Source organism: Hibiscus syriacus, unplaced genomic scaffold, assembly GCF_006381635.1.
Source record: "Hibiscus syriacus cultivar Baekdansim isolate YM2019G1 unplaced genomic scaffold, ASM638163v2 tig00003041_pilon, whole genome shotgun sequence".
NCBI lineage: Eukaryota > Viridiplantae > Streptophyta > Magnoliopsida > Malvales > Malvaceae > Hibiscus > Hibiscus syriacus.
In genome coordinates this window covers 1,729,906-1,801,994 of record NW_024061960.1, presented here as the reverse complement: position 1 = coordinate 1,801,994, position 72,089 = coordinate 1,729,906, and the positions used below count along the sequence as shown (strand labels likewise).

At 36.2% G+C, this 72,089-nt stretch overlaps 3 protein-coding genes, 2 long non-coding RNA genes and 2 pseudogenes across 5 annotated transcripts; 2 read left to right on the top strand and 5 right to left on the bottom strand.

The window, feature by feature from the left end:
• Positions 1-10,629: 10,629 nt before the first annotated feature.
• On the bottom strand, positions 10,630-12,078 carry LOC120167359. Its single transcript, XR_005520033.1, has 3 exons — positions 11,621-12,078; positions 11,396-11,485; positions 10,630-10,715 (listed from the first exon to the last, which is right to left on the bottom strand). It is a non-coding gene; the product is annotated as an uncharacterized LOC120167359 (long non-coding RNA).
• A 4,836-nt stretch (positions 12,079-16,914) lies between these two features.
• Positions 16,915-30,000, bottom strand: LOC120168528. The gene is made up of 3 exons (XR_005520328.1): positions 29,862-30,000; positions 20,308-20,311; positions 16,915-16,925 (listed from the first exon to the last, which is right to left on the bottom strand). It is a non-coding gene; the product is annotated as an uncharacterized LOC120168528 (long non-coding RNA).
• Positions 26,487-30,477, top strand: LOC120168511 (zinc finger CCCH domain-containing protein 48-like). Its single transcript, XM_039177103.1, has 9 exons — positions 26,487-26,942; positions 27,322-27,417; positions 27,833-27,922; positions 28,037-28,138; positions 28,524-28,670; positions 28,824-28,943; positions 29,033-29,092; positions 29,922-30,019; positions 30,143-30,477. Exons 1-9 carry the CDS (start codon positions 26,493-26,495, stop codon positions 30,276-30,278), a joined length of 1,299 nt encoding a protein of 432 aa, XP_039033034.1. The 5' UTR covers positions 26,487-26,492; the 3' UTR covers positions 30,279-30,477.
• Positions 30,478-31,518: 1,041 nt separating this feature from the next.
• Positions 31,519-33,379, top strand: LOC120168495 (annotated as a pseudogene).
• Positions 33,380-33,691: 312 nt separating this feature from the next.
• LOC120168479 (sorbitol dehydrogenase) lies at positions 33,692-63,092 on the bottom strand. The gene is made up of 8 exons (XM_039177102.1): positions 63,087-63,092; positions 61,571-61,577; positions 36,263-36,330; positions 36,019-36,086; positions 35,481-35,717; positions 34,455-34,745; positions 34,073-34,260; positions 33,692-33,896 (listed from the first exon to the last, which is right to left on the bottom strand). The coding sequence occupies exons 3-6, from the start codon at positions 36,324-36,326 to the stop codon at positions 34,515-34,517; spliced, it is 600 nt and encodes a 199-aa protein (XP_039033033.1). The 5' UTR covers positions 36,327-36,330; positions 61,571-61,577; positions 63,087-63,092; the 3' UTR covers positions 33,692-33,896; positions 34,073-34,260; positions 34,455-34,514.
• On the bottom strand, positions 33,704-34,224 carry LOC120167841 (L-idonate 5-dehydrogenase-like). The gene is made up of 2 exons (XM_039176737.1): positions 34,073-34,224; positions 33,704-33,896 (listed from the first exon to the last, which is right to left on the bottom strand). Exons 1-2 carry the CDS (start codon positions 34,222-34,224, stop codon positions 33,704-33,706), a joined length of 345 nt encoding a protein of 114 aa, XP_039032668.1.
• On the bottom strand, positions 47,694-50,463 carry LOC120167831 (annotated as a pseudogene).
• Positions 63,093-72,089: the final 8,997 nt, after the last annotated feature.

Sequence of the window (72,089 nt, the reverse complement as noted above, 5' to 3'; positions counted from 1 at the left end):
ATGTAAGTTTAATGTAGCACACATTTCCAAGACTACTCGAACTGTTGTTAGTCGAACCATAGGAGAAAAAATTTCATTGAAATCAATACCTTCTTTTTAAGCATATCCTTTGACCACCAGTCTTGCACGATACCTCTCAACTTGATCGTCACCATTTCTCTTGATTTTGAAAAACCCATTTGTTACCAATTGGCTTCCTTCCTTGTGGTAGTGGCACAAGGTCTCATGTATTATTTTTATGAAGTTCTTCAATTTCTTCTTGCATCACCATCATCCACAATGAAGCATCTGAGCTGTTTATTGCCTCCTGGTAGGTTGATGGCTCACCGTCCTCTGTTAAAAGGCAGTATGCAATATTTCCTTTGGAGCTTGAGAACCTCTGGTTCTTGTCCATCATGTGCTGGTTCTGCTTCAGAAGAATCTCCTTGTTCAAACTCCTTTTCTACATGTATCTGTCTAGTCTCTGACTTTTCAGCGCTATCATCATCTTCTTTTCTTCGTAGTTTACCTTCTACAAAGATAACATCCCTACTGATGATCACTTTGTAGGCAGTGGGATCCCACAAGTGAAACCCCTTTACACCATCAGCATACCCCAAGAATTTGTATTTCCTGGATTTTGGATCCAACTTTGAAATTTCTTGGGAGTTGTACATCACATACACTATACTTCCAAATACATAGAGGTTTGAATAATCAGTTGGTTTACCAGTCCACATCTCCATTGGTGTCTTCAGTTATATTGTAGTTTATGGAGCTCTATTCACTAAATAACAGGCGGTATTAACTGCTCCTGCCCAAAATAATTTTTTTAGGCCTGCATCCCTCAACATTGCTCTTGTTCTTTCTAACAAGGTTCTGTTCATCCGCTCTGCCACTCCATTTTGTTGAGGAGTGTTCGCCACTTTGAACTGTCTTTTGATGCTTTCTTTCCTGCTAAAGTCATCAAATTCTTCACTTGTGTATTCTCCTATATTATCTATTCTAAAACACTTGATCTTATTTCCATAAGCAAGTTCCACTCACACTTTGAAGTTTTTGAAAGTTGAAAACACATCTGACTTCTTCTTAATAGGATACACCCAACATCTCCTGAAGTAGTCATCAATAAATGAGACAAAATAATTTACTCCACCTAGGAATGTAACTGGTGCTTGCCATACGTCAGAATGAACCAATTCTAGAACACTTTTACCTCTAGAATTTGACGTATTGAATTTCAACCGGTGTTGCTTACTTGTTATGCAATGCTCACACAAAGGAAGTGATACCTTTGTTAAGCCTGGAAGTAGTTTTTGCTCCATAATGACTTTCATTCATTGTTCTGACATGTGTCCAAGTTTCTGATGCCATAGCATTGCAGAATCTGAACTACATGAGGCAACAGAGGTTTCTGCTTCTAGTAAAGTCTCTTCCTTCAGCATGTACAAGTTTGCAGCTATTTTTTCGCCTTTCAGCACCACAAGCGCTCCACGGAACACCTTCATGATTTCTTTCCGTGTTTCAATCTTGTTTGCATTATTAACCAACAATTCGTAGGATAATAATTTTTTCTTCAGGCCTTTCACGTCCCGCACATCTCGAACAACTTTAATTGTTCTATCATACATCTTTAATTTGATAGTTCCCATGCCAACGATCTCTAAGGCATGATCATTGCAACTATACACAGATCCTCTTGAGACAAGTTCATAATGATAGAACTATTCTCTTTTTGAGGTCATGTGATATGTTGCTCCCGAATCAATGAGCCATATATCTACATATCTCTTTCTACCTTCCACGGTGGTTGGCGCTTTACAACATAGAGCATCTCTATCATCTGAAGTGTTTGCGGTATTACCTTATGGATTGGAGTTTTTATTTAGACTCCAATAATCCTTCTTCAAGTGACCCTTCTTTCCACAGTTGTAGCACTTTAAATTCTTCTTGCTTCTCGACTTCGATCTACCATGTTTGTGATTGCTACTTTAGCCATGTTCTGTTGATCTCCCTCTTATCGTTGTCAACGCTTTTGCTTGTTGCAGATTTACTTGTCTGTCTTCTTGTTCTTGCGCTGATTTTCTTCTTATAGAACAACAACTGCAACGTCATCGAAGACTAAACTGGTGACATTACTGTTTGTCAAGTTGATGATGAGTTGATCATACGAATCAGGTAGACTTTGAAGTAGAAGTTCAGCACGTTCTTGTTCTCCTATTATACATATTAAGGATGTAAGTTGAGAAAATAATGTGTTCAGTGTGTTTAAGTGCTCTGTCACTGAAGTAGATTCTGGCATAAGGAGAGTGTACAATTTCCTATTAAGGAAAATTTTATTGTGCAGCGATGTGGCCTCGTACAGTTTGGCGAGATGATCCCATATCTCCTTAGATGTCTTCTTCTCCTCGATGCTGGACAATACTTCATCTGCTAATGCTAGATGAAAGTTTTTCATAGCATTCCCGTCCATTTCGATCCATTTGTTGTCATCTGTGAAATCTATCGGTCTTTCACTGATAGCTGCTAGATAACCGTCTTTTCTCAGGATGACATTCATCTTCAATTTCCACAATGAGAAATTTCTCCCATTGAATTTTTCAATATCAAATTTCGTTGTCATAGCTTCTATTACGGATAGCTCCCACTGTTTCACTATTATGAATAGTTCTTTGGAACCTTCAAAGAATGGGTAATACCTTCTTACTTTCTTATGTCGGATGATCCACCTTTTGGTGACAACCACAAAGACAATAAAAAGATATTACACACTCAAATCGCAACTGATAATTTGAGAAAATAAAAATAAAGATAAAGAAGACACAAAATTTACGTGAAAAACCCCTAAATAACATAGGGTAAAAACCACGGGCAACGGTAGAAGAATTTCACTATGAGAAAATAGGAATTACAACTTCTCTCGATCTACCAAGGAGAAAGCAATGATAATTCTCTCTTGATAAAAAAGGAGAAAACAACTCTCAAGAAACTCTCTAAATTATCTAGTATTGGGAGAAAGCTAGAATGATTTGGGATGGTTTTGAAGCTAAATGAGCTAGGGTATTTATAGTTGAAGCTTAAGGACTAATCTTGTAAATACCCTAAAGTCCAGAGACTAAAACCAATTTTCCCATGACCCAAAAGTCATCAAAAATTGCTGCCTAATTTTCGGTGGAAATTTGCAACCAATTTTCAGCACTTTTCGGTGCATTGCACCACCAATCTTTGACTTTTCAACAATTGCATCTTGCTCTTTGTGCCCTTAGGAGTTTTTGTCTATTTATAGTGTCTAGCTCAGCCTTTAACTAGTTCTCGAGATTGATCAGTCTAGGATTGTAGTATGATTGGATAGCTTTGTCAATCCCACGGAGTCGTGCGATTACTCTCTTTTTCCTTACTCCATTGATTCCAAAGGTGTTGTGATTCCATTCCGTAACCGTCTTAGTGAATATCTCCAAATTTTCCATGATCTCCTTGTTTACATCTTAGTTTTTATTAAGGAAGTTCTCGAAATCGGGGTGGTCCAACCAGGCTGCTAGAAATCTGAATTGCTTGTTTATCTTGGATTTTGGTTTGTACTCCATGTGAAGTAGAATTGGGCTATGATCGGATTTGATACGATCCGGGTGAATCACTTTGGAATTTGGGAAGCTGAGATTCCAAGTGGTGTTCATTGACCGCTGCCATAGATTGCCTCGTCTCAATGTGAAGTTTTGGCCTTGGAAATCGATTTCCAATAGGGCGTTATTAAACACAAAATCATTGAAGATTTTGCTACACCCTCTTTTGTTTGTACTACCTCCGCATCTATCTTCCGGTTTAAAGATATAGTTAAAGTCTCCCCCTAGAATCCATGGTTCGTTGTTCTGGGGTTTTAGGTTGGAAAGCATATTCCAAAGGTTCTTTCGTATCATAATATTAGGACTTGCATATACTGCTGTGAAAAATTGGCAGTTGTTTGCATTCTTCCTCTTGAATTTACCATGAGTAAACTGATTCGCGATGTTCAGAATATCTACTGTGACTGATTCGTCCCAGAGAAGCCAGATGCCCCCGCTGTGGCCTTGAGATTCTACTCGGAATGAGTCCTCAAAACCAAATGAACTAATGATTGTGTCTGCTTTCGGGCCGCTAACATGCGTTTTCAGCAGTCCTACAATATTGGGATTGTGTTTCTTGGACAATTCCTTGAAGTATCTCCGAATTTATGGGTGAGCTGCACCCTGTGTGTTCCAAAACATGATTTTACTCGTGATTAATTATTGGGTTTGAACTATAGTCAAATCACCTTTAACCATAACCTCAATTTCATCGTTCTGCATGGACACGTTATCTCCAAATGGTTCTTGAGACTCCTTGAGAACCCGTGTTAGGAACCTGTGAAGGGGTTTCCTGTGCTGAGAGAGTCTGGAGCCAATCAGAAATTAATGGGGGTTTAGGCACTTTATATTCCCCTGGCTTCTTGATTCTCAGGTTTTTGCGTTTGTCCTTTCATATGACTGTCTTAAATTTGCGCAACGTTGGGTGTAGCTTCCCTTTTCCTCATTTTCTCTGATCGAAATTGCTGTATGGTTGCCCCTATCAATAGAAGGTTGATGTTCGGTTATATGAGCTTGCTGTTATCTGAACTTGCCCAGACTGGTGACATCTACTAAAGTTCCTTTATCCTTTCCTTTATGATCCTTCTTTTCTGTCAAGCTGTTATTCGATTGGTTCTTCTTGGGATTTGGTTTTTGATAGTCGGGTTCGCGGCCGTTTTGTTTTGAATGAGTAGCTCTGCTGGGGTTATAAGGTCATTCCTTTGGGGTTGTGCTAGTTGGTGGAGGTGAAGCTAGGGAGGATCCACTGTACTTTCTTCTCGGGACTCCATTGAATTCTGAAGTGGGGCAAAACGGGAGCCGGAATTAAGTGTGTTGTTATCCACTCTTTGCTTGGCGTTACTAGTTTGGCTTCTAGGTTTTCTCGCTCTTGGTTTCGTGATCATCCAAGGGCCATAGGGATTGTCCTCCTGGGTTGAGGTGACTAGATTGGTCGGGGTATTTGTAGACACTTATTTTCATTCGGAACTTTATTTCGAGTTTTAACATATATTATAGTATATTTTCGAAAATATGGTTTTTCAAAAATATATATGATATAATATATAGTATATTATTTATTATATATTATATATTGAAAACATATAGTTTTTAAAAACATGTTTAATATGTATAAATTTTGAAATCATATGGGTTTTGAAAATATAATATATATTATATAAATTTTAAACTATATATATAGTATATTATTATTATTATCCTCTTTTTTATTTAATTTTTATTATTATTTATTTTCCATATCTAAATTTAGGTTTGGTCCAACAGTCAATATTAAAGTCCTAGAAGCCTAGCAACAAGCTCACCTGACTTAATGAGCAAGTTGTTGAAGCCCAAGAGGAAGCCCAATAAGCCTGACCCAGCAGATTAGGGTTCCAACATTTAGTAAGAGCGTCGTATCAACCTGGGTCGTTGGGTCTGGCCCTTTGATCCAACGGCCGAAAACGCATCAATGGTCATTATCCAACGACACGTGGAGGCCACGCGCTAGTAAGGTCACCAACCGGCCAGGATTTTTGGAGCAAAACAGAAGCAAAAGGGAAAATATTTCCCTGATTTTTTCGCTCAACTTAGTGACAAAGTACAAACGTGCAAAATCCCTAACAAATCATGACTACATCATCCCTTTATAACCGGAAACAGTGCCATTGGGATGATATATATACACCGAAAAAGCTATCGAAGAAAACAAAAAAAAAACATCGCACAACAAAAACAAAACAAACGTAGAACAACAACAACAAGTCAGCAAATATACAAAGCAAACAAACGTTCAAAATCAAAGGAAAAAATCAAAGCCCAAATTAAAATGATCGGTAAGTTATGGTAAGTTATGGTATTCAATCGACTCCTGAATCTGCAAATTTCTGGTAAGTTGTAGATCAGATAACGGCAAGTTATGGTGTTCAATCGACCAAATTAAAATGATCGGTGGTGACTCCATCACATGAAATTAAGTTGAAACTCGATTCTGGGGACTTAGGTAAGAGAGTCAAGCCAAAACAATTCTCGGTTGCCTTCCTAAGCGAAAGTTGTAAGTTTGGACTATAATTTATCTTTTTTATCCTTGTTATTTACCTTCGATTATTATTTTTTCCAAAAAAAAATAGTTGGACTGACTATTTTCTAATGATTTCAGCTTTTTTAAAATCATTAATCTCAGGCTCTATTCCCGAGCTCCAAACCATTTTTTTAAGTGAGGACGAAAGCGACACCTTTTGGGAATTTATTATCCGTATAGGCCTAGCAAGTAACCTTCGGGATTCATATACCTTATGTCTTCGTGTGAATTTATTCTCCGTACGGACATAAGGGAATGTATCCTCTCGAGTTTAACTTGGACCACATGAGTCTGTGATGAGCTTAGGACTGAGGTTCTGGCAAGCCCAAGGGGGCACCGGTAAGGAGAACTCAAGTACCTCTTTTAGAACCAAACTGTGATACTGCAAGAAATTAGATCCCACCCAAAACTTCATTTAAAACCTAGGATGTTTGATTTATTTCCTATCTTATTTTAATGTTCAAAGCATGCGAATTAAAAATACATGAGGTTAGGATTTGTTCAAAAAATAGCATACGAGATAGAGATCATGTCTAAGTAGGAGCAAAATGCATGTGGGGTAGGAATTTTTGTGCTCATTAATATTCTGATTATTATTCCTATTTTACTAAATTTTTTCTTTCATTTTTTTCTTTTTATTTTCTTTTTATCATTTGCATCATTTAAAGATGTGTTGATCAACAAAGTGTTCGTTAAAACTTGAATAGTTTGCATTAATGGACAAAGGGTTTATAATGCAAGAGGTAAAAAATACAAAAGTATGGTTATGGTCATAAAAGACTCAGAAAGGAAAAGGGGACAGTCTGCAAGATAACCATGTGTCAAACCTGGCTGGCTACGCTTCCATCAACCTCAAACAAAATGATACTTAGGAGTTACGAAACATTTGGGAAAGTTGGAAAAATAAGAGGAAACAGAGGCTTTGCCAGCATACGGTGATATCGCACACCTGCTCTATGTCAAAATAGATGAACCTCTGATTCGAGCCTTAGTGTAATTTTTGAATCCAGGATACAGCTGCTTTACATTCAACCAAGAAGACATAGTACCCACAATTGAAGAGTACACTACCCTTTTACATTGTGAGGGAATCAGAATGGACCGGGTCTTCATCAAATACATTAAAAGTCAGCCTTTCAAGAATGGGTTGGCAAAGGTTGCAGGAGTTAATGAAAAGTGGGTAATTGACCGAATTCAACATAAAGGCAACATGAGCAAGATAGTAAAACTATAGCAGAATTGGAGAGCATTATGGACAAGTTCAAGAAACAGACAAATGAACTCCAAATAGTTCCTTTTGATAGAGGACTCCAGTGGCATTTACGTTGGGAACATGCTCAGCAAAGGGTGAAGGCTAGGGACGCAGTCATTCAGGATTTCTTATAGCGGGTACAGAAAGCAGCCCGTCACTTGTATGGTTTGGCAAGAGAAGTCGGGGTGGTTCGATAAGGCATTCAAACAATGACAGATGAAGCAAGAAGACTTGTCAACCTATTAGAAGTCGTTCGGTGTCTAGAAGATCTAGCTAGAATGTACATTTGAATTGTTTTTAGTCTCTTAAAAATAACACTTTTGTCTCAATAAAGACTATTTATTATAACAAACACGTTTTGGATCAATGCCTCGGAAATTTCATGCATCTTGCATTTTTACATATTTTGCATTTTCATTTCTTTACATTCAAATTAACTAACAGAAAATATCTCATCAAACTAAGGAATAAGCACTGGACACACCTCATCCTCACAATATTCGCTCAAAGAAGAAGAAAATAGAAGCTAAGATTGCTTAACTTGAGGAAAATATGTTGGGAATGCAAAGAGAACTTGAGGATAAAATTAGTCAGAATCATCAAAATACCTTGGATTCTATCACTAGGAACCAAGATTCATTGGTTGACCAGATTGTTGCAAGGTTGTCTAGCCTGAATCATATGAATGCTCCTAGGGCAGGGGCATCTGAAGGGGTGGTTGTACTACCTACTCTACAGTTAGTTATTTCACCTGGAATCTTACTAGGACTTCAAGGGGACTCATCTGCTGTAAAAGCACAAGCTTTTGTAACCAAACCTCAAAATAATCTAGATGATTACCTTGTTCTAGATTTTGATGAGGAAGACAAATCAAAGAAGATGGAGGAAAAGATCAAGCATTTGGAATATCAAATGAAGACAGTTAAAGGAGAGAACATCTATTACGGAGTTGATGCTCTGAAACTAAGTTTGGTCCCGAATTTGATCCCTCCTAAGTTTAAAGTCCCAAATTTCAAAAAGTTTGATGAGAACAATTGCCCCTCGGCTCACATTACCATGTTCTATCGAAAGATAACAGGATATGTCGGGAATGACCAGCTCTTGATTCATTGTTTCCAAGAGAGTCTAGCGGGTTCAGCCATCTTGTGGTATAATCAGTTAAATCGTTCTCACATCAGGACATGGAAAGATCTTTCCAAATCATTCTTGGAACAATACAAACATGTAAATGACATGAGACTAGATCGTGTTATGTTGTAAAGTATGGAGAAAAAGTGTAACGAAAGTTTCAGGCAATATGCATAGTGATGGAGGGATTTAGCTGTGCAGATTACACCGAAAAAGTGTTACAATCTCTAAATCAAAGCCAATTGCAGCTATACCGTCAGGTGCTTCTAGACAAGATTTGAGGGAACCAATGAAAGAAAGAGAAAAATGAACATTTTCCTATTACTTATAAAGAACTTTATTAGCAATTTTTCGACACACATGTGGTGTCACTATACCTAGTAGAACCTCTAAAACCTCCATACCTCTGGTGGTATGATGAAAATGCATATTGTGAATATCATGGTAGTGTCCCGGGGCATGCTATTGAAAATTGTCTCGCCTTTAAGAGGATTGTTCAAAGGATGCGTAACAAGAACTTGATTCATTTCAATAACTCAGAGACACCCAATGTTGCACAAAATCCTTTGCCTAATCACCAACAGACTAGGATTAATACAATTACTGAGGAAAATGGCAAGAAGGTTAAAACCAAAGTTTCCGAAGTGAAGTCTCATTTGGCTTGGATGTGGAGGCAAATGATAAATGCGGGGTTTCTTGCATCGCATCCTAGCACATCAAATTGCAAAGGTGGCAGTCATTGTTGTTATCACAATGAGGATAAACATTATGTATAAGAATGTGTCGAATTTAGAGCCTTGATCCAACTAATAATGGATAGAAAGTAGCTACAATTTTACGAGGAAAGTAAGGACACTCCAGAGGCGGATGTTTATACAATTGGAGATGCATCTAAAAAGGGATACGGTGCGAGCTACCCCTTGATAATTACCTCAAAGGAAAATATGACAGACTAAGTACCGGCTAAAGTGTTATCACAATGAGGATAACATTATGTATAAGAATGTGTCGAATTTAGAGCCTTGATCCAACTAATAATGGATAGAAAGTAGCTACAATTTTACGAGGAAAGTAAGGACACTCCAGAGGCGGATGTTTATACAATTGGAGATGCATCTAAAAAGGGATACGGTGCGAGCTACCCCTTGATAATTACCTCAAAGGAAAATATGACAGACTAAGTACCGGCTAAAGTGGTGATAATGGCACTAAGACCTTTTCCTTACAAAGATAGTAAGCAAGTACCCTAAAAGTATGAATGCCAAGTAAGTGCTATAAAAGAAGATGTAAATGACATGGGACATTCTACTAGAAGCGGGAGGTGCTACCCCTAGAGGTCTAACCTACCCTAGAGGACACTTGAGCCATTTAAAGGAAAATGAACCAACAATTAATGAGCCAATAAAAGAAGAAAAAGTTGTGGTGTTCTTGAAGTTTTTAAAACACATTGAATACATTGTTGTGGAGCAGTTACAAAGCTTGCAAGCTTGCATCTCAATGTTGGCTTTACTACTAAATTCGGAGGCACACATGAAGGCACTACTAAAAGTCTTGAATCAAACGTTCATGCCAAAGGACGTATCATTCAATAAGTTGGATTGACTGGTTAATAACATTTAAGCTGATAATCTTATCTCATTTTCTGATGAGATTTTGTCCGAGAAAAAGGTCAGGCCAAAGCATTACACATTATCACTCATTCTAAGGGGTATACTTTACGAAGTGTACTAATCGACAATGATTTCACCCTTAATGTAATGTCTTTAGTCACTCTTAAACTACCAATGAATACTTCCCACATGAGAACATGCCAAAATGTGATTTGAACATTTGATGAGACAAAAAGAGAGGTGCTTCGCAAAATTGAAGTACCACTAACTATTGGGCCTACCACTTACAACATAGAGTTCCTAGTAATGGATATTATGACTTTGTACAACTACCTTTTAGGATTGTAGATGCTCATTTTTGTCCGAGGGGTTTCGTTTGAGTTTTAAATATATAAAGACATTTATTATTGTTTTCTTATATATTAGTTATATATAGGTTAACATATAAATATATATAGAGTATAAAATAATCATTTAATTTCTTATTTTATTTTACAAATCCAGTACAAGATACAAATTTGGATCAATGGGAGCCCAAGTCAGCCCAAAACAACAGTATTATCATCCAAGCCTCCAGTCCACATGAAGCCCTGCAAAACAAAAACAGTTATGAGAGGTTAACAAGCGTGAAAAAGGGGTCCATTATCATCAGCAGAGGGGAAGGAGCACAAAAAGATGAGGGATATTGGAGAAAAGGGGAAACGAAAAAAAAGGGTCGGTTTTAATTGGCAATTAACCACTGGAGCTGGAACGGAAAAAAAGGGAAGGAGAGAGCATTTTGCAAGGACAGGGAGAAAACAACTATAAACAGAGGGAAACAATTGTAACTGAAATGTAGGGGGGCTCTTTCCTGAAAATTACAGTGTAAATCAATGCTAGAACAATGAGAGTGTAATCCACCATTCAAAAACAAGAGAAAGCAACAGAAATACAAGTATTTTCGAGGTACTCTTCTGGGATTTCTTTTTGTTTTCCAATTTCTTTGTGTATGCGCTTATGTTATTTCGAAAAAAACAGAATAGGATAATCTCTAGATTTTGATTTTATTTACTTAGATAATTTGATTATGAAAAAGCTAAGGTTCCTATAAAGATTATAATTGATTGGTAATGGGAGGTTTTCCCTCATTTTTATTGGAAGCAATACATAGAAAAACACTAAACATTACTTTCATTTTTAGTCCTTCGAAACAACACACAAAAACAGAGCATTTTCAAGAGCATTTCTAGAGAAGAACCAAACTAAAAGGGAAAAAGGGTTAGGCGTATACCTAGTCTGTTCGAGTGTCACTATAGGAGATAACCAAGCTGTCGGTGACAGGAGGCAGTAGAGAGGCCGGGTTTCCATAGGTTTAGAAAATCTGTGCATGTAGATTTTCGTAAGGCAATAAAAAAGGGAAAAATGAGTTTTTTTAATCGAACTACAACCATTAAAAATACCAGAGAACTCAGTTAAAAAATCGAAAGGGAAAATTAGAGAGAGAAAGCGAGGTTACCTTAGTTGTTTGAGTCCATCACCGAAAAAAAGGAATGTCGTTCACCGTAAGTTGAGGAGTTGAGGCCCGTCGGACGCTCGCTTAAGAGGGGGTTGTGTCAGTTTCATTTCCTCCCGGGTTTGGGTTAGAAGAAGAAGGAGAGAGCTTAGGTTTTGTTTTAGGGCTAGATTAGAGTTCGACCGACCACCGTTGGTGATAGTCGGAGAGGCAAGAACGCCGATTTACGGCATGGTGGGTTTGGTCTTTAGCGTGAGAGATCGTGAAACTGAGAGAAGGGTTGAAGAGATGGTTTTCGAAGGGTAAGAAATAGAAAGAAGTTGGGTTTAGGCTCGGTTCGGGGTCGGTTCTAACTGGTTCGCCCTTCGCGATCGGAGTGTTTGGTGACCAACCGGCGGCGATGAGAGCTTTCAAGCTTCTCGGCCGAGGAGACGAGTAGAGAGGAGAGTTTAAGAGGGAGATGAGAAATGTGGTTGAGGGTTAAGGTTAATCTAAGGTAAGTTTTATATTAGGTTATTAGGGTTAATTGCTTTAGGATCACTGTACATTTGCCGTTTATTTATACATTAGTCACTGTTTTTACCTTTTACGTTATTTACGTTTTGTTTTGTCCTGATTGTGTAAATTTCTCATTTAAATTTCTTCCTGTTTTCATGTTCTGATCCCTATCATATTTTTTATTTATTTATACTTAATTTTGATTTATGCCAATTTGGTCAACATGTTGAGTTGTTTCATTTTATTAAAATTAAGTCCTTGAGTTATTCTGTTGGTTTTAATTTAGTCCCTTGTTAATTAATTGCTTTCTTTAATTATTTGCATATATTTGTTTTTGCATGTTGATAAGTTTATACGTGTACTTGTATGTGAATGATCTATTTATGAAACACATGACATCATTTGTTGTATTATATGTATGTTAACCTCATATGTATAATTTGACTCTTATCACATAATTGAATTAAGGGGAATACTTTTTAATTTAAAATTGTTTAAATGGCTTGTCTTAACTCACTATAGAGCCGTTTTAGATGATTTTAAATTAAAAGTGTATCCCATCAGTGACACCTAAAAATTTTGATTCATCACTTTAAAATTTGGGAATAAAAGAAAAAGAAATGTTCGACTATTTAAATTTGTCAAGAAAAGGTTGTTAGAACACATCTAAAATATGGTCTCGATATTTTTAAATAATCGAATATTCTTTATCTTTCTAATGTCTTGGTAATTTTAATTTAATCTATTTTGGTACCTTTGAATGTTGTAAAATTCACATTTTTGTTGTTTTAAGGGATCATAAATCAAATTAAACTCGAATTTGTAAATTTCATTGCAAAGACATTAACTAATCGATTAGGTACCGATTTAGAGCATTGTGGGGGTGATAATCCTTCCCCGCACGTAATCGACTTTCGAACTCATTTTCTGGTAATGTAGACCTAAATTTGTCGTTTTAATTAAAATTATTTTTTATTAAAAATCGCAAAATATTTTTGGGTGCCCAATCACACCCTAATCAAAGATTGGTGGCGACTCTTCGAACCGTATTTTTTATCGTAAAGGAAATCCCAAATTTTTTCGAAACGAGAGGTTTTTTAAATCATTTTTTTAATTAAAAATTAACCAAAAGAGAATGAATTAAAAATGATGTGTTTTTTTAAATCTCACTTTTTAAGAAAAAATCGTTTCGACAAGGAAGGCCAAGGATTCATCAAGCTGGGTCAGTACCATCAACATTCCACCAGAAAGAAAAGTTTGTTATTGACGGGACTCTTATAATCATCAATGCTAAAGAAAACATAATGGCAAGCGTGACCACCGATGTCCCGTACATTAATATAGACAAGGAAGCTGTGGAATGTTCGTTTCGCTTATTGGAGTTTGTCAATGCCACATTCGTAGCTGAAGCAAGTAAGATTTCCAAACCAATATTTTCAGAATGCACCAAGATGGAAATTAAGCAAATCTTGGAAAGAGGTGTAAGGATATAGAGAGGGTTCATGAGCTATCTATAAAGAAGAATCAACCCTATTTTCCCTATTGCCAAGCTTGATCATTTTGGGTTGGGTTATAAACCCAATCATTAATAAAAAAAAGGAAGGAAATTCATAGGTGCCAAGAAAGAATGATGGCAAGATTAATTGGAGAAGAGGTTTAATGGGAACCAATGGTTTTTCCTCCTCTTCACGACACATTCGTGTCTAGCGGTTATGTGTTTGAGGCAGAAGAAATGATGGTCTTACCTAATCTAAAGAAAGCTTTGAAAGACTTGAGTATCAATGCAATAACAACAGATGACGCTGAGGATATTGATAGATCTGGAATCCATCCATTATTGACAAGGTTCCTGTTTAACAACTGAACTGCTGAAGAACTACATGTGGTTTTCAAATCTCTTTCAGAGTAATACTCAAACTTTCCCTATTTGCCTATACCTGGGTTGATGAACTATTTTTTATTTATATTTCAATACAATATGTAATTTTCCTTTCTGGCAAACATTTTTTTCCTTTTACTCTTTTTTCATATATATAATACATTTGTTTTTACGTTCTATATGGGATATTTTCCTCTCGCATATATATATTTTTCCCTTATTTTCCTTTCAGGTCTTTAGATGTTAATGATGTTGATAATGATGATTCTTCCCCAGAGATCAATTTTAACCAGCTCAAGTGTCTTGGGGAAATCGATGAATGTGATAATGAAAAAGATTGCAATTTACCTTCCAAATTATTAAGAATGGTGGAAAGATAAGACAAGCAAATATTACCCCCATGAGGAAAAAATTGAAGTTTTGAATTTGGGTACTAAAGAAGATAAGAATGAAGTTAAAATTGGTACAACGCTTTCATCTGAAGCAAGACAAAATTTAATAAACTTACTCTATGAGGACAAAGACGTGTTTTTATGGTCGTACCAAGATATGTCTGGACTAGACATAGATATGGTAGTTCATAAATTACCAATCAAGGCAGAATACAAACCCGTACAGCAAAAACTAAAGAGGATGGGGCCTGAAATGCACCTTAAGATAAAAAAAGAAGTCAATAAGCATTTTGATGCTGGCTTTCTCCAGGTAGCCAAGTATCCAGAGTGGGTGGCTAACGTAGTGTCGGTGCCAAAGAAAGATGGAAAAGTGTGCATGTGCGTTGACTATAGAGATCTCAACAGAGCAAGCTCTAAAGACTATTTTTCGTTGCTGCACATAGATACCCTAGTGGATAACATAACTGGAAATTATTTCTTCTCGTTCATGGATGGTTTATTGGGATACAACCATATTAAAATTCATTCCGATAACATGGAAAATACTATATTTGTCACAATGTGGGGAGCATTTTGCTATAAGGTGATACCCTTCGGACTAAATAATGTTAGGGCAATATACCAAAGAGCCATGATGAACTTGTTTCATGACATGATACATAAGGAGATTGAAGTCTATATTGATGATATGATTATCAAAGCCCAAACTGAAGATGAACACATCGAAAATCTAAGGAATATTTTTTGAAAAATGAGGAAGTTTCAATTGAAGCTGAATCCAAACAAGTGTATATTCGGAGTAACTTCTGGAAAGTTGTTGGGTTTCGTTATTAGTAAAAGAGGCGTCGAGATTGATCTAGATAAAGTCCAATCCATCCAGAATTTGTCGCCCCCACATACACAAAAAGAAGTTCGAGGTTTTTTTGGTAGATTGAGCTATATTGCTCAGTTCATATCTTAGTTGACAGATAAGTGCGACCCAATTTTTCGTCTCCTTAGAAAGAAAAGTTCTGGAACATGGGATGATGACTGCCAAATTGCATTCGAAAAAGTAAAAGAGTATTTGTCTCATACTCCAATTCTAATGTTGCCAATTCCAGTAAAAAGATTATTTCATTACATATCAATCTTTGAGAATTCAATGGGATGTGTCTTGGGATAACATGATGAGATTGGAAGAAAGAAAAGAGTTATTTACTACCTTAGCAAGAAGTTTACTGATTACGAGGCCAGATATCCACCAATTGAAAAAGTTTGATGTGCTTTAGGCTTGGCTACACGAAGACGTAGGCAATACATGTTATACCATACTACTTGGTTAATTTCAAAGTTGGATCTATTAAAGTTCATGATAGGTGTACCAGCTCTCTCGGGAAAGTTAGCCCGATAGAAGATGCTTTTATCAAAATTCGACATTTAGTACGTGAGTCAAAAGGTTATAAAGGGAAGTGTTATATCAGACTTTCTAGCAAGAAGAGCTTCCGAAAACTATGAACAACTGAACTTTGATTTCCCAGATGAAGATTTGATGGCCATATATTTAGAAGAGGCTAGTACTTCCATATGCGATTCCTGGAAGATGTACTTTGATGGTGCATCGAATGTGTTGGGGCACGTTATTGGGGCTATCTTGATCTCACCCATAAGAAACTATTACCCGTTCATTAGCAGATTGAATTTTGATTGTACCAACAACATGGCATAGTATGAAGCTTGTGTTTTACGGATTTGAGCTTCTATTGGACAGAACATAAAGACTTTAAGGGTGTATGGGGATTCTACCTTAGTGATTTATCAGCTCCGAGGATAATGGGAAACAAAAGATACCAAACTGGTAGAGTATAGAAAGCTCATATGCCTTCTTCAGGCGGCGTCAGCTCCTACGCAAAGTAGCTTGCCGTGGCATCTCGGATTGTGTCTCATTCGTTGACTCAGTGGGCTGCGAAATGAGCTCCATGAAGGCTATTGTCACATCCTCATCCCGTCACTTGATATAGGCAAAGAAGGTCACCAGGTTGCTGGTCGGATTCGCCACTTGATCTTGGGTCTACTTGGCCAAAAGTATTGCAATTTGCCGTGGCATTTGTGTATATAGGTGGACATCATCAGCAATGTCATCGTTTGTGCCAACACCAATTGAGTCTTCTTTCTAAGTGGGTGCAGCTACTATAGGGCCTTTACCCTTGTCCACATGTTTGAGAGTCTGTGCTTTCCAAAACATCTCAAATTGTTATGGCATTTTTGTCTCGTTCGATTGGAGCACCAGTGTAGACCAAAATGCCCCACACATATAATAGTTCTGCCTTCAAAATTGTTTTCCAAAGCATTTCGTGTCTTTCACATCTGATTTTTAGGACCTTTGCAGTAGTTCTCTCTTCTTCAAAATGCTCTTTTCCTGAAGCTGAATGGTAGTGGAATGAGATCTCTTTTTGCTCATTTCTGTTATGGCAACTTGAAATCATTTGGGCAACAAATTCGTTGGAGAGGTCGAGGTCATCCTTATGCCAGTAGCCACCATCGTGTATGACCTTGTTCTTTCCTATGCTAGTCAAGTAATAAAGCAAAACAACACTAACGAGAAAATTGAAAATGTTAGCATGCCACAAAATTGCCACGACAAATAATAATTTCTCATTATAGAATTTTTTCTTAATCTCTATTTCATTCGTTAGTTCTTTCACAATTTCTAGCCTAGAAAAATAAGCAGCTAGTTGGGGTTTAGGATTAGTAAATTCAATAGGATTCAAAGGTTCAAATTTCATACTCGGTCTAGTTATAGGTGATCTAGACTTACTCATCTCCTTTGGAATATCCTCGAGCTCCTTCAAGTGATTATCAGTGCATAAAAATTTGTTGTGGCAAAATTTTGCAGCTTTCCTTTGGTCATCAACTCCTACTGATGGGGGCTTTTCTTTTGCCGTGGTAAAATTTTTCTTATCTTCATTGGCTGCACTCTTCGAACCCTCATCATTGTTTTCTAGTAAATCTTCTTGCACATTCGGATCTTCATGCACAATCTCATGACCAGGCTCTCCGAGTGTCTCTCCCCCAAACTTAACATCTTTGTAGATTTTCATTCCACTCCTTAAGGTGAATGTACCACAATGCTCTCTGTCTTGAGCCTTAGTGACTTCAGTATCACTAGGTAGACTGCCATGTGGGCAAAAATGTAATGTCGTGGCAATTCGGCCAACCTAACCCTCCAAGGCCCTCAAAGATGAGTTGTGACTTTGAAGCAAAGCTTCTTGGCTTTTTATAGAGGTCGCATGGTCATGCAGCATGGTCTTCGTTGTTGCGATAAAATCTTGCATCGTGGCCTCCAAAGAGCTTGTGTTAGATGAAGATGGTACTCCCTCGTTAGAATTATGACATGGCATATTCGTTTGAAAACCCTGGGAGTCACTGAAGTTCTGCTGCCTAGAGAGCTGACTAGAGTTGCTGGTTCTTTGATTTCCCCACAAAAAGTTTGGATGTTGACGCCATCCAGGATTATATGTGTTAGAATAGGGGTTGTTGTTACCTCGATTGTAGTTGCGCACATAGTTGATGGATTCTTGGTTGATCGGGCACTCACTCTCATTGTGATTGCCGTGGCATAATAAACATGTTGAATTGGCTGCCTTCACTTCTCTCACCTCACTTGGCCTTTGTAAGTTCTTCAACATATTGGTGATAGAAGCAAGTTGGGCGGACACCGAATCCTTAGAATATAGCTCGAAAGCTCCATGTGATTTTCGCCCAAGGCCAAGCCTTGTAGATGAAAATTGGTAATCGTTGGTGGCAATCCTATCCATAATGTCAAATGCCTCTACTGGTGATTGCTCAAGTAATTTCCCATTTGCCGAGGCATCTAGCATCATCCTCGTGGGTGCATTAACTCCATTGTAGAACATCACAACTTGAGTCCAGTCGTGGAATCCATGATTGGGGCACTTGTGAAGCAAACTTTTGTATCGATCCCAGCACTCATACATAGACTCTTCATCATCTTGGTGAAATGATGCTATGGCATTTCTAAGATGGTTGTTCATATCGGGTTGATTATGCCATAGCAAAAATTTTTTGCACAAGTCAGCCCAAGACTTTATCGAGCCGGAAGTAATTTATTGAGCCATGCCTTGGCGTAATCTTTCAAAGAATATGAAAATAACTTCAATTTTAGTACATCTTCATGCACACCTTGTTGTCGAAAGTAGTCACAAACCTCTAAAAATGCCCGAACATGTTGCCTTGCATCCTCATGAGGAGCACCACCAAACTGTCCAATAAAGTCCAACATGTCGAACATAACCGATTTGAGCTCGACGTGGGTTGCCTGAATCATGGGTGCCACAATTCCAGGATGTAGGTCGTCCATGATAGGGTTTAAATGATCTCGAATAGTACAAGGCCTAGATGCATTCCCAATATTTGGAATTGCCTCGACATTCTGATCTTCAACTTGACTCATTTCTTGATTTCCAATTTGGTACATCTTTGCTTGAGCACGTTGAGTACGTAAAATAAAAGCCTGAAAAAGACAAGGAAAATAACAAGTAAAACTATACAAAAAAAATTGAACAAGTAAAATAAAAATGCAATGACAAAACTAATTAACTTCCAATTGCCAATTCCCCGACAACGGTGCCAAAAACTTATTCGCTATTTTTGAGTACTAAATATGGGTGCGGATATGTGTGCAAGTATACACAATCGAACAAGTAATAAAGTGATAAGTAGAGTATCGTCTCCACAGGGAAATGGAGAAATCAAATAGGTTTGTCAAGGCACATTACTATGCCACCTAAGTAAAGTTAGTGATGGTATATACAAATGATAATGTTGTGGCAAAATGGAATGAATGATGTGGAAATGTAATGATGGTGGTGTGATAGTAATTGGATATGTCGTGGCAAATGAAATTATAAAACGTGCAAGTAAAATGGAAATGTCAAGGCAAAATAAAAATACAAATATTGGATTTAATTTATAGGACTTTAGCTTTCTCACACAACTAGCAGCAATGGGAATGAACAATGGGAGTCACTAGGAAAACCTAAGTTTATTTCTCACAATGTGGTATTTCCTTTATGCTTAACCTGCCCGATAGAGTCTACTAAAGTTCCCTCAGCTATCTCTTGGAAGGGACTCGATAGATTAAAGATTCCCTGGCAAATACGATTGGCGTAAACCTCTACAGTGATCCTATTGATTCAGATAACAGGATATGTCTTGGCAATACCTTTTTGCGGTAGCATTAACATCTAACCTATTGGTTATGCTCTACTCCTTTTAGTCGAATGAAATCATATTCTTATCTTTAAGATGGATTAGACCTAGTTACTGTCTAGAACTCCTTTATTTATGTAGTTTCTCCCTAGCTTCTCTCGAAGACTAAAGATATTTTTTCTAGGTATTCTCTCGAACCCTAAACACCTTCTAAGGAAAGGCTACTCTCGTAGCTCCTATAACCTCAAAGCATTAAGTTTCATAAACAAAGCAGATTAAAACATAATAAAACAATCATTCATTGAAAATAAAACTTAGACATCTAAGTGAACTCCCACCAAATAGGATTAGTTCATGGAGGGGTTCGAAATAAACAAGTTCAAGACAAGTTCCATTCGTTCCTTATAACCCAACGACAAAATATGAAAGCAAAGAATTAAGGGGAGGAGAGAAAGCCTTCGACGTGCACTGCTCAATGCTCCTCTCGGCCACCAAGAACTGCTCCCAACGGACTGGCTCCTCTCGGATGCTCAGAACGCCACTCCCTTCTGCTAGTCAAGGAGAAATGCAACGGCAAGATGGATTGATTGAGAGAGGTGAGACCTTCTCACTCTAACTTTTTAAGCTCAAACCAGTGTGTAACTAAAGTCCTCAACAATGTGGTTTTATCATCTATTTATAGGGGGAAACTAATCCTAGGACTTGGTGTTAACTTTCCTAGAAAACCCCAAAACCATGGGTGAGTTACTTGAGAGTCGAGCAGGACAGGCTATGATACAGCCTGGGTAGCTGGCTGAGTGCCTCAGCATAATCCCATTGCAGGCACCCAAGGACAGACAAGATCTACAGGGTCAGGCGGCGTCATCAGTAGGACCGGCGGTTACAGAGATAATCCCTCCAAGCGGATCTTCGAGGTGGATTTCTCGGGCAGAGCTCTCGGGAAGTCGGAGACAGCTGGCTTAAAAAATATCTTCTCACACTTAAAGCGCTTTCGAAATGCCAGTAGAACTTGGCAATTGTATTTTTCTCAGCAATCTCCTTATGTCACGATATTTCCTTTCCGCTTTTCCCTTGCTTTCAATTCCTACACAACATTAGACAAACACCTTCCCCATAAGTTAGCACTGATGAAAAATTAAAATGCCAGCAAACCGATTCCGTTAGCAGCTCGTCGAGAAATAGTAAATTGAAATTTGACGATGTTCGGGATATGGTACTGAGCGAAAAAATTCGACGGAAAGAATCGGGTGAAGCATCAACCTCCTCAGCCTTGCACACGGAGTCCAGAGGGAGAACTTCATAAAGAAATTCAAATCGTGGCAGATCCAAATCCAGAAGGGGAAAATCAAGAATGAAAAAAAAACGATTTTACCTGTTATAACTGCCAGAAGGGGAAAATCAAGAATGAAAAAAAAACGATTTTACCTGTTATAACTGCTATAAGAAGGGTCACTTTAAAAGAGATTGTCGAGCACCGAAGAAAAATACCGGCGCACATGAATCTACCAACGTGACAGAGAAGACAGGTGATGCCATGATTCTAAGCGTCAACAGTCTGATTGAATCATGGATCTTGGATTCAGGGTCATCTTTCCACTCTACCCCATGCCGAGAAATCATGGAAGACTATGTCAGTGGTGATTTTGAAAATGTTCATCTAGCTGATGATGAAACCTTGAAGATCGTCGGAAAAGGAGACATCCGATTAAAGCTGCCAAACCAGACCACCTGGACGCTGAAAGGAGTGAGACATATTCCTGGCCTCAAAAGAAATTTGATTTCTGTAGGACAACTTGATGGAGAAGGTTATAATACAACATTTTCAAGCTGTGAATGGAAGATTACCAAAGGAGCACTCGTCATTGCTCGTGGTAAGAAGACTGGTACTCTAGTAACCTCAAATTAGAGAATCATTGCAGTAGCAGATGCTGATGGAAAATCAAACCTATGGCACCAAAGGCTTGGTCATATGAGCGAGAAAGGGATGAAGACACTTTTGTCAAAAGGGAAGCTGTCGGATCTAAAGAATGTGAAGATTATATCTTTGACAAACAAAAGAAAGTCAGTTTTGCAAAGATTGACAAGACAACCAAGGCAGAAAAGTTAGAGTTGGTTCATACTGATGTATGGGGACCATCTCCAGTTACATCTCTTGCAGGCTCATTATATTATGTCACATTCATCGATGATTCAACAAGGAAGGTGTGGCTTTATTTTCTGAAGAAGAAATCAGAAGTCTTTGATACCTTCAGAAAATGGAAGGCCATGGTGGAAAATGAGACTCGTTTGAAAATCAAGCTGTTGAGGTCTGACAATGGAGGAGAGTACAGAAACAGTAGATTCAGAGATTTCTGTACAAACAATGGGATCAAGATGGAGACAACAGTTCCCATGACACCGCAGCAGAATAGCATAGCAGAGCGCATGAACAAAACTCTGAATGAACATGCCAAAAGCATGAGGATACATGCCGGATTGCCCAAATTTCTATGGGCTGAAGCTATCAACACTGCAACTTACCTGATCAACTGTAAGCCCTCAGTTCCTTTGGATGGAAGAATACCAAAGGAAGTTTGGAGCAAAAAAGAAATAAACCTTTCACACTTAAGAATGTTTGGTTGTATTTCTTATGTACACATAGACTCTGCTGAAAGAAGTAAACTTGATGCTAAGTCCAACAAATGTGCCTTTGTTGGTTATGGCGGTGATGAGTTCGGTTATCGGTTTTGAGACTATGAAAATCGGAAGATCATCAGAAACATAGATATCATTTTCAATGAGAATGTGATGTACAAAGGCAAGGCAACTATAGAATCAAGTAGCTCAAATACCAAAGCTGAAACAAAGAAATTTGCTGAATTTGCTGAGTTTGAGGAGATTTTTGAAAATGATGTTCAGATCAATCCTGAAGCAGTTCAAGAAGAACCACGCATACCAGAACTGAGACGCTCATCCAGAATTCCTAAACCAACCTAGCGTTATTCGCCTTCTTTGCACTACTTGTTGCTGACTGACAATGGTGAACCAGAGTGCTATGATGAAGCAATGCAGGTGGAGGATTCAGTCAAGTTGGAGTCTTCCATGAAAGATGAGATGGACTCTCTTATGTCAAATCAGACATGGCAATTAGCTAAATTACCACCAGGCAAGAAAGCGCTCCACAACAAGTGGATTTACAGGATCAAAGAAGAGCACGATGGGAGCAAACGCTACAAAGCGAGATTGGTTGTCAAAGGTTTTCAACAAAAATAAGGTATTGACTACAATGAAATTTTCTCTCCAGTCGTGAAACTGTCTACAATCAGACTGGTGTTGAAAATTGTAGCTGTAGAAAATCTACATCTTGAGCAGTTAGATGTAAAGACAGCTTTCCTTCATGGTGATTTGGAGGAAGAAATCTATATGAGGCAACCATAAAGCTTCATAGAGGCATGCAAGAAAAACCTGGTATGCAGGTTGAAGAAAAGCTTGTATTGTTTAAAACAAGCTCCTAGACAGTGGTACAAGAAGTTCGATAGTTTCATGGGTAACAATGGTTTTACCAGATGCCAAGCAGATCATTGTTGCTATATCAAGAAGTTCGACAACATCTTTATTATTTTATTGTTGTATGTTAATGACATGCTTGTTGCAAGTTCATACATGCAAGAGATTATAAACTTGAAGCAAAAATTGTCAAAACAGTTTGCTATGAAGGATCTGGGTGTTGCAAAGCATATTCTTGGAATGAGGATCAAGAAAGACACAAAGTCGGGGACTTTGATGTTATCACAGGCTGAGTACATTAACAAAGTACTCTCCAGGTTCAACATGCAAGATGCTAAACCATTAAGTACACCTTTAGGTGTTCATTTTAGACTCTCCAAAGAACAGTCACCAAAGACGGAGGAAGAACGCGCACACATAGTGAAGGTACTGTATGCCTCAGCAATTGGAAGTCTGATGTATGCCATGATTTGTACTAGACCAGATATTGCTCATGCAGTGGGAGCTATTAGCAGGTACATGAATAATTCAAGCAAAGTACACTGGGAAGCAGTCAAATAGATCCTTATATATCTGCGGGGTACCACAAACAAAACACTTTGTTTCAAAGGTGGAGATACGATACTGACATGCTATGTAGATGCTGACTTAGCCAAAAATGTTGACATCAGAAGGAGCACTACAGGGTATGTCTATACTCTAGGAGGTACTGCAGTGAGTTGGGTTTCTCAACTACAAAAGATAGTTGCTCTCTCCACAACTGAAGCAGAATATGTCGTTGTTACGGAAGCCAGCAAGGAGATGGTTTAGCTCCAAAGTTTCTTGGAAGAGTTAGGCAAGAAACAAGAAAACAATGTCTTGTATTGCGACAGTCAAAGTGCTATCCATCTAGCAAAAACTTTGTCTTTTCATTCCAGGACGAAGCACATACAATTGCGATATCATTTTATCCGGTCTCTTTTGGAAGATGGGATTTTGAAACTTGAAAAGATTAGTGGAGCTCAAAATCCGACAGACATGTTAACAAAGACGGTGACTACGGACAAATTGAAGTTGTGTTCAGCTTTATTTGACATGCTAGAGTAATAAGACCATAAATGTTGTTGCATTGATCGAGGTGTGAAGACAAATTAAAATCAGTCTTCAAGTGGAAGATTGTTGGAAAGTCAACAAAAGAGGTTTGGGGGGCTTGGTTTTTCAGCAAAGGAAGCACCACAAATACACATTTAAAAAAGGGTGGGCACCGAATTCGATGCCCCAATTGTTTATTGAAATAGAAATAGGGTTAATTATAAGATTAGTCCCTAAACTTCAATTATAAATACCCTAGCCCATTTAGCTTCAAAATTATCCCAAAAATCATTTCTTTCTCACAATACTAGAGAGTTTTCTTGTAAGTAGTGAGTGTTTTGTAAACACTTGTAAATTTTCTCTCTTAGTAAAAGATTTGCAGCAGTCCGGAAACGTAGGCATAATTAGCTGAATTCCGTTATCAATTTGCGTATTATTTTTCCGCTTTTATTTTGCATTCTCATTATTGTAAGTAGTGAGTGTTTTGTAAACACTTGTAAATTTTCTCTCTTAGTAAAAGATTTGCAGCAGTCCCGAAACGTAGGCATAATTAGCTGAATTCCGTTATCAATTTGCGTATTATTTTTCCGCTTTTATTTTGCATTCTCACTAATCTAGTTATAAGGAAATTACTCGTACTCGATTATTTCTTAACATAGGGTTTAGATTATCGTTACCCTTAGGAGATATCTGGTTCTTGCATGCAGAAATCATCTGCAATTTCTTCTTCGATATACACGACAGCTGTACGATTTCTTGACCTTCTTGGTTACTCTTTGTTCCTCTTGGATAGACGGCGATCCTGGCCTCTCCAAAGAATTGTTTACAATCGGTATTTCTCTCGTGTCTTCATCGATAGGTTCTTGTTTGCTTTCTCTCATCGCAGCAAACTCGCATTCAAAGTAAAAAGTCGATATTAACGTATACTAATTTAACTCAACAGTTTTGAGTATATATAGAATATAAGTTTCATAATAAATATCATTTCCTTGAATAATTTAAAAATATTTAATTATTTTTAGTGATGATTTTTTTTATATCTTTATTATTCATCTCATTGAATATATTCAGATTTTATGTTAACTCTTGTAATAATATCGTTTATGAGAATCAAATATAAATTATTTTTTAAGGATGGAAAGTACCTTATAATACATTTGACCTGTTGATATTAATTTTTTTAAAAAAATATAAAATTTTTATTTAAAATTGTTATATATATTAACTATGACGTATATAAATTTTAAAATATAAAAATTTTAAAGTTATAAAAATTTGAATTGAAATTAAAAAAAAATTAATGTATAAATAAGTGCTCAAATTATACCCTAAATTAATTTTAATTATTTAAATAGTTTTTTTATTAAAAAGATGTGTCTAATATTCTTTTATACTTTTAAGTGTCTATGTTGAAACGATTGTTATAAAATATGTGTTGTATTTATAGTTTTTTTAAAAAGTAAAAATATTATTAAAAAACAATTTATTTTTAAAAAAAAACCACATGGATGCTGAACCTCTCCCTTGGCGGCTGAACCATCCCCCTCTCCCCCGGTTGGCGGTGAACCATCCCCCGACTTTATAATGAACGCCCCCAATCCCAATATCCCCGCGCAAAATCTCAAATCCCGTATAATCCCTCCACGCTTGGAAATTTATGAAAATTTTATAGAAATTTCTAATCTTTTTACTACTTTTTTGAATGTCCCTTCCTTGCCTGCATCAATCCATCGCATTTCAATGATAAATTTAGGATTAGAGTTAGAGATTTGTATATTAGATTTAAAGATTTTTGGATTTAAAGAAATTGGGATAACGACGAGAAGGATAATCGGCAATGAAGATCCGATGATGAATGAGTAATTATTCGATAATGACGAAGACAGTCAGTGATATTTGTCATTGACTGATAAACCCTTGTATTTATGATATCTAAAGTGCACAGACTCGAAGTCGAAAAAATGATATGCAGAGACTCCATAAAAGGGGTTGAAAATTTGGTGTAGATAATGTAAATCTGACGCGGTCTTTAAACGGAAAGAACAAAAAGCTAAAGCTGATTCCTTTCACCGCCTTTTTCTCCCTCTCTCCAACGGCGACGGCCACCGAGGCAATCATTTTCCTCCGCCACAACGATCCTCTTCCTCTTTTTTCCGAGTCATTGCATCATCAAATAGAAACAAAAAAAGACGACAGGTGTCGATCGGTTTAGGGTTTAGGCGATCTCTTTCGTTTCCGGATTCTTTCTCACGGAGACTTCCTCTCGCTATTCCCAGGCACTTCATCCGAAGCTTGTTTCCTTTCATTTTTTTGTTACTGATACGAAAACAAATAGGTTATTATGGATTTAGACGGCGGAAACAGGCGCTTCTTTAACCGACTCGGAGGTACATCAGCTGCCCCACCACCCGACTCCTCAAAAAATCAGAAAGTTTGTTATCATTGGAGGGCCGGTAAGTGCAGCCGTTTCCCTTGCCCTTTCCTTCATCGTGAATTGCCTCATCCTTCGGGCCCCACATCCGCCGCTTCTAACGGATCGGGTGCTCCCAAACGTTTCTCCGGTGATTCTGGGTTTTCGGGTCCGACCCCGCGACGAGGCCCCAACTTCAATAATAATCATAATAATAATTGGGGGAGGATGGGGGCTAATAAGGTGGTCCGGAAAACGGAGAAAGTATGCAATTATTGGGTGCAAGGGAACTGTAGTTACGGCGATAGGTGTAAGTTTCTACATTCCTGGAGTTTAGGGGAAGGTTTTACCTTGTTGAATCACCTTGATGGGCACCAGAAAGTAAGTGTCTTTGCCTTTCTTTTTTCTTTTGTGGTGCTAATTTGATATGAACTTCTCCAGAACCACACTACAAATGCTAGTTATTAGGTGGGTAGATTGTGCATTCATATGAATCTCACTAGAAATAACAAACTTCCCATGTGGAATCAAATCTGTACGTTGCAATTAAGACATACCAATTCACCATTTGCATTAGCTTAACCTTTGGAGAAGTGCATCTAAAAGCTAACTGTTAGAGTGGGCGAGCCTTAGTCCATGTAAATCTTACAAGAAAATCTCATAATTTAGATGGGTGGATTTCTATGTTTCAGTTTGGAACATAACATATTCATAGGAGTACGAGATTGTGTTGATGATGGTGAGTTTGTTTTGTTGGCAGGTTGTTACTGGAATTGCGTTGCCAGCAGGTATGGATAAGCTCTATACAGGGAGTAAAGATGAGACTGTGAGGGCTTGGGATACCAACACTGGTCAGGTATGATTAGCTTCGTTTCTTTTTAATGGAAAATTGCAGTTTTATTTAGTATTTAGCTTTTTGAAAGAAAAAGGTGATTTATGTATCTCTCCAAACTTGATGCGTTGTAATCAATTTCAATAACAAGGAATCTGCATTAAACTGTTCTGAAAATTTTATCCTGTCCTGCTTGGTAGAGGTGTCCATGTGAAAGATCAGTTAACTGGAAGGCTACTATTTTTGTTTCTATGGAATCACTAAAGTGTTAAATACCCAATGGATCATGCAGACTACCTACTGTTTCATTATGTTGTGAAAGTGAAACAAGATTATCTTTTTGCTAGAAATTACTTTTAGTCTTCTTGTGCTAGTGTTTGTTGGCAATTTTTTAAATTATTATATTTTTGTCTGATTTTCCCTGTGGCCTTCAATGTAGTGTATGGGTGTTCTTAATCTTGGTGGTGAGGTAGGTTGCATGATCAGTGAAGGTCCTTGGCTTTTTGTTGGCATACCTAATGTAGTTAAGGTAATATACGAGGCAAGTTCTCTACGAACTGTTTCTTTTTATTACTGTTGTCGTATTTGAATTTAGAAGAATGGCGATTTCCCATTTCTGACTCAATGGCAACCATTTTTGCAGGCATGGAACACCCAAACTAACCAAGAGCTCAGTCTTAGTGGACCTGTTGGACAAGTTTATACTATGGTTGTGGGTAATGATTGGCTCTTTGCTGGCACACAGGTAATATACTAAATATTAGTATATTGTTATGGCTTCTTTTCATTTAAATTTCATGTTCTGCTTGTGGTCAGTCACGTATCCATCATCATGTTTCCTGTTTTGGGTTCTGCCACTGTATTTTGCGACAATAACTCATTAATTGAGGCAATTTTCTTTTTTGTAGTCTGACATTCATCACCTTATAAAATTGTCACTTATCTTGAAAGATCTGTAATATGTGAAATGAGCTTTTTCTAAAAGAGCACTGGGTCAAAATTGGGGATTTCTGCTGAGCGAATCTCAATCTGGGTCATGTTTATGCAATACTCATAGCATTTAATACTATATCTCTATTTCTGTAGCACTTCAGTCCTGATCCTCAGGTAACAATATATGTTTATCGCAGGATGGTACTATTTTGGTATGGAAATTTAATGCCGTCACCCACAGCTTTGAACCAGCAGCATCGCTTAAGGGTCACACCCTTGCAGTTGTGTCATTAGTTGTTGGAGCTAATAGACTATACTCTGGTTCCATGGACCATTCTATAAAGGTAAGGTAGTTTAAATCATCCTGAATCTCTGATTGATAAGTATTGTAGTTTCAAACCACCATTATATCATGTTTTACTTTATTCCTTTAATTTCTTTTTTTTCTTTCATAGAAAGTTATCGGTTTTGCTAATATATTAGTTGTTTTCTTTCAGGCCTGGAGTCTAGAAACTTTGCAGTGTCTACAGACTTTGACAGAACACACTAGTGTTGTGATGTCGTTGCTTTGCTGGGAACAATTTCTTTTATCTTGCTCATTGGACCAAACAATAAAGGTTGGTGCTATTTTATGATTTATTTTATATTTTGTATTTGTTTCCCTTTTTCTGCCTAAAGTTCTTTGAATTTATGTTTTTTTGTGCAGGTGTGGGTAGCTACTGAAAATGGAAACTTGGAAGTCGCATACACCCACAATGAAGAACATGTATGTTGTTTGTTTCATACAATATGCAAGTTACTTCTGATTTGATGCAATTAGCAGTTAAAAGCAAAGGGGTTTGAGGTCAGAATGGGGGGAACTAAGGGACTGAATGTCAGATCAGTGATGGTCTTTGCTTTTTAATGTTAGTTATTAGAGGTGTCAGTGACAGAAGAATAGGGTGTAACTGTGGGTAGTGAATATTGAAAGTGAAGATAATGATCGAGGGAAGGGAATACTACTTAGCTTTTTTTGATGTGTTAGAAAGAGTTCTATGCTCTGCATTTTAATTTTGAAATTAAGTTAGGGGGCAAAGTTTTTGGGAGAATGGTTGCAATGGAGAAGAGGATAGTTTATTTTGAGAGGATTTTGAGGCTGTAGAATATGCATGATTAAACAGTTTGATGTAAATTGCAAGATGATTACATATAGCTTAGAAATATGCATGATCAAATTAATATTTCCAAGTTTCATATGTAATTAAACAGTTTGATGTAAATTGCGAGATGATTACATGCAGGATGGAATTTAATGTGTAGTCAAGGTTTGTTTGAGAAGTTTCTAGGAGGTTTTATGAGTCAAGATAACTTGATCTTCAATATCCATTGCATCTATTCTAGGTATAAACATTGTCAAAGCTTTAGATTTGTTCACAGTAGCGCAAAATGCAAATGTCTCTAGTTTTTCTTGTTTATCTGGTGGTTTAATTCCCAAACAAAATTAAGGAAGATTTTCATGTAGTAAATGAGGTCAACTATGTCTTTTAGCTCTTAACCCCCTCGGTTTACTTCCTAGGATCTTGGGATGTTATTGAACTGTTGGTTGCTCTTTTTAGGGGTTGTTGAATCTTCAAGGAATGCATGACTCGGAATCCAAGCCTGTTTTGCTGTGTGCATGCAATGACAGTTCTGTCCGCCTCTATGATCTGCCCTCGTAAGTTATTAGGGACTTGCTTTTTATCTTAGTACATGCATCTATTTGTTGTATCACCATTTTGGGGTTATTTCATGCTTCTTATTGGAATACCATTTTTCTATCCTTACGATTGAATTGAAGGTTCTCGGAGAAGGGTAAAATTTTTGCCAAGCAAGAGATTCGCGCAATTGAGGTAGGCCCTGGTGGCTTATTTTTCACTGGTGATGGAACTGGTTTTAGAGTGTGGAAGTGGACAGAACCGGTTCCCAAGCCCTGATGTGTTCCAGCATTCCACAACATATGCATCGATTGACTATGTATTTTTGGTGTTATTATTTTATTTCTTCTCATCCTTAACTTTTGGGTGGGGTTTCGAGCTTGCGGGAGAAATTTCTGAGTTAAAACAAGTACTAGGTTCCTGGTGTAATGTTTAGTAGCACCAAGCCCTGCACCTTGGTGAATGGCATAAAGATCATATGATAATTCATAAATTTGTAGCAGTCATTGAATTGAAATTTTAGATGGTTCCTGCCTTGGATGAAACAACATTCCTCCCTAACTTTGCCCTTGTGCTGTTTGTTGTTTTTGCCCTTCTCTGAATGTTCTACTTTCTCGGTAATCGGAATCAACTGTGCAGTTCAGTTTATTAAATTGCCGGAGCACAATTTTGGCCGGTAAATAAATTTGTAAGTTAATATGTGCATCTACTACACTCCAGTCTCACAACGTTAAATAAATTTGTAAGTTAAATTATATCCTTTTTTTCAAATTAGTGCTTATAATTTTTTTCGATCAATTCAGGTGTCGAACATAATAAATGTTATTATTTTAACTATCTCAATCGCAACGATCGTTAAAAAAATTCGTTAAGTGATATGTCACATCTATATAATTTTGAATTTTTTAAAAAATAATAAGAAAACTTAAAATTTTAAAAAAAATCCTAAAATTTTCTCAAATCTTTAAAAAGAACTTAAAAATTTGAAAACTCTAATTCCAATTTTTATACCTATGTTGTTTGTTGCCCTTTACCCATCGATCAAATCATCTAATAACAAATCATTTGGCGAACAATCACCAACGTTACGATTTACCGAAAAAAAAATAACGTTTGTAATATTAGACACTTAGATTAATTAAAAAAAATTTAGGCACCAATTTAGAAAAAAAACAATATAGATTAACATTTATTTTATATTAAGCTTATAAGTAAATAAAATTATGATATATTTAATTTAATTATTAAAAAAAGTCATATAATTATACCATTTTGAAAAAGATAGATACCATTTTTTATCATTATTAACGTTTTAAAAACTTAGATAATATGTAAAAATTAGATCTCAAAAAGTTGCATTTGCCATGGAAAAGAGTAAAAAATGACTTGCTAGTCAATTTCTAAACCACAATCCAGCAAAGCAATGACATCACACACCAAAGTTCACACCTTTAAGATGAATACAACTATCGTCGTCGTGTACATCCCACTGTATGTACCTTAATCTACCCACTTCATCGTCTCTGCTGCTTGCCCCGCGATCCCTTCAATGGCTATCAAGGCCGAGCTGGTGTTCATCCCAATGCCTCGGATGGGCCATTTCCTATCTATGGTCCAAGTGGCTAAGTTTTTGGTGGATCTCAATCCCCACCTCTCCATTACCTTCCTCGTCCTCAAGCTAATCCCCGACGCCAAGCTCGACGCCTACCTCCACTCTCTCACCTCTACCGCCACTACCGGCATCAAATTCATCGACCTCCCTCAACCTGAAACCGACAAACATCTTACTCCCGCCGATCACATCAGGGTCTTAGTGCAAAAACATGGGCCATTAGTGAAAGAGGCTGTCACCACCAGTATAGTTCAGTACTCCGGCTCAGTTCCTGACTCTCCTCGACTCGCCGGGTTTGTTCTCGACATGTTTTTAACTCCTTTCATAGATTTGGGTAACGAGTTCGGTGTTCCTAGCTATGTATTTTATACATCGGGTGCTGCTTTTCTTGGGTTTCAGTTCTATACACTAGCTCTTCACGACGAGCAAAATGTTAACATCGTAAGAGAGCTAAGAAAAGCCAACGATGTTTCCCACTGTTTTGCTCAAATCTGAATCTGTCTATGGTGATTAACTTGGTAAGAGAGCTAAGAAAAGCGAAGGGAATAATGGTAACCACATTTTTGGAGATCGAATCACATGCCCTCGGTTCGCTTTCTGACGGTAAGGTTCCACCCGTTTACCCGGTGGGGCCTATATTGAATCTCGAGAGCTCGAGTGATGTTCATCAAGGCTGTGATATCATTCAATGGTTGGATGTGCAACCACCTTCGTCAGTCGTGTTCCTCTGTTTCGGGGCGGCGGTAGCTTCAATGGGGATCAGGTGAAAGAGATCGCCTGCGCGTTGGAGCAGAGTGCACACCGGTTCTTGTGGTCACTACGCCAACCTCCAGACCCATCCAAGGGTCCATTGGCAGCCCCAACCAATTACGACGACTTGTCGGAGGTCCTACCAGAGGGGTTTTAAGAGCGGACGGCTGGCGTAGGTAAGATCATTGGTTGGGCGCCGCAGGTGGCAATCTTGGGCCACCCGGGAATCGGAGGGGTCGTATCCCATTGCGGGTGGAATTCAGCGTTAGAGAGTATATGGTTTGGAGTTCCGATGGAGACATGGCCGCTTTACGCGGAGCAACTACTGAACGCGTTTGAACTGGTGACGGAGTTGGGATTGGCGGTGGAGATCAAAATGGATTACAGGAAAGATGATGAAATTGTGAGGGCTGAAAAGATAGAGAAAGGAATCTAGTGTTTGATAGAGTTAGAGATGGCAACGGGTCGAGTATTGGTCTCTCGTCTTCATTTAAAAAATTCGTATTTGTTCCTATTTAAAAAACCGTAAGGATTTAAATGGGGATTTCCACCGGATAATCGGGGAAAACTACAGGAAAACGGATATCACCGTTTAGCATAAACGATTATTTAAACGGATATCGGGTCCGGTATATATATATATTTTAATTTAAATTAAATTTATTAATATTATATATATATATATAAAAGAATTATTTTTAATATTTATCGGGCCGGAGAGATTATCAAACCCGTCCCGTCCCCGTTTAACATAAACAATTTTTTTTCGTTCCTGTCCCCCTTTAGTATAAACGATTTTTTTCCGTCCCCGTTTAATTTAATTTTCCACGTTATATTTGGATTTTTTACCATCCCTATTAGAGCAGGACAGTGGTGTTAGGAAGAGGGTAAAAGAGATGAGAGAGAAGAGCAGGAAACCTTGATGGACGGTGGATCTTCCCGCTCTATGTTACATGATTTCATCACTGATGTCATAGCCAACATGCCTAAGAAGAATGAGTAGGATCGACAAAGAAAACATTATGATGTTTGGCGGATGCACTAAACCCTATAGGGTCAAGTGATCTCATTATTTTAGAGCAGTGATTAAATTTAAGTTAATATTAAAGAAAAAAGAAAAAAATTATAACTTCTGCATATCTATTACTTTTAAAAAAAGAAAATTAAAATTTTAGATCACTTCTTAGATTTCTGAATCTTTCTGGATCTACCACTGTTTGTAATCAACAATAACATTTAATCATCAATGTCTTCTTCACCAACCTCTCAATATGCTATTATTTTATTACAACATGCAATCTTACTTGTTGATAAACAGTTATTCTTTCTGTGTTGCTGGAAGTCACAGGTTAAACATGACTTTGATGGCGCTGCCGCCTCCGGCACTGGTTTCGAAAGCTTCTTCCACTTCTTTCCGAGAAAACCCAAACCGGTGGGTTATGAGAGGTTTCAAATCAATCTTACCACTTCTTAGAAACTCGAAGCACAAAGGCCATGCGTTCCGATACCGGAAGATTCCGATAACATCAACCTCCCTGCATTTTTAACCATCATCCTGTGAGTGATGTTTGAACATATTACAAAATACTCCTGAAATCATACATTTCATCTATGACTATACCCGAATTCTCCACAAATTATTGCAAAGCTTTCCCTGAAAACTCAACAAGTAAACCATGTTCAACACAGAATTTTCGTTGAGAATAAGTACCTTGCAGCAGCTGGAGTAAGTGGCACAGTCATCTCGTTATGGCCCATTCCCACAAGGCAAACCTTGCCACCAGCACGAGTTGCACTCAAAGCGGTTTTCATCGTTTTGTTAAAGCCTGCACAATCAAAGCTGACATCCACTCTTGCTTCCATTACCTTACATACTTTTTCAACTTCTTTAGGTACATCCTGTAATATAATGGAATTTGAACGTGAAACTCTCTACAAGAACGACAATGGAGTAAAGGATCCTCATGGAGTTATGTATTTGAAAAACTTTAATCTTAGTCCGAAGGAAAAAATGACATTTGAAACAATGATGATTCATTTCTTGGCATATTTTGATGGGGAAAAGAAGAAGGGACTTCAAGGATGTTACGAACCTGGATATCAGTTGAAACTTTAACAATCCCATCAGCACCGAGATTCTGGGCAACAGATAGTCAATTATCATCTACATCTACGATGACAATTCTAGGTGCCCCAAAAGCACGAGCCGCCATCATTGTAACGAGCCCTATAGGTCCTGCCCCCATAACCAACACATTTGTTTCTGGACCAATATTAGCTCGTCGACAAGTGTGAACCCAAACACTCAAGGGTTCACACATGGCTCCTTCCTCCAAGCTGACGTTGTCTGGCAGTTTGAAGCATAGATCAGCAGGATGCACAACCTACATTGGAAATCAACTTCAACATTACCTTAGTAGTCCTGAAGATTCAATTCCATTAAACTCATTTCGAATACATATAAAGAAAATGACCAACATGCACACAATATGCTTCTCATCACAGCCGCCTAATCTGATGTTATATATGAACACTAGCCAAACCTTCAAAACCAGCTAAACTATTGGATAAATCTCTCAGATCTATGCTAGCTTCGAAGATCACACAGGTATCTTTTATAACGCTTTTTTTCCGTGGAGAATGTGGTTCTTATACTCGACACAGAAGGAAAAGCCTTAGCTTGTTAATGTTGTGAGGTATCACATCAAGCATTTCTTTAGATGCAACTAAATGACATTCAGAACTACAACATATAATTAATGGAAACCACAACAGAAGCAACTAAATGAGTTGTTAACCGCAACAATTTTCGAAGCAAGGGTCCCAATTTACATTGACAATTTTACCCTTGAAGCCATTTGAATCAGTATCTCAAAAATCATTCATTCATAAATCTCCAAAATGAAAACGGAGACTTTTTGGATCAAGGTACCCAGATAAATATCAAGTCACTGTAATGGGTACACAACAGTCTTAAGTTTCAAACTCTCAATGGTTTATTTAATAAACATCATGTAGTCGGTATTGTAATTAGGTACTATAAACATGGTTTTTAGTAGCAAAATGGTGCACCAAAGAGTAAACTAGTACACATACTGAAATGCAGCTTAAAGGTTAACCTGATGAGCAAGAGAACCGTGAACTGGTGGGGTGGCGAAAAACTTCATTTCGGGGCATAGATTGTATCGACCTTCCTTGCAAAGATCACATCTCCAGCAACTGATCCCTGGTTCCAAAGCCACACGGTCTCCTGGCACTAAATGCTTGACTTCACTCCCGATCTCCTCTATGATTCCGGCACACTCATGTCCAATAACCATTGGTTCTTTCACCACAAAATCCGCACATCTCATTGTCTAAAGTAAATGAAAAGAATCACTAATAAAACTAATGGCAAAGATAAGAAAAAACAATGCAGAATTGATTTTAGTCCTTCACCTGATTCCTTTATCATTACCATTGTTTATAAAAGAGGGAAAATTTACTCGAGCCAAATGTTGTGATAAGACCAAAGTTCTGTCTTTTATTCATTTATTACAATTCAGTATCAAAGGGAAAGCTATACCAAATTATCAAAATCCGCTATATCATAGTAGAAACAATATCTGATTAATCTATATTAGAAGAACAAAGAATTTGGATGCAAAAAGGATATACCTTTAGGTAGTGAACATCACTTCCACAGATGCCAACAGCCTTCATCCTAACTCTGACATCATGGGGTCCTTCAAAAAATATTTACCATAAACACAAACATAAGAAATTAACCAACGAGAAACAAAATGAGCAAAAAAGGGCTATCTAAAACCTAGTCATACTTGATATGAAATCAACAAAAAGAACTCAGAATGTAAACATAAGATAATAAGAAAATGGTGAATGTAAATATAGGATGATATACCGAGCGGAGGGAGCTTGAAAGGTTGAATCTTGAGGGTGTTGAGACCCACAAGCCAAGCAGCCATGTTTGCATCAGATTTTGGATATATACAAACACATGTAGTGGATATATACAAACACATGTAGTGGATAGAATAAAAAAGATATGATTTTATATTCCAAATAATCGCTTTCAGCGGGTCCCTTAACATTTTGGAAGTTCTTCACGGATAGTGATATAGCGTAGGCTAAAATATTTGTTAAGACCAATTCAAATATATATATATATATATTTGATAAGAAAAAAATGGGACTAAAATAACAGTAGCATATAAACCACAGAACTCTTTTTCTCTATGCAGTTTAGGCTAATGTAGGGAAAAGAGCGAGAGCGAGAGCGAGAGCGAGAGCGAGAGCGAGAGCGAGAGCGAGAGCGAGAGCGAGAGCGAAATTAACTGGAGAAATTAATTTTCTCAAATTAATTGGAGAAATTAATTTTCTCAAATTAATTGGAGAATTAGGTGGTTTTAACCGTAACATTAAAGTTATTGACAGCTATTGATAATTTTGGCCTAATTTTTTTCTTTCAATTTTCAGACTAAATTGAAAAAAAAATAAAAGTATAGAGATTAAGATGAAAACTTTAAAAATTGATTACTTGATTAGTTAGTATAAGGAAGAAAATTTAAAAACAAAACTAATAATTTGTTGCAACAATTAAAATTATTATGTTTTACAATAAGTTTTGTAAGCTTAAAAAATTCATATGACCGAATACCCATAGTTAGAGGTGTATTCGATTAAAGAGGAAAAAAAGAAGCTAAACTAACGATTAAAAAGTATTGCATAAGAGGTCATGTAGATTGCAAGGTTGCAGAGTCCAACTAGAAAACTCTGTACGCTAAGTGTGTTAAATATGGGCCCGAGTGTAAGTGGCTGATCAGAGTGTCCAAAATGCAGAGCAGGATGCTTGGGTCATCACAAGGTATAATGGTCCACACACATGTTTGCAAAACTCTATCGAACAAGACCACCGAATACTAGACTCCGATGTAATATGTCAATATGTGAAGGTGTTAGTTGAAAAAAATTCAAGGATCCCTTGCTTGGTGTTAGTTGCATCTATTCGAGACCAGTTTAGATACAATGTAAAATACAAACCCGTTTGGCATGCAAAGGAGAAGGCAAGGAAGATGATATATGGCGATTGAGATACATTATACAATCCTTATTTGTTACAATCTATGAAACAATTCATACCTGGAACCATCGTGAAGTCTCAGACCATGCCTGCATACAACCGAGAAGATCAACTTCTTCAAGGAAAGAGAATATTCCATAAACTCTTATGGGCATTCAAGTCATGCATAAAAGGTTTTCCATTTTGTAAATGTATGGTCCAAGTAGATGGTACGTGGTTATACGGTCAATACAGAAATATATTATTGATAGCAGTTGCGCAAGATGGTCAACGAAATATATTCTCAATTGCATTCGCCATCGTTGAAGGAGAGACGAAAGAGGCTTGGGACTTCTTTCTGACTAATCTACGTAAGTATATCGTCCGAGAAGATGGAGTTTCCTTGATATCCGATCGAGGAACAAGCCTTTTGGCAGCAATTGAATGACCGAAAGTCATTGGACACCTCCGCACGCATATCTCGCATATTGTATCTGTCATATTGGTAATAATTGTATTGAGAAGTTTCATAACGACTATATTCGTAGGGAGATAGTCAGCATGGGTAAGTTTTATTTTCAGCATTTGTACCCATTTATGTGTTTGCTTATAAATTAACTTTAACACAATATATATTTTGAAACATGATATGAACTACGCCAACCAAATTTTGACAAGAGATTTGAGGATTTGAAGGTCATAGATGAGCGCGTTTGGAAGTGAGCGTCAAAAATCAAGTGGGAGAAGTGGTCGCAAGCATACAATGGTGGTCGGCGATACAGACACATGACTACAAACCTTGTTGAGGCCATTAACTCAGTACTAAAAGGTACACGCCATCTCTCAATAACGAGTGTGGTGAAAGAGACATACTTTAGGTTGGCTAAAGTTTGGTCTTATAAAGGGAAAGAGATCGAGTGTATGATAAATCGAGCAAAAATCTGGGCTCTGACGGTGGTAGAAGCAATGGAAGCAAATGAGCGTATGGCAACCTCAATGTTTGTTCATGACTTCGATCTAATTGGACATATTTTTGTTGTCATCGTATGCATACGTTGCAACGAAGGAGCAAATCGATAATCATTTATAGTTAATTTATGACAAAGATGGTGTGATTGTGGCCACTTTCAGGTGTGGAGATATCTGTGTGCTCATGTAGTCACTGCATGTATGCATACTGGAATAAATTCATACACTTTATGTTGATGAGTGCTTTCACCTACAGAGGATATTAAATATATACAGCCATGAGTTCAAACCGATCCCAAATGAATCTTATTGGGAGAATCGACATTATGATGAATGGTTGCCAAATTCATTGCTTCGTAGAAATTTGACGGGTTGACCTAAATCTACTTGTATTCATACCAGTATGGATATCCATATTAGAGAGAAATGTCAACCGAAGAGATGTGGATTATGTAGAGGTGAAGGTCATTTAAATAGAAATTATCCAAACCTTCCATGGTACAAACCTCACTAGCAATCTTATTTCTATTTGAACGAATAATTAAATTTCTTGCGCCAATACCCCATTATCGGCAAGCGAATGAACGATTGGCAACATCAATGTTTGTTCATGAATTTGATCGAATTGGACATACTTTTACTGTCATTGCATGCCTATGTCGTAATGAATTTGATCGAATGTTTTTAAATGATTTAATGATTTAATAATTAATAATAATGAAATGATTTAATGCTATTGATTTAATAATAATTACTAATAATGATTTAATACTAATGATTTAATACTAAAGATTTAATAATAATATTTAATAATTTAATAATAATAATTTAATTATTTGATACTAATGATTTAATAATGATTACTAATAATGATTACTAATAATGAATTTATAATAATTAGTAATAATAATTTAATAATGAATACTAATAATGATTTAATAGTAATTTAATATTGATTATTTAAGGCATTTTTGCTGATTATTCACATTCCCGTGAATAATATTAATATTTTTATATTTAATTATTTTTATTTTAATATTTAAATGAAATCTTTAATTTTATATTTTAATATTTAAATTAAATATTTAATTTTTATTTTAATATTTAAATATAAAATTCATTGTACCATCAACGTTAATAAATCTAAATAAATTCCACATCAACTATTCAAGGTTGCTAACAAATTTAAGATCAAAGAACATAAACGATATATAAATATATCTCATTTATTTAATATAATTCAAATATATAAAGTGTTTACTACTATTGTCGATGTCGGGGTGTTGTTTAATAATAATGTTGAGGCTCATGTCGGTTTCGTTGTGGTCGTTGTACTTTTTCAGGAGTTTGTTCATCATAACCAACCTGCTCATTCACCGAGGACATATGATCCGGTGTTGTAAATATATGCCCACCACCACTATTCTCTCCCATATGAGGACAAATACTCGTAGTTGACATCATAGATGTCATCTGATCAAAATCATATGTTGCCCCAAACATGGGAGAGAACATGGGTGATTGATGAGGAACAAGTTGAGGAGTGTAGGGCGTAACACCAGAATCACCAAACACTTTATGAAATGATCCTGTGGGATCAAAAGATTCTGGTGGGATAGTATCCATTGCCTCTTGTTCTGCTCCATGGTGAGAAGAACTCTCACTCCCAGTCCTTCTTGGTTTCTTGGGTTTACCAAAATTTTTCTTATACTCTATAAATTGTCGTCTTTCTATATTCGTTGTCAAGAACGACTTTCCATGTTCCCAATAATAATTCATGTAATCTGAACTCTGGAAGTCAAAGTCATCCGCTTGTATGGGAGCGAGCATTGGCAAGTATGAATTCCTGTTGTTCCAATGATAGATATGGTTGCCATGCCTCACAGCCCAATCCTCACCGACCCTAACTCGCCCATCTAATTTTTAGAGAGAGTCATGATTCTCTGGAATTCCTGGAATAGGTTGGTGGAAGCCAAACTACCTCAACACTATAAAACAAAATTATATAGTTATTAATTAATTAGTTATAAAATTCAACTAAATAAATAAAAAACAATAATAGAAACATAATAAAAAATAAATTCGCTAATTAATTATATATATACCTCAACTTTGCATTTGATGTCCATCTTAAATGTAAACTCTTTCACATTATTGTGTGCCAACCTCGTTCCTTCTATTTTATGCCTCCATCTGTATACCAATCAAAATAAAATTCTCTAATTATTTTTCCTTTACAAAATATTCTTTAATTAATTTAAGATAAAAATTTTAAATAAAACAATTACCTTCCGGCAAGAGGAAAGTCAATTGCAACTCGTCTAATCGATGTTAACCATGGAATTCTGTGTCAGGCCCACGATTGTAATAACATCATACATCCACCGATTTCAGTCGTATACGCATTATTTACAAGTAATGATGCCTTGTACATCTCGCGATACAAGAATGCCAATATTACTGATCCCCAACTATACTGATGGGTAATAAAAAAGTTACCCAAAAACAGAAGATATTGTATATGGACAAGATTACTAGATTTATCCGGCATCAAGATTCCCCCGATCAACCGTAATATATATGCTCGAGTTGCATATATAGTGTCTTGCTCAGTACAATAAAGATCGAGCTTAAACTCATTTACCAACCAGGATAATCTCACCCGTGTCCCTTTTGTTAATGTTTTTTCCGATACCTTCCTAAGGTCCCCACATATTGTAAACACGTCATGATCATTATTTCTCATCACTGCCATTCCATTTGTAGGCACCCCAAGTTGTAAAGCCACATCCTCCAAAGTGATCGTACATTCACCACATGGAAGATGAATTGAATAAGTTTCTGGTCTCCACCGTTCAATTAATACACTGATCAAACTGGGGACCAACCTAAATTCTCTTACAAATGCCACATCGTAAAAGCCCACCATTTTTAAATTATCGACAATACGTTCATCTGGCATCTCACAATTGGTAAGTCGACAACGAAGGACTCGTTGTTCGTCATAATCCATGTTAATTCACCGTTCTCAAATAAAAAATATTATTTGATCATAATATTAGTGCTCCCAAATGACTAGAAATGTGTCGACCATCTAGCCTCAAAAGAACATTTTCTTCTGCCATGCTTCAAGAAATCTAGAAAAAAAATATTAAAATTATACTATTACACTCAAATACAACTTAATATGTAAAACCAAAATAAATATTCCAATAATTATTATTTAAAAATAAAACTAAAAATTACACTAAAAATTACACGAAAATTTAAATTAACAATAATACTCAAACTTAAATTACTATGGTCTCATGAACAAAATTTAAATGTATCAAATAAAAAATATTATAAGGATTTGTGCTAATCAGAATAAATGTATCATCCTTTATTATTAAAATCATTTATATTCTTAAAATCTAAAGTTTTGAATCTAAATTTGTGCTAATCACTATATATATTTCTACTTTAAGTCTACTAATAATGAATAAGATAAATATTTTTTTAACAAAAATTATATAATAAAGATCTAAAATATATAATAATTTAAAATTTTCATAAAATAATATATCAAAAATATTTAAATACCATCAACTTTACCCTCAGCCTAATGGTAATAAAGGTTTTATCATTCTCCTAACATATATGAGCATTCTTTCAACAGGGGAAAAAATAAATGGAGTTCACATGGGAAACGAGAGAGAACTTACGTGTTTTTGAACAACGTTAAACCAAAACTCAGAAAATTATTGAATCCACAAAAATATCCAATATCACTGAAAACCCACTTCAAGCAACAACTCCAATTGAAACTAATGCAAAATTGTTTTTGATGATCCCCACTTGCTTCTGTAAATTAAAACCAACTCATGCATGCAATGAAATACAATCCCCACCCCTATTTTATAACAAGCCGGTGCAAGCATTATTGGTCTAATTATTAGACCTATTCCCAACGCATGCAGAATCTCCTATTCTCGGCCCCCTTATGCAGCAGCAGAGTTGATGCCATACAGAGGAAGTAGAAGATGCCGAGAAATCCCGGCCCCCAAATGTAGCAGTAAAGAAAGATTCCCCATGCAGAGATGAAGACGCCGAGAAATCAGAGGCCTTCTCTACCCTATTTTAACTAAAGACGCTGAGTAATCCCCATGGATTCTGCATGCAACATTTTTTCCTGAAGACGTCGAGATATCCTGGGGTCTTTAAGCGTGTACTGTAGAAAATACCCTAGATGGGGAAATAATGTGGGGCATCTCGAAGTAATTTTATGAAGACGAGCCTAAACAATTGAGACATGATGGGAGCAATAAGAAAAAAAAATTAATTCGAAATAATTCTATTGTGCATTAATTGTTTTCATGTGAATAAAAATTAATCATAAAAATCTATCACCTTGGGGATACCTCTTCTGCAAGGACATCTGTGTATTAAATGATGAACGAATTTCTTTCATTATCCCTTCACAAAAGGAGAAAATATATCACTTGTGTCCCTTTAAGCCTAATTTATATTTTCTTCATATTCAACCCTAACCAATGATCACCCTCCACATTGCGGCCAAGGTAAAGGAAATCTGCTTGTATGAGTGAAGACTATCAATCCAGATAAGATACAAAAAGGTGAACAAATGCAAAGTGCAAAGATCAAATCAAAACAAAGAAAAAAACAGAAAAAAATGAGCAAAGAAACAAAAAAAAAAACAAAGAAAAAGGGGCAAGAAGCACATGCAAAGAGTCCCTCGAGTCAAATGGGGCATCAAGCACAATCATTCCAAAATCAGTTCACCAGAAGGTCATAGAGCATCCAGAGAAAATAAAGGACTTATACGAGCATATTCAAATCGAGCAAGACAAGATTGAAGGCATCAGAGTGAATTGATCCTTGGTTCAATTAGCCTTAAACACTTGTTTGGGCCTATTTATCCCTTTTCTTTCATAACCGTGAACCATGACCTACATTACGTGCCTAAAAAGTCCCTTCTAATCATACATGGATTTCTAAACAAAAGAGACTATCTTCAGATTTTATCCCGCTCATCAGGATTAATCTTTTATTTACAAAAATGTTTTCTAAAATCTTTAATGTATGATAGAGAAAAATAACAAAGGGGGTTCAAGACGTAAATTCTGAATAATATTTTAAAACCAAAAGAGGATTCGAGTTAAAAACATGAAAAAACAGCTTGAATATATAAAAATTGTGCAGCTGTTGCATAGAAGACAATATCACAAATACCTTGATAAGGCATCGAACACCCAAATATGATCATGAGAGCTGAGAGCTGGAGAACCCTTCCGGTAGATAAACACAGAAGCTACTCCATTATATCAGTGAACATCAAAGATAACGAGAATGCCAGATTTCAACTAAAGACAATAACCCGAGACATTGTATCCTCTCCTTACTGAACCATACCTCAAAGATAACATTAATCTTGACACTTGTCAGATAGCTATAATTTATTGAAAGATTAAAAGTGTAATTAATTCTTTGATATCCAATGAACTATTGTTTTATGATTTTTCTCAATTATGAAACCTAGAAAGGGACAATATTTTCAAACTTTCGATTAAACATTTTTCAACATACTTTTAATTGATATTTTCAGACTTTTGAAAATAAAAGAAGAAGAAAAGCGTTTTTCAAACAAGATAATCTCTCTGGAGTGGATCTTGATAGTTTACATGTGGCTCTCAGACACAAAGCACATGCTTAGAATCAATGTTAAAGCAAGAAATGATGAATGTTGGGGCATCTTGGGAGATTCAACATCCTGAAGTGAACAATCAGATCTTCTGAAGGCCTTTCCTATACATGCAGGAACAAGTAGATTATTTGTCACCTTTGAGATTGTTTCTCTCGAAACAAAGTTTCATCTCGCTTGAGACATTTTTTCTTTAAAACACAAATTTTGAAGTTATTTCACTGGAAACAAAATTTATAATCTTTGAGTCTGTTTCTCTTGAAACAAATTTTGTCTCCCTTGAGACAGTTTCTTGTTAAACACAAAATCTTTGAGTCTGTTTCCCTTTAAACAATTTTTGTCTCCCTTGAGACAGTTTCTCTTAAAACAAAGTTTTGTCTCTCTTGAGACAGTTTTTTCTTGAAAAGATCTTTGAGTCTGTTTCCCTTTAAACAAGTTTTGTCTCACTTGAGACAGTGTCTCTTAAAACATAATCTTTGAGTTTGTTTCCTTTGAAACAAGTTTTGTCTCTCTTGAGACGGTTTCTCTTGAAACATCATCCCTAAAGATGTTCTGTTGTCCTCATCGCGTAGGAATCGTGTCATCCACCGACTAGATCTCCTCATCACGTAGGAGCCGTGTCACCCTTAGATAACCAGCCATCCTCATCACGTAGGAATCATGTTATCATTCCTAAAGATGGCATGTCGTCCTCATCACGTAGGAACCATGTCATTCTCCAACCAGATCTCCTCATCATGTAGGAGTCGTGTTACCCTTAGACAACCAGAACTCTTCATCACGTATGAGCAGGGTCGTCCCCAACACCAAACATATCAAATTTTCAAAGAAAAAAAGAGAACAAGACAAAAATTGATTGTCTTTTTCGCCTTTGCCCTATTCTTGTTAACACAAGAATATGCAAAGAGGGGTAGCTGTAAACACCAGTTTTGTCCGGGTCTCGAAAAATATAATAATAATAATTATTATTATTATTATTATCATTATTATTATTAATTCATATTTATATGTTTACAGACCCTCAACCCGAAGCCCAATACAATTCAGCAGCCTAACAAATACACATTCCCAGAATACAAATACTCATGCCCGGTTCAAGCCCTACCCAGATACAGGCCAGATCCAAACCAACTGGCCCAATTATTGATTCAATTGAAGCCCAACAGCTAGCAGACCCGACCTGAATGACCCAGTATGCAACCCAAATCAGTTAGAGTTTTAAACCCTAAACCTATTATTCTATCGCCGCCAACAAGGAGATCCGAACAATCTATCCACGGGCACGTGAGATGCACACGCTCTTCCAACCGGTGTGTGGGCTCCACCAATAGCATCCCGAGTCGCCGTCGTCATCAACAGAGGTCACACAGTAAGAAAAAACAATCAAAAGCCAGTCAACAGTAACTAAATCAAAACCCTAAAGTAAAATACCTTAAATCCCAAAAAATCAGGATATTTCCTGTTCAAAATTAGGGTATTATTACCCTATGAATTACCTTCATCATTTTCTACCAAAAAGGACCATAAATTAAGCAAAGCAACTAGATTCAAATGGAGTTTTCGGGAAACCATAGAGAGAAAAAAACACAAAGGCATAGTTTTTGTTAGGAAAAACACATAGAGGGTTGATTCGGGGTCAGAACAGAGGGAGAACGAGTTCAAAAGAAAGAGAGAAACAAAACAAAAATTCATTCTAACCAAAGAGAAAAAAAAGAAAAAGGAGCAAAAGGAGAGAAGGTTCATACCTTGGTTGGAAGCGTTGGAAGCCCAAGAGTCGCTGGTGGTTATTTTTCGAAAGGTAAAGGGCTTGGATATGGGGTTCTTAGGGTCGTTTTAGGGTAAAAAAAAGTTTAGATTGGGGCTTCGAGTGAGAAGGGGAACTTTTTAGGGCCTTTTGGCTTACTCCGGTCACCGTGCTCCGCCGTGAGCTCCGTCGTTGACCACCGTGAGTACATCAGGCGGCGGGTGGCTCCCTCTCTCCGATTAGAGAATGTTAAGAGAGTTTTAAAACTCTCTCTCTCTTCATTTTCTGAAACAAAACAAAATGAGGGAAGTGAGAAGTAAAAGCCTTGAGCCTAGGCTTAAATATCCCCCACGAAACAACGTATTTTCAAGGGGACCGTTTGATAATTTTGCGTGTGGGTAAATTTCACTTTGGGTCCCTATGCTCTTGTAATTTCATCTTTCAGACTTTAATGAAGTTTTACCATATTTTATTTCGAGCCTAAATGTTTCAATATTGGTATTTTAGTCCTGTTATTATATGTTACGTTATTCCTGTTAATATTTGACTTTGGTCACAATATTTGTAATTATTTCATTTTAGTCACTGATTTAGTGTGTTATGATATTTTCTTTGATGTTCGAATTTGGCCATGACATTTGTAAATCTTTTATTTTAGTCACTGTTTGGCATTTGGTTTAATTATTGTTTGGTCCTTTGTGTTTCTGTTTATTTCATTTCAATCCTTTATATTATTTATGGGTTATTTTCATTTATAGTACTTGAAATATTTAATATTTTTTATCTTGGCTCTGGTTTGTTTGTATTTGATGTTCAGCCTCTCAAATTTCTGTTAATACCAGTTTGGTTCCTTAGGTTTTTTAATATGTTTATTCGGTTATTTATATTTTGATATGTAATTTTTTTATTGTTTTGTTTTAGTCCCTCATGAATGTACATATTTCACATGTTGTATATTTTTATGTATAACATTAAATAAATGTTATTATTTTATGTTGTAAATATTTTATTTTACATTTACAATCGCATTTGTTTCTATTGTATTTCCTTAACAATTAATGTTATTCGAATAATTTCAAGAACACATATACGTAGAATGAGCGTGGAAAGCATCAATTGGACGAAGTGGTGCGATCCGATACGTCATTTTAACGACATGGGAACATGAAATAAATTTCATTTATTTTACTATTTAAATCTTTTTTATTCAAATAATGCAATTTATTTTTCATTAAATGTCAATTTTCGTTATTTTAGGCAAAATGTCTATTTTCAGTTTATATTCGATACACATATTTTTCTTTAAATGGTTTCAGCTCTATGAGGGAATATTCTTTTACGGATAAGAAATAGTCAAGATAGCTTTCCCGACAGAGGATTGCGAATCTTGAGATTTCTTATCAAGTCAAAAAATTTTCCTTAAATTATTAATTCGAAGAAAAATAATCAAACTTTAATAAATGGATCATAATTTAACTTTATATTCGATTTATAATTTCCACCATTACAACAACGTGTAAGCGATTAAGTACCAAATTGTGGGCGTTGTGAGGGTGTTTATCCTTCCCCACACGTAACCGACTCCCGGATCCATTAAATCGAATTTCTGGTAAACGCAGACCAATTTTTTTTTGTCTTAAAAACAATTTTTCTTAAAATTGTTTTTAAAAAAACGTTTTTAGGTTTCAACCTACCTAACTCAAAGGTCGATGACGACTCCTATCCAAATTAATTCAATTTTTCAAATAAAAATGATAATTGTTTTTTTAAATAATATTTAATTATTTTTTAAAAAAAATGGTTATGACATGTTCCATCACCCATTTTTTGGCACAGCTGCATTTAGTAATATGATTGGACTATAACTTCCATGCACTGATGAAATGAAGTCCATTATCACTAGGATCTTTCAAGCAATGTAGCTCTCGGGAAATACTTGGTCTCATGTCATCTATATACTTCAATGGAGCTCCAACCAGAAGGCTTCTGCACATTGTTCCCCTCCATCAACTCTCTCATTTTCGTAGCAGCATCCCATCTGTCTGAGCTAGCATAAGTGTTTGACAAGAGAACGTAATTTCCACTGTTGGACGGATCCAATTCAAGAATCTTGTTTGTGGCAATCTCAGCTAAGACTACATTTCCATGAAGCTTAGATGAACTCAACAAAATTCTCCACACTACAAAATCTGGTTTAACAGGCATTCTTTTAATGAACTCATAGGCCCTTTCTAGATAGCCAGAACGACTTAAAAGATCCAAAACACAGCCATAATGTTTCATTTCAGGGGTTAGTCCATGAACTTTTTCCATGCTTTCGAAATATTCCAATCCTTTATCTACCCATCCGGCATGAGCGCATGCAAATAAAACCCCAACAAAGCACCCATAAGTTGACCGGACACCCTCGTTAACCATCTGAGAGAAGTATTCAAGCGCAGAATCAGCGAAACCATTAACAGCAAGTCCTGAGATGACTGAAGTCCATGAAACAGTCTTTTTCTTTCATATCATGGAATACGTCCAAGGCCCTCTCAACTGCACCACACTTGCAATACATATGAATCAAAGAGTTTCCAACATAAACATCGGCTTGTACACGATGCTTGCAGATATAGTCATGAACCGCTTGCCCAACGTCAAGAGCACCCAAGTTGGCACAGGCAGAAAGCACAGTAGCCACCGTTACCTCATCAGGTACAACCTTAGCAACCATCATATCTTGGAAAAGCTTCAATGCATCCAGGGCCGTGGCAGGGTTTTCGGGGGCCATGTATAAATTCGTATAAAGGGACCCCTATTTTCTAGATATATTCGATTTCGGGACAATAATAGTGGCGTTTTCTTGACAAAAGCCGTAATAAATCCATCTATAATGGCATTTTTATCAATAAAGCCGCAATAATAGTGACGTTTTTTTGAAAAACGTCGTAATAGGTCTATCTATAGTGGTGTTTATTGGTAAAACGTCACTATATATATTTTTTTGGGGCATTTTTTTTGGAGGGAACCTGTGCGGCCGCGCAGTTTGCGCCCCCAACCGCGGCCCTGAATGCATCTTTAAATTGGTTAGCTTGACAGTAACCTGTAATCAAGGAAGTCCAAGAAATCACATCCCTTTGCTTCATGTTGTCAAAAGCCTTCCTTGCTTCCGCAAATTGCCCGACTTTTATATATGCTTTGATCAAAGCATTCCAAGATTCCAAATTTCTCTCAAGCATTCTATCAAAAACACCCCGCGCTAAATTAGCTAAACCACGTTTTCCATACATATCTATCAAAGTGTTGCCCGAATAAACATCAATACGAATACAATTTTCCTCAATATATTTAACTAGGGGTGTTCATTCGGTTAATTCGGTGGCCGAACCGACCGAACTACCATTTTCGAATGAACCGATTTTTTTTTTCTTTAACCGTTAACCGAACCGAACTTTTTTTCGAAAATATTAACCGAACCGAAAAAATTTCGGTTAATTTTCGAATTAACCGAAATTTTTTAGAATTTTAGAATTTAATATTTTTTTAATTAAAAAAACAATTTACAATTAATTTAAATAATATCTAATTATAAATAATATCTAATTAATTTGATTCAAACATTTTGCATTTAGTTTTGATATTATTTTAATTAATTAATATTGATTTGGGTTTTAAATGGATTTTAAATGGATTGTGCCTCTTAATATAATTATATTTAAAGGTTAATTCGGTTAATTCGGTTAATTAACCGATTTCGAACCGAATTATCCGTTAACCGAATTCTAAAAAAATCCTTAACCGTTCTCCGATCGAATTAATTCAGTGACCGAACTAATTCAATTCGATCGATTAATTCGGTTAAAACCGAATTTTTAACACCCCTATATTTAACCAAAGAATCTACCAAATCCATGTTATCCTTATAACAACAAGTTAAAATAACTTTCACCATTGTCACAGCATCGCTTTAACATTAACTTCTCGCATTGCGCTAACCAAACCCTATAATTCCTTGAACTTTTTGCTTTGACTGTACCCACAAATCAAAGAATTCCAAGAAACTAAATCTCTTTCGCTCATTGTATCAAACATTTTCCGCGCAAAATTCAGATCACCCCAGCGAGAATACATATGAATCAACGCGTTTGCAACGAATAAATTGGAATCAAACCCTAGTTTCACAGCGTGAACATGAAACTTTTGACCGGTTTTAATATCTAAAACACGAGCACAGGCCTTGAAAACAAAAATAAAAGTCGTATTATCACCAGAGAAACCATGGAAACAATGCATTTTGTGATACATTTTAATAGCTTCAACGGGTTGGCTAACTTGTGAAAAACAACCGATCATTATATTAAAGAGTAACAATGTGGGTTGTTTAATTTGATTGAAAACGAGATGGGCTTTGTGCAAGTGAAGGGGAGACAGGCAGTAAGCTCTGAGAACGGAAGACATTGATGATGGGTCATCGTGGCGTTGGGTCCTGATTAAATGTGCGTGAAGCTCTTTGGCGGCTTTGATGGAGAGCGAATTCTTGGGTACTCGGTCAGGTTCTAAAGGAGATGAGAAGCTGGTGAAACTTCGAGAAATGGATCTTGCGAGTTTCATGAATAGCGGTGGTTCAGGTAGCGCAGAATTTGGAGTGAATTTTGGGACACGGAACGGAGGCAGCTGAAGTTGAGGTTTAAAACTGAGGCCATGTTAGGTTTCTGTTATTGGGCTCGTGCTCTAACTTTATTTGGATAAATTATTGTATGGATCGGCACATCACATCATAGTTATTTTAATCAATAAATTTTTTAAATAATTATTCACTCATTATTTACACGAAAAAAAGAAATATTCACCTTAAAATGATAAAATATATATATTTTATTAGTTGAGATCATGAATAACGTGGTAAACCATATTCATCTAATAATTTTCCTTCTACTTATTTCTTTAAAGTTAAATGTTCACGGTAAACCACACTAAATACCAATACCAGTGAACTTCATTATATCAATTTCAACATTAAATTTTAAAAAATTTCAATTTTAGTATTGAATTTTCCTTTTTGGCTTCAACTATAACATTAATCCATTACATTATTAACGACATGATGACATGATCGTCGTCTTTCATGTGAACTTTAGTTTGTGTATTGATTTTATTATTTAATTTTAAAATATTTTACTTTTACATACTGAACTTTAATTTGTGTATCATTATGGTCCAGTAACTACTTCAACCAACGATTTTGGTCAATTATATCCCATCGTCAATCATCATTTACGCCAAACCAACACCATAACATTCAAATTACACTCATCTTTATTTTCCTATAATTAGTTTTAAAAAAATTCGCTCAAATTGATGAAAATTTATCTAAAAGTTTGACACACTAACACTTCAATATCCTCTTACGGTCGTCCAATAAGACTAATTTTGAGGTGTGTTGTTTGTCTTCTTGAATGAATAGTTTTCACCATTTAGACTTTTAAACAAACACCACAAAACTTTAAATTTGAGAAAGTCCCAAAACTCTAAAAATGATACTCCCATGTCCCATTATTATTTTTCCATCGTTAACTAAGTACATAGTTTTAGAAAGTTAATTTGACACATGTCAAGTCATATAAAATGAGATATGTGATAAAATTATCTTAAAAAATTATTCATAAATTTGATAGATTTGTTTTGATAAGACAAAATGATAAAGATTTAAAAAGAAAATGTAAATATTGTTATTTGTTAATGTAATCACCATATTTTTACTCCACCTTATTACTATCATTTAAATAACATTATCACTTATCATTAGTACTATTATTAATATTATATTAGTATTAGTACTATTGATATTATATTATTATATTATATTACAAATATTATATTAGTATTTTTATTATTATATTATTATCCTTATACTATTATTATATTATTATTACTTTTGTTAAGTATTATTGCTATTAACATTATGTCAGTATAACTATTCTATTAGTATTATTACTATTAATATTATTTTTATATTATATTATTATTACTATTATTAGTGTTATTATTATTAATTATTATTATTATTAAAATAAAATAAGTATATATATATATACAAGGTAGAAATATATTACAAACCAACCCAAAAAATATATATTATAATTGACCTAATTGGTGCCTTTTGGAGCAGCCCAACAAGAAAAGAAGCTCATTGAAGACCCATTACAAATAGGGTTTCACCCTTTTTGCTCCAGCCATCTCATGCCTTGATCGTTAGATCAAATCTGATCCAAATTAGGGTTTTTTCATAACTCTTGAGTCACCTCCCATCACCGTTCCCACCTCCAGCCGCACCGACGTCAAAATCGAGCCTAGATAAACCACAAAAAATTCGAGGCCATTAATGCGATCCAGGGAGCCGAATCCTTAGGCAGGCACCCGTACGAGCCCCGTCACCGACCGTTCAAGCACAAATCATGAAAGAATCATATGTAAAGAAAGAAAAAGGAAAAAAAAAATAAAAAGATGCGATTTTTATTTTTCGTTCATCATCCATGCTGCAACGAGTATATAACCCAAAACAAAACAATTGTAATGGAACCCTTTTTTCGAATCAACCAAAAAATAGTAGAATCAGGGGAAGTTCTGCTGTACGATGGTTAAAAAAGGCTAAAAAACGGCTTAACTGGTTAAACAAATGTCTGGTTAAAATCAAGACCAATTATGTTATATCATATAACCGGAAATATTAATTGAGTTGGTAATAAAAAAGGTAATAACCGGTTATGTTATCGTCCTGTGTAAAATACGCCAAAATATATAGACGATAACATAACCGGTTAATTACCGTTAATATTATCAAGCACAATAACATATTAGGTAGCGTTTATATAACGTAATATGTAGTGCTTATATAATAAAATAGGTTAATTACTTAATTTCTTATTACAACATAATAGGTAAACGCCTAAAATGTTACAAATGATAACATAACCGGTTAATTACTGGAAACATTATCAAGCATAATAACATATTAGATAGAGCTTATGTAACGTAATATGTTGCTCATTATTAAAGCTGATAGAAATCCGAAGATAACAAAATAGGTAATTACTTACTTAATTTGTTATTAGTTATGATAAACTTACCTTAGGAATAAATGTTAACAAAATTTAAACTTATGGAGCCATTAGGAATCCCACGATAACATAACCGGTTAATCACTTGATTTGTTATCAAGCTTTATCAACATGGTAATTGTTTACGCATATTATAATGATACTGATTGACTTTAACCATTTTCATTGGAAATTAATCTATTACTTTAAAGTAATAGATTTCGAAATTATAAGTATGGAATTATATATATATATAATATGTGTGTGTGTGTGGGGGGGGGGTTAAAACTGATGGAGCCTTAGAACCTTGTACATTGTTTACTTATATTTTCATGATACCAAATGAATTTAACCGTTTTCATTGTCAATTAACCTATTACTTAAAAGTAATAGGTTTCGAAATTATAATTATGGAATAAATATATCGATACAGTTTGCATGCGTTTGAGCCTCCCGTGTATAATATTACTTAAAAGTAATAGCCTTCATGTGGAATTAAAGTATTGAGATCGATAAAACAAAGTATTGATACATATATAAAAGTTTATGATATTATCATTATACCGGTATAATTTTTCCATGTACATTGTAAATTTAACTATTACTTATACAAAGCTCATAAAGGGTTTTTAGAATGTTGGATTTACATATAAAGACATATAAAATGCACTTGAAATATGTAAAGCAAAGGAAATCGTCAATGGGGTGTCAATGCAGTATTTGCTTACTTTTAACTGATACTTGGAGTATCGATACTTTAACCTTGCCAAACAATCTGTAGAATAGAGTCTCCCACAAATCATGGCTGAAATCAGTTCTGTAATTGGGTTTATCCAGGTTAATCATGTTGATTGCATAGCCAGTAAAACCCGGGGGTCCAAATGGTAAACTAGGAATTGGTAATACAAGCTTTTTTTGAGGGTTTAGGGACTGAATCCCTCTAACGTAAGGATAACATGATTGAACATTACATTTAATAGTTGTATTAAGTTCTTGAAGAATTGTTCTTCATTGTATATAAGGATAGTTGTAATGATATCCGTTCACATTTTGGGACCAATTAGTTAGATACATGCATTACCCTATATCCTCGAGGCAGAGCACAAGAAATCTGGCACTTAAAGATTTACCAAGAGCAGTAGCTTTTTCTCTGCACGAAGACCGAACCTAGAATCAACTTTGTAATTATGCCTATCATGCTGAAGAGAACCTGCTGAATAAAACCTATAATCATATTTTACTCTTCAGCAGTACCAATTAATTTCAAATTTGATTTTAGGTTCAATCTTCATGCAGATCATAAGCTACCACTCTTGGTAAATCTTTAAGTGCCATATTTCTTGTGCTCTACCTCGAGGATATAGGGTACTGCATGCATCTAACTAATTGGTCCTGAAACGTGAATGGATATCATTACAACTATCCTTATATATAATGAAAAACAATTCTTCAAGAATTGAATACAACTATTATATGTAATGTTCAATCATGCACTCCTTACGTTGGAGGGATTCAGTCCCTAAACCCTCAAAGGAATCTTATCTTACCAATTCCTAGCTTACCATTTAGACCCTGCAAGGGGGTTTTATTAGCTATGCAGTCAACATGATTATGAGCTTCCTTTATCCTTTGGCATTCAGTCAGACTGTAGAGATTTGAAATTTGTAATCAATTAAAAGTTCTTAAATACTTTAATCCAATTACTATTTCAAGAAAAATTACATGAATACATTGATACTTACTGGTTTCTTTCGATTTTCTTCAAAGTTGATACGCTGGGGCTCAATTTGAAGGTCATTATCTTCGCGAACAAAGATTGAACTTTCAACCTATATTAGGTCCATTCGAAAATAGCAAACTTTAAAACCTAACCCCTATTTCTAAAGACTAAAATTCTAAAAAATTAGGGTTTTGACTTTCGATTTGATTGCATCAACAAACAAACAAGTACCATTCGATTTAATGCGCTACCACTATTTACAACAACTAACTTCCCTCTAGAGAAAACTACGGTCGTCTTTTATATATTTCTCTAGATTAGGGTTTCCTTTGTAACCTCAATATAGCATTTATATTGAATACTCTTACAAAATTATCGATACTTTATATAAAGGAATCAATACTTTATTGACGTTTCGTTTTTTTCAAAACCGGTATTTATTGACTGATTACATTGTATATTGAAACCGCTTTTATTAATTTTTAACCTTTTATATCATTATGTATCGATACTTACAATAAATGTATCGAAACTTTATGCGTGCACCTCGTTGGGCATTCATTCTGGACCAAAAGTATCGACACGAATTTAAAAAGTATCGATACATTATGTTGACATATTCTGTCATAAAATCGTTATATTTTTATCGGTTACATTGTAAATTTACCTATTACTTTATAATTATCAGTTTTGATGTTTTTGGGATCGATACTTACAATAAATGTATCGACACTTTATGCGTGCACCTCGTTGGGCATTCATTCTAGACCAAAAGTATCGACACAAATGTAAAAAGTATCAATATATTATGTTGACCTATTATGTCATAAAACCGGTATATTTTTACCGGTTACATTGTAAATTTACCTATTACTTTATAATTATCGGTTTCGATGTTTTTAGGATTGATACTTATGATAAATGTATCGACACTTTATGCATGCACCTCGTTGGGCATCAATTCTGGACCAAAAGTATCGACATAAATTTAAAAAGTATCGATACATTATGTTGACATATTATATCATAAAACTGGTATATTTTTACCGGTTACATTGTAAATTTACCTATTACTTTATAATTATCAGTTTCGATGTTTTTGGGATCGATACTTACAATAAATGTATCGACACTTTATGCGTGCACCTTGTTGGGCATTCATTCTGGACCAAAAGTATTGATCGCTTGTAAATGTCTACGCTAAGGCAAGAAAATCTGTGCAAGTATACACAATCAATTCAAGTAATATAGGGTAAGTGAGTATCGTCTCCATAGGGTTTGGTCGAGAAATATATTTTCACCACAACTAGAACTAATATCACAAACTAAGTCCTACTAAGCTGTCAACTTAAGAACTAATATTAATAAAACAAGGAGGTGATTTAATGAGTTCAGGAAAGTTCGGTCGAGGCAAAATAAATATGCAGAATAATAAAACAAAACAAAATAAGTGCTACTTTAAATATAATGTAAACAACCTCACATATTCATACCTATCACAGAGCACCGATGCTAAACTTTTGCTTTGACAACAATTATTTCTAAGTTCAAAATGAGTTATTATGACTTACTAAGTTACCCGACAGGATTACTAGGTATTCTTAGAGGTTGCTATGGTAATACTACTCAGTGTTAACTACAACCCTTGGTTTGTCAAACTGTTGTTGTAGCAATACCTCTCAGCGTAAACTATAGGTGTTGTCTATCCTACATTAGCGTCTATCCCTTTTAGTCGATTGAAACTCACTCCTTATCTCTAAGGTAACAAGTTAGAACTTCACCATCCCGGATTTATTCCATTGCTCACGAGGATCTCTCTTAATTCTCTCGAATCTAAGAATCACTATCTAGACAAAAGGCTATCTCTCGATGCTCTTACAATGCCAAAACATGTTTTACCAAAACCCCAGGCGATCTCTCGATGCTCTTACAACGTAAGGTAAAATATTTAAACGATGAGCAAAATAGTCATATGCAAAACATAATTCATCATTCATAAACTTAAAAATATTGTTCAGGAAAAACAAAGTTTAACACCAAGTAAGACATTCATGGTGCTATAAAAGATCAACCAAAATTCAACGTTTAGTACAATCCCAAATAGATAAAGAGTTAAAAAGAAAGGAATAACGACTTCCAAAACCGGGGGCTCTATCGTAACGATTCTGATCAGCACTACGCCTGCCTTGGTGACCACCCTCTCTCGAGGCTTGATCACCACTCTACTAACGTCTGGTTATGGAAGACATCAAGAAAGGTCTGTGGGTAGACAGTGAATAAGCACTGCAGTTGCTTGCTCACGCCTTGGGTAAAGTTCTTCTATCTTCTTCCTTGCCTTCTTTTTTTGGCGACTATGGCTGGTTATTTATAAGGAAAAATATCCTAGGGATTTGCATTTTTTTTTGGAGTTTCCTTAAATAACCGTTGTTAAATAAATGTCCAGACTTAAAAAGGAAAGGCGCTTGTCAGAATAACTAAGGCTTGCTTGCACGTGAAGTAGGTCATCCAACTGGCTTGTGACATAGGCGGTTTCGTCATACCTGCTTCAGACTTCTTCAGATAAACCTTGCCTCGATGAGATAAATCTGCTCCTCACGTTCTTATCTGTTCCGTTAGCCTTTGCAAATTTACATTGTCACGACTGAAATGTTCTTCCCCTGTAAGTTTCCTGCACAAACACAATCCAAACAACCTTTTCTCCTCAGCAGCATCAGTCAAGCCAAATAAATCTTGTCTAAGCAAAATTTATCCACCACAAGCTAATATAACCTATATGTGACTAAATGCAACTACAATGCTATACATACTTTGTTTAGACAAGTAATAAATTAAGTGAAAAGACTAGAAATTATGTCTTTTTACGGAGTTATCACGCCCCCAAACTTAAGCTATTGCTTGTCCTCAAGTAATATACAATATCTAGAAGAAAATCAAAATTGTCATGGCAAAGCAGAGTTAAGAAAATCATATGGTTTGAGATTTCATCCCTCAACAAAAATTGTTTGGCTTCAACATGTTCGATAGTCATGTAAGTCAGTCCCTTACCTAGTCAGGATTCTTTGCTATAATGTGTGCGTGATTATAACCAGTCTTTGCATAAAGGTAATTAGAAAACTTAAGTAAACACTTCTGGTTTGTCAAGGTAACAAATTATTTTTCAGGATTAGTTTATACTCCTAGTTATTTATCAACTATTTTTTACGCAGGGGAGTCAGCTCATCACAACTACCGTTCCACACTCTAAGTGAAAGGGAGCATACCTTCCACCTCTAAGCTAGTCAGGAAGAGTCATCCTGTGACTACTTTCATTCACTCACTCATATGTCGTGGCTACTCTTAATTTTTTATGGAGTTTTTCTATTTATGCCTTTGCACAGAGGAGTGTCCCTTCTTATTTTTCAAGTTTTTAAACATTAGGGAGTTTTTACTTCACCCTTAAAATATTTTTAAAGTCTCGGCAAGCAGAAAGTTCTTTTCCAAAAAATTTAAAGACTACCTGAAACAAAGACAACCTACAATCGTGTTTATGAACTTCAAAGAATCAGGCCTAAGGTTGGTTCTCTTCTTCAGACAGTCTTAACAATAATTTTGGCCTAGGCAATAAAATTATGCATTCATCATTGGGCATCCCTAATTAATTCCTAACAATAATCTTAACCTGCTTATGTCATGACAATCAAAATTTTCAACCAATTATCATCAACTGCTTTCTAACAAAGTATGGTAGAATATGGTATAATACCTCCCCCAAGCTTGAGGGATGCATTATCCTCAATGCATGAAATTAAAACTATATGAATCTATATGCAGATGCGAAAAAGAAAAACTAAAAATAAAATAGAAACTCATTGTGGTGGGGTGGCTTGGTTGGACGCCCTCATTCGACGTCATTTGGGAGAAGAGGGACTCTCAGATCCCGAGTCTACTGCTGCTGGAAAGGGAGATGGCTGAAGTATATGTCTTGTCGTTTTCTTGTAGCACTTCTTGCTGGACGAGGCGTGTGCTGGAGTTGACTGCTCGGTAGTTGGAGTTAACTTCTCGGTAGTTGGAGTTGGTTGTGCTGGACTAAGGTCTGCTGTTGGGACTGGTGTAGCTTGACGGAGAGGAGAATGGATAGGGCCGTGCTCGGGTTGCTTCGATGCTGGTGTGAAATCTTCGTTAGTGAAGAAGTGGGGTGGTGTATCATCAATGCTCTCGGTGGTTGAAAATATGAGGAGCTAATGAACTCTTTTGTGTCGCCTTGGCTTTCCTCTGGTACGGGTGGGATATGGGTGGCTAGAGGTGGCACATCAGTGGGAACTTCTAGGGGAACTTCTGGAGGGATATGTGATGTCGAGGCATGGAATGTTCTGTCGCCCGTATTGTATTTGAGGATGACACTGGGGAAGGTCGGTAATCTGGTGTCAGTGTTCGGGAGCAACTCCTTGAAGAAGGCGTTGAGTTGCATGTCCCTAGCCTTGACATACTCAAAGTAAATTTCCATGTGGTCCTCCAGGCGCCCAATCTTTTCATGCATTTCTTGAGTGTGCATGACCACAACAACCATTATAGCCGCGACAACCAATTTTGTTCCCCGCTCCAAACCTTTATGAGGATCGTCGTCATTGAAACTCATCAACTCGGATACCTTCTTCTTGTTGACGCCCTTCTTGGATTTAATGAAATCCTTAAAGTGCTCCTCAGGAACTTTCTTCTTCTTGCACAGAGCGATTATCAAGTTTTGGAAACAGTAGGTTACCTTGGTTCCTCTTAGTACATTCATGGATATGCTCGAAGATGAGTTCTCCAACATCGATCTTCCTCCCGTATATGATCGAGTGCAAGAGCATCGATCTCTTCACGAGGACAGTGGTGTTGTGGGATGTTGGCATCAGCTTGCCTTTGAGAAAGTGATTCCATAACTTCACATGCTGTTTTAGTGCTCGGCGATCTACTCGTTTCCTCATTGGGGCATTTCCTTCAAACTTGGCCCACCCAAAGCATAAATCCTGTAGTACTCCGTCATACGTTTCTTGATCGACCTCAACCACAAATTTCTTATACTACTCCTTCACTTTTCCCAACTTAAAGTATCGGTTGAGTGCAAAGGGGGAAAATCGAATGAGCTTTCCTCGAACATAAATTGTTTGGATAGACAGGTCCTCGAGATGGGCGTATAATTCCCATACCAACACCGGTGCTACGGTGTTGGGATGATGATCAAACTTTTCCCAGTTATGTTTTTATCACATCCATCACTTCCGATCCAAACGGTTCCTCATCCGCGGCTGGGAAAACGAATCCATCTTCCAGATATACTTGACGTTTCTGAAAATTTTAAAGCGTGCTTCTGCTGTTTGGAAACGTTCAAAACTCTGTGTTGGGGCTTTCCTTGTTATTACCATTGTTCTTGGTTGAAATCAATGCTGGTGATGGGAAAACATTTTCTTGCTTAGTGAAGAGAGAGTTATGCATGATGAAGAAGAAGAAGTTGGGCAGATTGTTACTTTGGAAAGTAATGGGTGGTTTCGGGATAGTTTTGTCCTTTCTTGGAGGGAAAAGATTTTTGCATTAATGAGAAATATATGATTGGACATAACGTGGGGGAAAAGATATCTTTCCCTCTTTATTCTGCCACCAAAACTATGTGTCATAGGGTTTGTTTTCTTCTCATGCATGCTCTAACTCCCTATGCAGCCACGTGTTAATTGCTTGCCTACAATAAAATAAAAATATTAAAATAAAACAGATAATGAAAGCAGAAAATAACTTAATTTATTTATATACAGAATTTAATTTTTCGTTGCCTAGGCAACGAGATTTGTTCAAGAAAGTAAAGCAAACTCTTGGGCATCATGTGCCAACGATACCGATTTGTCGCGGATGACTGGGGCTCCTTTGTACTCCTTGAGTCTCTGCCCGTTCACCTTAAAGATGGAATCATCGTTTTGGTTCTGGATTTCAATTGCTCCATTGTCATAGACTTGGCGTACGATGAATGATACTGACCATCATGATTTCAACTTGCCTAGGAATAACTTAAGACGTGAATTGTAGAGCAGTACTTGTTGTCTAGAATAGAATTACCTCGGCAATATTTTTCTGTCATGCCATCGTTTTGTTTTCTCCTTGTATAGGCGGGCATTCTCATATGCGTGCTCTGAATTCATCGATCTCGTTCAGTTCCAAGAGTCTTCTTTCTCCAGCAAGCTGAGCATTCATGTTTAGCTTTTTGATGGCCCAATAGGCTTTATGTTCTAATTCAACAGGAATATGATATTCTTTTCCATAGACCAGTTTGAATGGTGACATTCCCAATGGTGTCTTGAATGCTGTGCAGTAAGCCTATAGTGCTTCATCTAGCTTTGGTGATCAGTCATTTCGATTTGGGTTGACCACTTTCTCAAGGATCTGTTTAATTTCTCGGTTAGACACTTCGGCTTGTCCATTCATTTGAGGGTGATATGCCATATCAATCCTATGTCGTACTCCATATCGCTTCAGTGCCTTAGCAATCAATTTATTATCAAAATGAGTGCCTTCATCGTTGATGATAACTCATGGTGTTCCAAATCGGGTGAATATATTTTTGTGCAGAAACTTTAGCATCGTTTTGAAATCATTTTTAGATATTGCGATGGCCTCAACCTACTTTGATACATAGTCTACGGCCAAGAGGATGTACAAATCTCCGAAAGATGTGGGAAAGGGTCCCATGAAGTCTATTCCCCATACGTCGAAGAGTTTAATTTCCAGGATATTTTTCCATGGCATCTCATGCCTTTTTGATATGTTTCCTGTTCGTTGGCATCTATCACATGACTTATAAAATTCATGCGCATCCTTGAATAAGGATGGCCAATAAAATCCAGATTGAAGCACCTTAGCTGCTGTTCTCATTCCACCGAAATGCCCTCCATATAGTGACGAGTGGCATTGGTGTAGAATATCTTTCAGCTCTTCTTCTGGAATGCATCTTCGAATTATTTGGTCTCTGCATTGCTTGAATAGAAACGGTTCATCCCAGTAGTAATGTCGCACATCATGTCGAAACTTCTTTCTGCCCTGGCTAGATAAATCAGGAGGAACAATACCACTAACAAGAAAGTTAACAATGTCAACATACCACGGCGCAACCGTGACAAATAATATTTTCTCATCAGGGAAATCCTCTTTAATTTCTGTTGTATCAAGATAATCAAATTTTTTATTAGCCTAGACAAATGGTCTGCCACTTGATTCTCTATACATTTTCTATTCTTAATATCTAAATCGAACTCTTGTAGTAATAATATACATCAAATTAGTCTAGGTTTCGTATCTTTTTTATTAATCAGATATTTAATGGCTGAGTGATATGTATGCCCAATTACCTTAGTGCCTATTAGGTATTGCCTAAACTTATCGAATGCAAATACTACTTCTAAAAGTTCTTTTTCAGTGGTGGTATAGTTTATTTGTGCATCATTAAGAGTACGACTCGCATAATATATGACATGAAAGATTTTACTTTTTCATTGCCCTAGCACCGCTCCGACTGCATAGTCACTGGCATCGCACATGAGTTTAAATGGTTCATTCCAATCTGGTGGGATCACGACTGGTGCTACCGAAAGCGTTTTCTCAAATCTATGATGGCATTCAAACAATCATTAGTAAATTCAAATGGATGATTTTGTTGAAGCAAAATACATAAGGGTTTAGAAATTTGAGAAAAATCTTTTATGGACCGCCTGTAGAAGCTTGCATGTCCAAGGAAACTGCGTACACCTCGCACATTGGTGGGTGGGTGGGTGTAGGTTTGCAATTATGTCCACCTTGGCTTTATCGACTTCAATGCCTCGACATGAAATTTTATGATCTAACACTATTCCTTTGATCACCATAAAATGGCATTTCTCCCAATTCAGCACTAGGTTGGCTTCTTCACATCATTTCAGTACCTTAGATAAATTGCCTAGGCATCGGTTAAAATCATCATCCGAGACGGAGAAATCATCCATAAATATTTCCATGCATTATTCTACCATATATGAAAATATTGACATCATGCATCTTTGGAATGTAGCTGGAGCGTTTCATAATCCAAACATCATTCTTCTAAATGCATAGGTGCCATACGGACATGTGAAAGTTATTTTCTCTTGATCCTCCGGTGCTATGGCTTTTTGGTTATACCCTGAATATCCATCGAAAAAGCAGTAAAATGCTTTTGCCGCTAATCTATCAAGTATTTGGTTGAAAAAGGGGAGGGGAAAATGGTCATTCTTTGTGGCTTTATTGAGCTTCCTATAATCCATGCATATGCGCCAGCCCTTGACTGTTCTCGTGGTGAAGAGTTCGTCATGTTCACTTTTAATTATGGTCACACCACCTTTCTTTGGCACACATTGTACCTGGATTACCCATGAACTATCGAATATAGGATATATTACTCCCGCGTCCAACCATTTTATGATTTCCTTCATGAGTACCTTCTTCATGATTGGATTGAGTCTTCTTTGAGGTTCGACCGAAGTGCTATGGCCATCTTCAAGGTTAATTTTGTGCATGCATATAGTCGGACTGATTCCCTTCAAGTATGCCATTGTCCATCCGAGAGCTTTTCTGTACTGTGACAAAACATTCAACAAACTATTCTCCTGCTCGGAGGTTAGGTTGGTAGAAATTATAACTGGTAGAGTTTCATCAACTCCTAGATAAGCATATTTCAAATGTGATGGTAAAGGTTTAAGTTCCAGTTTCGGTGCATGTTGCAAGGATGACTTTTGAGACTTTACTTCATCATATTCTAAGGGTTCGAATTTCATACCTGATCAATTATGAAGAAGTCTCGATTGATCCTTTTTCTCTCTTCCGTATCATGCATTGGTGTCAATTGCAGGGCGTTCATTGTTCAGATTTTTGTTGTTAGGGCCATGAAATTCTGATTCCTCTTCTGAGTTTAATTCGCTTGAGCCAAATGTATTTGGTTCGTGCATCTCGGTTGTAGGGTCATGATACAAAGCGATGTATTCATCGAGTCGTCGAGATTCACCTTGTCATAGGATTGTTTTCTCCTCTACTTCTCTAATGCGTTGGCACTCTTTTGAATTATCCACATATTTCATGGAATTGAATACATTGATGGTGACATTTTTCTCTCTTACTCACATTGTGAACTCTCATTTTTCACAATCTATTAGGATTCTCCCAGTGGCTAAAAATGGTCGTCCCAGAATGATCGGGGCATTTTCATCGGCTTCATAATCTAGGATAAGGAAATCAACTGGAAAGAATAATTTATCCACCTTTAAGATGACATCCTCTATTCTACCCTATGGCCGTACATATGACCGATCGACTAGCTGTAAGATGACTGAGGTTGGGTAGGCGTGATACCCGTCTATTTTCATAAATATGGACTTTGGTATCAAGTTCACACTTGATCCCAAATCAACAAGAGCTCGTCCTATGAAGTTACTACCAATTGAGCATGGTATTATAAAGCTGCCAGGGTTTTTTTTGGTGGGAGTTTGTTCACTGCTGAACAGATTTCTGTTGCCGTGGCAATACGCTCTACCTTCTGTTTCTTCGTAACAATGTCTTTAAGAAACTTGGCATAGGAAGGTATTTGCTCGATGGCTTAAAGTAAAGGCACATTAATACGCAATTGATCCAAAACATCAACAAATTTCTTAAACTGGATATCATCATCATGCTTCTTCAACCGTTGAGGGAATGGTGGTGGAGGTCTCACATTGTCTACTGTTGTTGTTGAAAAATTTCTGGCCTCAGCCATGAATTTTTCATTGTTTGAGTGATGCGTTAATGCACTTTCAGTTCTTTCCTTCTCTTTAGGTGTTTCTACTCATTCAACAAATTCAGTTCGAACCTCTGGTTGTGTTATGTGATGGAGAAAACTGTTGGAGTTTTCTCCCCCAAACTTGTTGTAACACCTCAACCTGTACCCGACCCGAATACGAGTCCGAGATGTCACATTGACTTTTTAAAATAAAATTCTTAACAAAATACATAATCTTTGGACTTATACTAAGAAAATAAAATAAAATACTATTAAATTATGCTTCATTATAAAAATTTAAGGCAAAAACGTATTTATAAACAGTACCGTGAACAGTGAAAAATTTCGAATATAAATTGTGTATCGATGCATTGCTACAGTGCATCGATGCACTGCTATAGTACTGTTGCAGTAACTTTCGTAAAACGTTCATAAAACTCATAAAAATTTAATCGTTCATTACTATGCATTTATATTTACATAAATACGATTAAAACATTACAATACTCGATCAGAGCATAAATATTTAATTTACCGACTTTGTTTACATGCCAACCTATTTTCACATAATAAATCCTACTATTTAATCTACTTCTGAACTGACCTTCAAGTGGAGTTATGTTGTTTTGTTGAGCTTATTATGGATTTCTCTGCTTTTCGGTACCTACGTGTAAAAAAAAACTTACACGCTAAGTCATCGACTTAGTGAGGCATAATAATAATAAAAATGAAATATAATAATGATGCCATAATAAGATGAAATGTAATGAAATCATCTATGCAATCCATGTAATCTGCATAACAATGTATCTTACCAATAATCTCATCAAATTAACCCTCATGAATTCATGTAATAAGTTCAAGAGGTTCAATAGCCCATGATACAATACTGAGAACCCGAGGTATGTGAGTACTGTGAGGTTGTGCACAAATACTGTCACCACAACTCGTATAAATTGCACCAAAGTGCCACGTAGAATTGCACCGTAGTGCCATATAATATGTCCCTAAGGACAACATAGAAATTCCTTAAGAACCATATACATATACCAAGAATAAATTAGGTTTGTCAAAACACCTCATACATGTTCCAAAGAATACATATATGTCCCAAAAGACCACGTATAATTTTTCCAGAAGGACCGCGTAAACCCTCTACTCTTGGCATGCCAACTATGCCTATATTTCTCATCTACATAACATGGGCTTTCACAATTCACATAGTTTATATCGCGTAGACATATTATTTTCATACCTTTATCACATATACATATCATTTTCCATACCTTTATCATATATCTCATATAACTTTTCCTGCATATTCATGTCACATAATGCATATAATATGAATTCATGTCATGTATCATAATATGAAATGTGATCATGTATCAAAATATAGAATCTAGACTTATCACAAGTCTAGAACTGAATATACTACTATATTCATGCTATGCATATGCACTCACATATATCTCTTTGCCTTTTCCTCGATCGATCTTACTTGTCACTTGTTCCAGAACTCGTTTAGGCTCAATATCTACATAAATATAATTTCAAGATGATTATCAGGAGCCTAAACCTTATAATTCAATGCTATTAACTTAAACGAATTTAATAAACTCATATTCCTAATTTTCTTTAGGAGTGAATAGCTTCGAAATATTCATGCATCGATGCACTACTCAATGCATCGATGCACCTTCAAAATTGATCTTAGTACATCTATACCCATTCATAGTGTATCGATGCACCTGTCCAAAATAGGCTATTTCCCCCGAAATTCATTAATACTTCACCCAAATTTTCATGTATAAAATCCTTATTATGCTACTAAACTCATCTATAACAACTTTAACTAATTTCTATCATTCTAACACTTTATAATCTCCCATATTTCATCCAAATTCTTAAGGCTAAGAATCATACCAAATTTTCCATGTTATCCAAACTTAATTCTAACACTTATAACTTATTATTCACACCCATGACAAGTCAAATTCAACATCTAAATCCATTTTTACATCCTTATTCAAAATTTCACTTATCCACTTCTTATCTTTAATCCTTCATAACTTACAAATCTTTGAGTTTTTATGATCTTTTCCATCTCCATCACCTTTCCTAAAGCTTCATGAATCAAAACCATGCTTTAATTTGAAGGATTAACCAAAAGAAATCAAACTTACCTTGAGCTTGGGTGCTTCACGTTTGGGAGAAGAAGATGATGAAGAAGATATGTCTCTGGAAACTTATCTTCTAAATTTTATTTCACATGGATATTATAATACCCACTAACTATTATTTTATTCTTTTATTTCCTGAATGACCCTTTTACCCTTTTACTTCTCCTTCACTTATTAATTCATCCTACACAATACATTTCAATTAATTCCTTCACTTTTCAATTTATTTAATTTGATCACTAAATTCTTAAATTTCATACTTTTGTCACTAACCCGGTATTGAGGATGTTATAAATCTCCCCTTTAAAAAAATTCGTCCTCAAATTTTCATTACATGAACAAATGGGGGTACTGATGCCGCATATCCTCTTCACGTTCCCACGTTGCTCCCTCTATCTTGTGATTTCTCCATAGAACTTTGACCAAAGGAATAGTCTTATTCCTCAGTTGTTTCACCTCGTGAGCTAATATTTGTACCAGTTCTTCTTCATAAGTCAGGTCAGGTTGAACCTCAATCTTTTCTGGTGTTACAATATGAGAGGGATCAGATCTATATCTCTGAAGCATTGAAACGTGAAAGACATCATGTATCTTTTCCATTTCAGGTGGCAAAGCTAGTTGATATACCACAGGACCTACTCTCTTTAGAATCTCACAAGGTCCAATAAATCTAGGACTCAACTTTCCTTTCCGACCAAATCGTAATACTTTCTTCAAGGGAGATACTTTCAAGAAAACTTTATCTCCAACTTTAAATACAATCTCTTTTCGTTTAAGATCAGAATATGACTTTTTTCGATCAAATGCCACTTTGAGATTATGTTGAATTTCTCAAACTTTCTCTTCCACATCTTGAATCAAATCTGGACCAAGAACACTTCGATCTTTGAGCTCACACCAGTTTAATGGCGTACGAGATTTTGTTTCCATATAAAGCCTCATAGGGTGCCATCTTAATACTAGACTGATAACTATTGTTGTAAGCGAATTCTACCAATGGTAAATACTTTTCCCATGACCCTTTGAATTCAATTGCACATGCTCTCAACATATCCTCCAAGATTTGAATAGTCCTTTCTGATTTCCCGTCAGTTTGAGGATGAAAAGCCGTACTAAAGTTTAGGCGAGTTCCTAATGCTCCATGTAGGAATTTCTAGAATCTCGAAGTAAATCGAGGGTCTCTCTCAAAAACTATAGAAATAGGCACTCCATGTAATCTAATAATTTCTCTAATATACAACTCTGCATACTTTTCCATAGAGAAATCTGTTCTAACCAGAAGAAAATACGCTGACTTAGTCAATCGATCAAAAATTACGCATACTGAATTTCCTGACCACCAACACGGATCCTTTAAATCCATATACATCTTGGTTCCACCTGGATGCATCGTCAATGGACTACAATGAGCCTTTGTCAATAGATCTTTCTTCAATTCTTCATCGTCTGGTATCACCATTATTCCTTTATAATACAATTTCCCATCTGACTTAACCTCAAAATCTTTAATTTCTCCATTCTTTACTTGCTCTATTCTTTTCAAACACATTTCATCTTTACTTTGTAATTCTCCAATTTGATCCAACCACGTTGTTTTAAGCTTTAACTCTGCACATAGAACACCATCTCCAATTAAAGATAATCTTGCGTCCATGGCTCATAAAGCTACAAACGTTTTCCTGCTCAAAGTATCTGCTACCACGTTAGCCTTTTCGGGATGGTAGTCAATTATTACATCATAATCTTTTAAGAACTCAACCCATCTCCTTTGCCTCAAATTAAGTTCTTTTTGAGTCATCAGATACTTCAAGCTCTTATGATCCGTATACAAGTAACAATGTTCTCTGTAAAGGTAGTGACACCAAATCTTGAGAGCAAGCACTATAGCAACCATTTCCAAATCATGAGTTGGATAGTTCTTTTCATGCGGTTTCAATTGTTTGGATGCATACGCCATCACTTTCCCTTCTTGCATTAATACACATCCCAACCCATTATGGGACGCATCACTGTATACCACAAAATTCTTACCTGATTTAGGTTGAACTAATACAAGAGCTTCTGTCAAAATTTTATTTAAAGCTTCAAAACTTTCTTGGCATTCCGAAGTCCAGACAAATAGTACGTTATTTCTCATCAGATTTGTTAACGGTAACACTATCATTGAAAAATTCTTAACAAATCTTCGATAATAACCTGCAAGCCCAAGGAAACTCTGAACTTCCGATACATTCTTTGGAACTTCCTAGTCCATTATAGCTTTTATCTTTTGAGGGTCTACCCTAATCCCATCTGTAGAGATCACATGCCCTAAGAAAATTACTTCATTTAACCAAAATTCACATTTGGACAGTTTAGCATAAAGCTTCTTATCCCTGAGAATTTTCAAGACTATCCTGAGATGCGCGCTATGCTCTTCATATGATTTCGAGTACACCAGTATGTCATCAATAAAGACAACAACAAACTAGTCCAAACAGGGCTGAAAAATCCTGTTCATGAGGTCCATGAAAGTAGCAGGTGCATTTGTCACTCCAAATGGCATCACGATGAATTCATAATGTCCATATCTCGTTCGAAAAGATGTCTTCAGAATATTTTTATCTTGAATCTTTAATTGATGATAACCAGAACGTAAGTCAATCTTCGAAAATACTGAAGCTCCTTTTAACTGATCGAAAAAGTTGTCAATTCTAGCAAGAGTTGATGATAACCAAGTGTGTCAATCTTGATTATGTTATATTGGGCTGTCGATAGTCAATTTAGAGATGTATTGAACCATCATTCTTCTTAACAAATAACACTGGAGCTCCCCATGGTGACACACTTGGTCGAATAAATCCCTTCTCTAACAACTCTTGCAATTGCTTCTTTAATTCTTGTAATTCTTTTGGAGCCATACGGTAAGGTGCCATTGCAATAGGAGCTATTCCCGGCATGACTTCAATTTGAAACTCTACTTCTCTATCTGGAGGTAATCCTGGTAACTCAATAGGGAACACATCATGGAATTCTCTGACTATCAGAATCTCATATAACATTTTCTCTTTAACTCTTGTATCTACTATATTTGCAAGAAAACCTTGACATCCTTGTATCATATACTTTTTTGCTGTCATTGCCGATATTACATTTGCTAAAGGATTAGTCCTTTCACTAATCATCTTTACTTCTATCCCTTCTGGACTCTTCAGAGTTACTTTTTTCAATCTACAATCAATATTCCCATAATAACGAAACAACCAATCCATTCCCAGAATCACTTCGAATTCATCAAAGGGTAGTTCCATCAGTTTAGCAGGAAATTCAATTCCCTGAATCCTTATAGGACATCCCTTACAAACCTTATTTACCCGAGCACTGTGCCCTAAAAGGTTAGTTACTATCACCTCATTACTCGTAGTTTCTAATGGGATTCTTAATTTCTTCACTAATTTACTGTAATATAAGAATAATTAGAACTCGGATCAATCAACACCAATACTAATTTATCATACAATTGGAAAGTACCTGCTATAACATCGGGATCATCATGGTCCTCACTTATTTTTAAATTATATACACGTACAGTAGAGAGAATTTCAGGTTGTGCAGAGGATTCAGATTGATTCCTCCCTCTACCTCTTCCTCATCCTCGTTGTGAGGCAGAAACATTTCTTTCAGATGGTGCCGCCTCAACAACCATTAATGGGCAATCCCAAATAAAATGTCCGGCATCTCCGCATCGAAAATAGACTCCAGAAGCCATTCAATAGGTTCTAAAATGATTTTTCCCACAATGCTGACACTTTCTTGCTTGACCCAAAGTTGATCTCACAATACCATATCCCACTGATTGCGTCTGTCGAGCTCTCATATAACTTGCTCCTCTTGCAGAAGCACTAGTTCTCTTGGATGTCTGAACTCTTGAGTCCCCAAATCTCTCATTATGAGCTCTTTCAAGGGCTTTAGCACGATTAATCGCCTCTTGGAATGAGGACAAGTTTGGTACTATCAACATCTCTTTCAATCTAGGACGCAAGCCCTCCACAAACCATTCACAAGCATCTTTCTCCGTATTAACAAGCTCCGAAGCAAACCGACTCAGTTTATTAAACTCACATTCGTATTCATATACAGAGCGATTCATCTGTTTCAAATTCATAAACTATTGCTTCATTTGCCTGATGAATTGGTCTCCAATGTATTTGTGCTTAAACTCTTCCAAGAACATAAACCAAGTTACTTGATCACTTGACATCCTCATGGTGACATTCGTCTACCATATTCTAGCTTGTCCTCTAAGTAAAGACACAGTTCCATCCAACTTCTCCACATCAGAACAGTGAAAACCATCTAACATGATTTTCAAATCATTTAACCAAAGAATCGCCGTAACCGAACCTTCCTCAGCTTCTCCCTTAAATTAGGGAGCTCCTAATCCTCTTAACTCCTTTGCTACATTTAATATAGGAGTTGATGGAGCAGGAGGTTAGAAACGGGTCAATACTGCATCTAACATTCTAAAGAACATATCTTGATCATCTAAAGGCACTCCAGAAGGTGCCTGTTCTTCACCTTGCCTGGCCAGGGTAGGTGAATTACTGTTTTCAGCAGGCCGATCATCTCCCGCTTCACTTCTATAACTATCATGTCTGTACATCTAATAAGAATAAACATATCATTCTATTAGCAAAACATCATACTCCATATTACACCAGATTAGAAGTTTTCACTATTTTATTGGCATGTATACATTATAATACCCTATAGACTTCGATTTATGCCAAGAATCGACTGAACCGTAGCTCTGATACCATTAAATGTAACACCCCAACCCATACCCGATCCGAATACGAGTCCGAGTTATCACATTAACTTTTTAAAACAAAATTCTTAACAAAATACTTAACCTTTGGACTTATATTAAGAAAATACAATAAAATACTATTAAATTATGCATCATTATAAAAATTTAAGGCAAAAACGTATTTATGAACAATACTATACCGTATGAACAGTACCTTAAACAGTAATGTGAATAGTGAAAAATTTTGAATATAAATTGTGTATCGATGCAGTGCTACAGTGTATCGATGCACTGCTACAGTTCTTTCGTAAAACATTCATAAAACTCGTAGAAATTTAACCGTTCATTACTATGCATTTACATTTACATAAATACATTTAAAACATTACAAAACTCGACCAGAGCATAAATACTTAATTTACCGACTTTGTTTACATGCCAACCTATTTTCACATAATAAAACCTACTATTTAATCTACTTCTGATCTGACCTTCAAGTGGAGTTATGTTGTTTTGTTGAGCTTATTATGGATATCTCCGCTTTTCGGTACCTACGTGTAAAAAAACTTACATGCTAAGTCATCGACTTAGTGAGGCATAATAATAATAACAATGAAATATAATAATGATGCCATAATAAGATGAAATGTAATGAAATCATCTATGCAATCCATGTAATCTGCATAACAATGTATCTTACCAATAATCTCATCAAATTAAC

Bases quoted from the DNA above. Each gene is read 5' to 3' on its own strand.
- LOC120168479 (XM_039177102.1), bottom strand. From the start codon at position 36,326: ATGGCTGCTTGGCTTGTGGGTCTCAACACCCTCAAGATTCAACCTTTC. The intron at 36,087-36,262 runs GTATATCATCCT...TATTTTTTGAAG, and splicing joins TTTCAAGCTCCCTCCGCTCG to GACCCCATGATGTCAGAGTT. The intron at 34,746-35,480 runs GTTAACCTTTAA...TTTCCAATGTAG, and splicing joins ACGGTTCTCTTGCTCATCAG to GTTGTGCATCCTGCTGATCT.
- LOC120168511 (XM_039177103.1), top strand. From the start codon at position 26,493: ATGGATTTAGACGGCGGAAACAGGCGCTTCTTTAACCGACTCGGAGGT. The intron at 28,671-28,823 runs GTAAGGTAGTTT...GTTTTCTTTCAG, and splicing joins CCATGGACCATTCTATAAAG to GCCTGGAGTCTAGAAACTTT. The intron at 29,093-29,921 runs GTATGTTGTTTG...TGCTCTTTTTAG, and splicing joins ACACCCACAATGAAGAACAT to GGGTTGTTGAATCTTCAAGG.
- LOC120167841 (XM_039176737.1), bottom strand. From the start codon at position 34,224: ATGGAAGCAAGAGTGGATGTCAGCTTTGATTGTGCAGGCTTTAACAAA. The intron at 33,897-34,072 runs GTACTTATTCTC...TTAAAAATGCAG, and splicing joins CTTACTCCAGCTGCTGCAAG to GGAGGTTGATGTTATCGGAA.